Source organism: Lytechinus pictus, chromosome 13, assembly GCF_037042905.1.
Source record: "Lytechinus pictus isolate F3 Inbred chromosome 13, Lp3.0, whole genome shotgun sequence".
Lineage (NCBI taxonomy): Eukaryota > Metazoa > Echinodermata > Echinoidea > Temnopleuroida > Toxopneustidae > Lytechinus > Lytechinus pictus.
In genome coordinates this window covers 12,080,350-12,141,297 of record NC_087257.1, presented here as the reverse complement: position 1 = coordinate 12,141,297, position 60,948 = coordinate 12,080,350, and the positions used below count along the sequence as shown (strand labels likewise).

The 60,948-nt window shown below is 35.1% G+C and overlaps 1 protein-coding gene across 1 annotated transcript; it reads right to left on the bottom strand.

Moving 5' to 3' along the window:
• Positions 1–357: 357 nt before the first annotated feature.
• On the bottom strand, positions 358–35,790 carry LOC129274007 (integrin alpha-8-like). Its single transcript, XM_064108532.1, has 27 exons — positions 35,666–35,790; positions 35,064–35,158; positions 34,347–34,482; positions 28,660–28,755; positions 27,486–27,575; positions 26,982–27,070; positions 24,298–24,404; positions 23,605–23,701; positions 22,641–22,743; positions 21,951–22,051; positions 20,888–20,978; positions 20,667–20,712; positions 18,685–18,792; positions 17,965–18,020; positions 17,060–17,214; positions 15,286–15,429; positions 14,786–14,850; positions 13,608–13,755; positions 13,044–13,133; positions 11,376–11,455; positions 10,789–10,878; positions 9,294–9,399; positions 7,903–8,064; positions 7,121–7,342; positions 5,998–6,099; positions 5,070–5,198; positions 358–3,835 (listed from the first exon to the last, which is right to left on the bottom strand). Exons 2-27 carry the CDS (start codon positions 35,148–35,150, stop codon positions 3,710–3,712), a joined length of 2,826 nt encoding a protein of 941 aa, XP_063964602.1. The 5' UTR covers positions 35,151–35,158; positions 35,666–35,790; the 3' UTR covers positions 358–3,709.
• Between the last annotated feature and the right edge of the window lie 25,158 nt (positions 35,791–60,948).

Below are 60,948 nucleotides of genomic sequence, written 5' to 3'. Positions count from 1 at the left end.
TGTCCGTCAAATGACAAAGAACGGCTGGGCGGTCTTTGTCGAAAATTGTGCACCGGAACTGTAGCAGTTTCGTCCCAATTAAGTTTCAGAGGCGACGAAAAAAAATGCAAATATGTCGTTTGTCCTTGCAGAATCAAAGAGCGATCTGTTGTTTTGGTTAACCTATTTTCGACAAAGACTTCCTTGCTGCTCTTTGCATTTGACGTGCATTTTCAATACATCTCCTCTGTTTTTTTAATCCTCCGTAAGTTGCTGAGCAAAACCCTACTACTAACACTGATGACAACATCATTGGTGGTAAGCTTCTTGGAATGAGGCCCTGAGTCAATGAAAACAACCAACGACTTAGTCTTCCGCTCATGTTATGAGGATGTTTTATTGGTGTTTTGATAACAAATGACGATTATTGCACTCAATAATTATAAACAGTTATATTTACATCAGAAGTACGGTAGAAAATATATACACTTCTATGTACAAAAGTCATAATACTTTAAAGTTGATTAACTACAGGATACTGTGGCCAATTGCAATCGGTAAGCCTCGTTGGAGTGTGTGCGATGACTCCCGCGTTTAAGGCCAACACCCCAATTTTAAACATTAAACAAATATTTTTTGGATTAATATTTTAGTATAGATGGATAATACACATTATGAGTATATAGTAATATAAAAAATGATGGGTAAGTATTGTACACGATGAAACAGTTATAGTGGGTTATGTTTCACCACATAAAAAGTTAAAATGAAAGATGCAAATCACTTCAGGGCAATAGTTTTTACTATTGCCCTCATGGACAGTCATTATTTGTTTGATAAACTATTTTTTTTCCCAGCAGGGCAATGGTGACAACAAATCATGCCAATCGATATGTTACATACATGCCCTTTCATTGGTCCTGTCGTATGGTCACCTGACAATTGTAAAAATTACAAACAATATGACCCGTATTCCGCAATCCGGCTTAACTTAGACCACGGATCATGTGCTAAAATTATGAAAATCCAAAGATGTCAAAATTTTGTTGTATATACGTTTTTTATGTTGACTGTCGTCTACCCTCATTCAATGCTGGTGAAATGGTGAAGACAATTACCTTGTTAATGATTCCCAGACAGTTTAGCAGTTATGAATAATTTCAGCTGAAAAAATTGAACCTCTATACTGTTAAATATTCATGTCACGATCGGCTAGCCATATCTAAGCCACAACTTAAAGCCAGAGTTTTAATTAAACATGACTTCAGATTCAGAATACAGGTCTGTATATTCAACAAAATTCATGAAGCAAAAATCTACTCTAAAATAAATCAATTGGCAAACATCGATGATCATTATTCATACGTATACGCAATTTTACCAACTGTAATAATCTACCAAGGTAGTCCTGTAAAAAGGAATTCCTCAATTAAACAAGCAAAAACATGAACTTTGACTGCAAATTCAAAAGATAAGTAATAACGAAATTAGGAGGCCGATTTATGAAACAGAAATTTGAGATATGCTATCCATACCTCAAATGGAATTGGAGGATGTATTTTCAGAATAAAAAGAACATTTTTTCATTCTTCTTAACTATTTCATGTAGTTACACAATTTCGGATAAAACGAGATAATCCATAGATCTGTTAAAATAATGTTAAAATACTAGGATAAAGGAAAGAGAGAGAGATGCATATATATTGTTAAATATTATTTCATTAAAATATAAATTTGTGATTATAATCCTTTAATATTGGAACCAAAAATGAATTTAAAAGTGAGAAAAATAAAATGTGACCAGAAGCGTTACCATTTTATTTAAGTCATTATTTAAGTCATTATTTATTTCTAAAAGAGTTCGGTGGCTTTGCTTACTGAATTCTCACAAAAGTGCATTTATAAGCAATTGTTGACATTCAGAAACATCTTATTAAATACAATCAATGATAAAAAAAAATGTTACGCCCACTACGTGAAAAACAAAACATGTCATATATATATTTGGCAAGATAAGCAATATTTTAGCAAATTTGCTTAAAATCCTGTTTTATTATAAAGATATAAAAAGTTAATCTAGATACAAGTTCTTTGACAAAGGTTAGAAATCGAACATTTCATTTCAGTTTAGTTTCTTAAAATATGTTTCGCTTTCATATCAAACTTTAATTGTATATAAGGGAGGAAGATTTATTTGATATTTATTCTCTTAACAATTCAGTTTACTGATTATGTTGAAAGGATATTATATTTTATTTGGTGAAAGGATATAAATTGTACAACCAAGGATATTTAAATCGCGAAATACCAGATGGAAGTTCTCAATTGCAAAAGTATTGATTTTCTGAACGAAAATGCACCCCTTTGCAAAATCCTGGATCCGCCCCTGAACCTTGATAATATTTTGCATTTATGCAAAACCTCTTCATCTAACATGCACACTTTTTAATTTTGTTTTGTCCGCTATGACCCGGACCTTCCTGTATATGAACCAAGAATGATAGCCTTTTGAGTTCATGATTGAAGAAAACCTAATTAAATCATTAATTTGTTCTACAACACAAATACAATGAAACAAATATTACTTCTACTCTAAATTTTTTAAAGCGACGATTCATGCAGGAAAGCATGCCATGGATCAAAGAGAGAAACAAAAGAAAAAAAAGCGGGGATGCAACACTTCCACAAGATGTTTTAGTCCATATTGGACATGTTGGATACCATTTCTTCTCATGTCCCGTATCCGATTTCCAAACCGAATACGACCCGATCCCAGGAAATGCACAAATCTGTATCAGTCTGATTCTGGGTATTTGTAGGCTGTTGCTTGTTTTCATTAGGAACGCATCTCTTTTATGCATGGAAAGTAGGTAAAAGCTTATCAAATGTACATTTTAAAAAAGTCCTTTGAAGACAATTCTTTCTGTTCCCCGGGTTTCTAATATTCCGATTTTGGATTTGACCAGATCAAAGAAGATGGCGTAAATCCAAATCAGTCAGATTTTGAATATTGTCAGCAGTCAGTAAATGTATCTTTATTGCGCCTTCAAAGTAGGATATAACTTATTCAATATGTATACGGACACCATATTCGAGACGATTACTTATCTTATCTGGTCTTTAGAATACCTGAATTTCAAGCCAAAGTTGACCCAATCCCAGAAAATGTGCCAATCTGAATTAGTCAGATTCTGGATATTTTCGGTCCCTGTTTTTGTATATTCTTAAAAATTCAATAAGGTTTATAAATTATACAATAACATAAAAACTTCAGCTATGATTATTATTAACCTCACCGCCACCACCATACCATTAAAGTTATTAAGGAACAATAATGCGAATTGTATCATACACTCGGCCAAAAATATTCACCCGATATTCTACCAGAATTTTCATTCAAATACATTACATTTAACACAATTATTTCACTTCCAGTATATCAGTCATTCCATTTCATTATCATGAGCATTAATTTGGCAAGTAGAAACAAATTGGAAGCCATTTCGGAAAGACTCGAAAAAGTTATTGCAGATTCCAATATATTTCAAATGCAATATATTACTATATCAACGTCACACAAAAAAAATTGAAGGATTTCAAGCTATTGTATCATTATGAATATTAACATCTCGAGAAATGGCACTCAAAGATGTAACGTTTTTGGTATAAGCCTTTTAAAGACAAAAATACAAAGAGTAACTTTGCAACACGGCGGTGCGCAAAATTAATATCAATTTGGGATAGACCGACATGTCGTGTATCTGTAGGGCTCGTACTTTTGTGATCTTGATGATTCGGGGTGTCCTATTTTCTTCCGCTGTTCCGGGGTGATCTTTTTCCTCTTGAAGAACCCGATCTAGAGAGAGGGAGAGGGGTTAGAAAAGGTATAACAACTACCATTACTCTAGGGAACGGATGAAGAAACATGCAATATCGACTAATAGGTCTACCGAATTAGCAAAAAGTTGGTGAGAATTTTAAGGAAGGTTATGAAACGACTCCACAAAGAAATCTTCATACTGTTAAATGTTATATTTGTTATAAATTTTGATCAAACAACTTTTACAGATGCCTTAGGGATTAACTTTTCTTTAAGTCGCAGTTATATAAATTTGAATTGAAATCTTATATAAATTTACGTAGACAATATATCAATGTTTAAATGTTCGCAACATTGATACAAAATCAAAATCAAAAATAAAAATTTTTGATCAGCAAAATTTGGTCAATTGTCACTTATTGGTCTATAATGGTCTTTAACTAGATGCTTCCCTCTCCAAAATATTGGTCTACTATTTTGTAGGATTAGTTTGTTAGTTAGTCACACGCCATCCCGCATAATGTTAAAAAAATGTGCTCTGTGAATCTTGGTAAAGTAATTCTAAGCTCAAAAACTTGCAGGTGAAATCTACATGCAAGGCATTCCAATTAAAAAATACTAATATGCACACGAGTATCTACTAGGCACGCTATGGATGCATGACAAGTATGAAAAATCTATATACATGGTCCAGAGTCTCTAAGTTTATAGCAAAGGCTGAACAATAGCAAACCATGCCTTTATTTTCTAAAGGTACCTCAACCATATCAACTATTTCACTAAAGATGGATTTAAGTGCAACAAAAACTCGAAGATAACTAATCTATAACAAAAGATATTGGATCATATTTGCCAGATTTAAACTTTCATTCAAATGTCAGATGGGTGGGGCAGATGCATACTTGTGTGCATGTTGTTATTATGAATGTGTATGTGCTAAATTGAGTAAGAGTCAAAGAATCCAAGTGTTATTTGTGCTTGTCAATCCATGAGATACATACACCATATACTTATCTTCCTTTATTAAACTTTACATATTTGTCTATGTTTTATAGTTTATGCAATTTTACCACCCCCTTCAAATTACAACAAATCATTTGATCCGATCGTTAAGACATGCTTATTTCAAAACGAACAAAAGTTGTGCATTACATTCCATACAAGTGTTTCAATTGATGTCACGGCATTTCAACTTATAACCGGGCTTATAACCATTACATTCTCTGAATTTCTTCCTCTCTTTTTTCTTTTTATTCATCTCCTGTCTCACCTTCCATAAAATAAGAACTAAAAGAACTACGATAAGGAGTCCCACTGATGCGGCTACTATGTAGATCCAAATGGGAATGTGAATCGTCTGATCCTCCTCTTCAACATATTCCGATATTTCGGTTGTTATCTGATGAAGACAGGGGAAATGAAGAGAAAAAGGGGGAGAAAAATAGTATTGGTAATAATGGTGGTGTTTTACAGCACACGCCACCCAAAAAAGATGCTCACGGCGCTAGCCCAGCAACAATAATCTTGTACAGGCATATACATACAGGAGAGGGAGGGAAAGAGAGAGAAAGTGTATGCCACACTGATTTGCACAACTATTATATTGCTACTAGACCTAGGAACCATCATAAATTTGTTCGTAAGATTTTGACAGGAAAAAAAAAAGTTTTTTTTTTGTAATTGCATCAGGTAAAATTTACGAATAGGCCTACTGTTATTTTAGTGATAAGAATTATAATTTTAACAATACACATTAAATTGTCAAAAATGCGGTAACATTTCGTTAAACTGTCATAAAACGGGTTCATAATTTGACCAAATGTTTTCCTCTGTATTACTTGTAAAGTCAGGTGGCACTTGTTCAATACATTTACAATATAAGCCCTTGGGGAAGTCATTAACTGCCTCGGCAGTATTCCATAAAACTGTTCATGATTTAGAAGGACAAGGTAATAAAAAAGAATCTGATCTATATCACGAAATGAGTTTTCAAACTCAGTTTTTGGCAACTTTGTAAACATCGATGTCTCAAAGTTTTATCTCACTCTTTTATCTTGTCTCCGTCTCTCTCCACATCTCTTTTTTCATCCCATACCCTTTATCACTCTCCCTGTCATTCCCAATTTCTCTCCAAGTCTATCACCATCTCTCTCTCTCTCTCTCAATAATTACCGCAACTATAGTAACATGAGACTTACCGTGTAATTAGAAACAGGATTATTATCAAATTGAATGGTGTAGTAGCTTCCCTTGGCTACAGCCGAGGCTCGAGATGATATCCTCAAATCTTTGATGTTTTCCTGATAAAATAATTACAAAAAGCAGAAAGAACATTGAAGTTTCTTCCAGGTAAGCATTATATATAATTGCTCCCCAGGGAGTGTAGGAAGTGCATTCGTTGTATGCAGGCAAGCCAGAATCATGAAAACTACTTATCAACTGCTTTCATATTAATATTGTGGGTGCGTCGTGGTCTAGTGGTTCTGACTCTCGCCTTTGAAACAGAGGGTCGTGCGTTCGAATCGTAGCCATGGCGTATTTTCCTCCAGCAAGAAATTTATCCACACTGTGCTGCACTCGACCCAGGTGAGGTGAATGGGTACCCGGCAGGAGTAATTCCTTGCATGCTCTGAGCGCCGGTGATGGTAGCTCGAGCTAAAGCCGGGGTAATAATAGCAGCGCTTTGTATCCTCTGGCAAAAAGCGCTTTATAAATCCAACTATTATTATTATTATTATTATTAATGAACCTCGTTTCATTTTTGGACTAACAGCCCTTTGGAATAGTGTATCATATTTTATTGACGGATTGACACACTTTTGGAGTAATGCTACAAAATAATGTTCGGATCAACATATCATTTTTCATTTTCACACTACTGGACATATTGGTAAATGTATGTGCAGTTTGTATGACTCAGAATATCGAACCTTTGGGGGTAATGAACCATTGGAATAACTGAAATTCATAATAACAAGTAGATATATATTTGAAATGAAATGAAATATCCTGGGAGGTTAAGGTTAAAAATAGCATTGCTGACACTGTATGTGTTGGTCAATACAATGGATTATTTCATGAATAAGTGATGTTTTATCTGCCAGATGGTTTATCTGAAAGTCTCTTTCATCCGACAGTTGCCTTAGCAACAGTGCTTCTCAGCCAATCAAAATCATGGAAAGTTGCCGGGTCCTGGCTTGTTAGACTAAAAATGTTGATGAAATTGTCCTCAGATCATTACAGAAACTAATGATCTTTTAATGATAATTCTTGATGGGCTATAATCTTCCATCGAATTAAGCAAACTTAGCAGTTAATTACCTGGATCAGCGTATTCATCCATAACCTTGATTTGACGGTAATAACGACATCTCCTTTCGCTGAGCTCGTGGCGAGAAGGCTGTCCAGTCTGCACGTTATGGTTGCGCAGTTACCGAGGGAGCAGCATTGCAAATGGCGTGACATAAGCGATCGGGTGACATCCCTGCAATATGATTGGTCTGGATGAAAACCTGTGTCTTCGTACATCACATCCGTTCGCATCTGCACAAATATTTTTAGATAAAAACAATAAAAAACATTTCAAATTCCGCAAAGGCGAATAAAAACTGATCAAGTAAATACAAAAATAATTTAAACTGTGATGAAGATAATTATGTAAAAACAACCCACACAATATCATGACTCTTGATTTCATTACAGATCTTTAAAAAAGATGGATATGTAGCAAAAATAATTAGTAAACACAAAATTGAAAAAGAAATAATATATTATATTTTTTTAAAGGTATGATTTTTTTGGCAATGATCAGGATTAGTAGATCTTCTTCATAGAAGAACAGATTGTGAAAAATGTTAACAACACGATTATAAGAAAAGGGTACTCGTTCATTATTTTTTCTTAATTGGTGCAAATGTGGACCAGGACTAGGCAATTATAAAACAACCATGCACCTGTGAGAATTTAATAACAATCAATACTTAAATAAAATCTTAGATTTAGAATAGAAAATAAAATCATCGCCATATACACCTCACTTTAACACGATGTGAAGTCTCACAGTGCACCATTCATACATAACCAACCACACATATTAATCTTACCGGTAATTTTGCTGGGCTCACGTATGTGTTGACAGTGCACATTTGACCGTTGTTCATGGAAGCCTTTGTGAGGAGCAGCAAAATGCTGCCATTATTCGTGAATAGTGGCCATTCGATATGGACAGTGGCTGGACCGATATGCGATGGGCCTTTATTAATGAGCTGAATATGAGAATAGAGATAAGATATACCATTTAGCATGCAGAGTATATAGAAAAGTATGGTATCCAATTTAAATTATATTTTTGTTATAATAGAAAAAGATTATCTAAGTCGGTAAGAAGAAACTATCAATAGATCTTTAATGATTAAAAACCCCCTAAGATAATAATAATATGAATATTTGTCATGCAAAAGTATGGTGAAGAAAAGAAAGGAAGAAAATAATAGAAATGGAAACCTATTGTACTGAATAATTGATCTTGAAATAATTGCAGTTCCTTTGTAATCTTTCTGCTGATGCCCAATGCAGAGGTCATGGAATGGGGCTAATCATTAAAAAATACTCCGTTTTATGCGCTTGTACTTTTTCTTTTTTTGGGGGGGGGGGGGGGCTGAAGGCCTGCCCCTCTGTTCCGCGGCCTCGGCAACGTATAACGCCTGACTTCTAAATCCCAACAAATCTTTCCTATACAATTTCTTATGGGCAAGAAACGATATGCAATAATATTGTGACACAATTCATGAATAACAGATTTATGGCAGGTATTTTAGATTTGCTTGCGTTATGTATTGTGTGATCAAACAGTTCTGCCTAAATATCCTTTAAATATCTTGGTGCAATGACAAATAAGAACTCAAAAGGACATTTCAGAAAGGATGCACAATGTCTTTCAAAAACATAAAGTTTGTCACAATGATAAACTGCAGCACTTGAGCGTTATAGTCACACCAACGAACCAGACTCCAAACTGACAAATGGCATGTCATTGGTAATCGATTTGGTCTTACAAAGAGTTGCGATCGATCCGATCAATCACAACTATGAACGGCCAGCAACGTCAACATTTAAAATGCATGTTTGTTCAAAATGTTTTCTAGATATGACGTAAATTACATAAATTCATTGTTTTCTTGACAATTTGGTGTGTTCGCCTTTGTTTGCAAAGGACATTTATGAAAATTTTATGTAGAAAAAATTATGGTATGGATGGATTTCCATAGAGTTACGATTGATTAGATCAATCGTAACTCTTTGTAAGACGGCGCCCTGGGGCCCGTTGAAGAAAGAGTTGCAATCAATCGCAACTCTAAAAATCATGCACAACTTGATTTTCAACCAATCAACAGCGCGCATTTGGGACTTGAGATTGATATTTTGACGTGTGTTCCACCATTGTGACTGTGGCATTACTGAAACAGTATGCAAATTCATAAGATTGAGATATTACCGAGAAATAATGGCTGATTTCAGGCCCAATGTCATCGTAAGAGTTGATGCTACGATCAAGGGGATATTTCTCTGGATGGAAAATGACCTCTTGAGGATTAGATAACCTAGAAATAAAATACAAGATATCATTTGCTTGAATAGAGAGAAAATAGCTAGGGAGAGAGGGAGAGAGAGGGAATAAAAGTGGAAGGGAAAGGAAGGAGGCAAGGAGGAACTTGAGGAAGGCTATTCTACATGTTCTTTACAGTGTGTATAAAAAAAAGTTTACACTTTGAAAAAGCCCTGGGAATTAAAAAATATACAACATGTGGGTAATTTTTTCACATATAATCTTAGGTTTGGGTCTCATCTATCCAATGAAAGTAAAGGTTTTGACAGAATGTTACACTTGAGTGAGCACTGTCTATTTTTGTAAAGCTCGCAGAAATCTGTTTGCGCAGAAATGCTCGTTTTCACGCTGTGTCAAGGGGAAAGGGTGAAATCAAATTTACCCTGCGAAACATTTCTCATACATTTCCCTTGCACTTTTAGTTAATTGAAATACAACAGATACATTCAAGCATTTTGTAACAATTTTGCAACCCAAATTGAAATTTCAACACTTAGTAAGCACAACCTTTACCCTTTTTGTGCCAGCTGGATCTGAGGACATAACTAAATCTGAACAAAAGTTTATATCAGATATCTCCAGCATTTTTTCACTAAGTTTTTATCATTTAAATTGGGTTTACATTTCATTTTTCATTTAATACTTGTTTCTCCACACCTTTTCCAAGCTTGACAATGATTAACAAAATGAAAATCAAGCCTAAGCCATTTCATGTAAATCACAGCCCAGTGTAAAGCAGCTATCGCCACGATGGCCTCGGTGTGTGGGGGAGTGGGGTGGGGCGCAATGCACTCTTTGAAGTGTTTTGGGCAAGGAAACAAGTTAAAAAGGTAAAAGATATCTTCAAACCATTTTTACTAGCTAAATTCAATGTGTTCTTTATGATTAAGGTCTACTTTTATTCTCATAACTATTTCAAAGTTCTGCGCAAATCATTTTTCACTAACTTTTCAAAAGTAAGTGGTGCTCACTCAAGCGGAAATATTTTTCGACAGTTATATCGTCATTTGCTTAAATGGATCTGTACCAATGTTAAAATGTGAAAAAATTTTCAGAATATTACAAATGTATAATTTTACAGGATTTTTTCTAAGTGTAAACTTTTTTTTGATACGCACTGTATATAAACAAAGTCGGGTACATGATTTAAGCTTGATTTTTAATGAATCTTAATGGGTTGAATTTGAATTTGAATATCACTCCCTTCACAAAAATGCCCTCTTCTACCCTTACATGACAGTGCCCTCTTATTGGCAAACACCACTTCAAAACATTTTTTTACTGTTTTTTTTTAACTTAAACAAAAATATCTACGAGTTTGGATCATACAATGAGACTTGTTTTACATGTGTAGAAGGGTTTAAGATGAGTATTTTCTTCTTACCCAATCAGTTTCATAGAGGCATCTATTTCGACTGGTATAAGAATATCCATTTGGTTGTCTCTCCTTGTGTTTTGACGTTCAGCTTCAACACTATACAAAACAGGAAACAGAAGTCAAATTATTTTATATTTCCCTTCCTTTCTACCCATTGATTGATTGATTAATTGATAGATTGATTCATTGATTCATTGATTGATTGATTCACTCACTCACTCACTCACTCACTCATTCATTCATTCATTCATTTATCCATTCACTAATTCATTCATTCATTCATATCTTTGTTCATTCATTCATTCATCCATCCATATATCCACCCATCCATCCATTCATTCATTCGTTCGTTCGTTCGTTCGTTCTTTCGTTCGTTCGTTCGTTCATTCATTCATTCATTCATTCATTCATACCTTTGTTCATTCCTTTGTTCATTCATTCATTCGTTCATCTACCATTCACTTTGTTCTAGATCTGAAATCACAACAACATAACAAGTCCTACAGAACCAGTTCAGACCAAAATTCAGCAACCTGAGCCAGTACATTGATTTATTCACCAATAATGAATGCATTGAATAAAAAATACATTACCTTTGAACCTGCATGGAAAAGGTCAAGAGGTCAACTTGTCCAGACAGATTCACGTTCTCGAATTCAACGCGAAGTTTGAGCTACGAAAAAACAAATTATAAATAATATTTGTTAGAAGGAAATAGCTAAAATAACCATGCACTAGTGATATATCTTCATTATCACCAACCAATAACAAGTGGAACGCCTCTGGCAGTCTCGCCTGCATTACACAATATAGCAGCAGTGCTAACTTTGAAAACTACTATAAAATAATCATTCACAAAAACATAATTCATATAATGACATAATACCACGTTCATTGACCATAAATGACATTTGAACGGAGACTTAAGACTGTCAGCTACACCCATGTCCACATTTCATTCACTCTATCTATAAACTTTCAAAGTTATGATGGCACTTCAACAATTACCCCAACATGGCCTAAGTTTATTGACCTTAACTGACCTTTGACTTGGTTTTGTGACCTGAAACTCACAGGGGATGTTCAGTGATGCTTGATTACTCTTATATCCGAAGTTTTATGAACTAGATCCATAAACTTCAGAGTTAGGATGGTAATTCAACAAATACCCCCAACACGACCAAAGTTCATTGACCTTTAATGACCTTTGACCATGGTCATGTGACCTGAAACTCGTACAGGATGTTCAGTGATACTTGATTACTCTTATGTCCAAGTTTTATGAACTAGATCCATAAACTTTCAGAGTTAGGATGGTAATTTAACATATACCCCCAACACGGCCAAAGTTCATTGACCTTAAATGACCATTGACCATGGTCATGTGACCTGAAACTCGCACAGGATATTCAGTGGTACTTGATTAACCTAATGTCCAAGTTTCATGGACTAGATCCATAAATTTTCAAAGTTATGATAGTAATTCAACAAATACCCCCAACTTGACCAAAGTTCATTGACCCTAAATGACCTTTGACCTTGGTCACGTGACCTGAAACTCGAGCAGGATGTTCACTTATACTTGATTAACCTTATGCACAAGATTCATGAACTAGGTCCATATACTTTCTAAGTTATGATGTCATTTCAAAAACTTAACCTTCGGTTAAGATTTTGAAAATAATTTTCCCAACATGGTCTAAGTTCATTGACCCTAAATGACCTTTGACCTTGGTCATGTGACCTGAAACTCAGGCAGGATGTTCAGTAATACTTGATTAACCTTATGTCCAAGTTTCATGAACTAGGTCCATATACTTTCTAAGTTATGATGTCATTTCAAAAACTTAACCTTAGGTTAAGATTTGATGTTGACGCCGCCGCCGCCGTCGCCGTCGGAAAAGCGGCGCCTATAGTCTCGCTCTGCTATGCAGGCGAGACAAAAACTGAGGTCCGAGGAGCATTTCAAGAAGGTTTGTCGGTGATTTCCAGTGACAAATGTCATTAGCTCCTACAAATCCTTCACACCTAATTGGCTGATAGCAAACTGGTAATTAAAATAAGTGAAAATACTTTTCATGAAAGCACCCCTGCTTGGCTCAGCCCCCCAAAAATGTCATAAAGAGTAATGATTATAATTATTTGTTCACTTTAAATAGCAAAACGAAGCCCGGTAATAGTTGCATGCTTTATTTTCTCTCTGTGATATTCGGATCGAAAAAGAACCCTTAACTTTTTTTCCGAGGGATCCAGTAACTTACCTCTGAATCAGCTGGTAGGGGATTCCCCACAGAGCACGTGACTAAAGAAAGTTGTAGGTCATTGGAACAGGAAGAAATGAAATCGTGAGTCTGAAATAGAAATGGAGAGATAAACATAAACATGATCAAGTTTTGGAGGAGTTTGCGTCCGTGAATTACTTAGAGAGAAATGTAGTATCAAACACATGCTGCAACAACTTTCTCAACCTCATTTGCTTCATCACCAACACCATCATCATCAACATCACCACCAACTTCATCACCATCATCACCACACATCAACATCATCATCATCACCACACATCATCCCCACCACCACAATCATCATCATAACCATTAATTAAATTTTATTTATTCATTTCCCATTTCAAACCAAATCCAAACAAAATCAAAATAAATTGTAAACCAAATGTTGCTTTTAGTGAGCTACATCCATTTATCATAAAATTAAATCTAAATCAAACTAATTAAAAAATGCAAAATAAAATATTGTTTACTTTATATATAAAAAAAACCTTTATAAACAAACTTATACATAAACTAAACATAGTATATAAAGCTCACCAATCGTAGTTGTTCAGCCTTCTTAAAGACAAGCTCTGTAGGGGTATGAATCCTGAGTTTAGATTGGTACGCATCCTCGCCGTGGTTTGTGATGGTGATGATCATAATTATGTTCTTTCGGTCTCCAACAAATAACTTTTCAAGATTCCTACGAAGATATCAAAATGTAAATCATCTTTTGTAACTGGAAGCTGTGATGAATCCGAAATGAGGGAGGGGCGAGCCACAGAATGGGTGGGGGGGGGGGGGCAGCAATCCTCTTGAATATAGAAAATAAGCCCCCTCCCCTGGATCCATGATTGTAGTGAATAGAGAAGATTTTGTGTGTGTGTGTGATTTTATTTCAATGCATGGGAAAATACTAAATGACGTTGCACTCAACCCAGGTGAGGTGAATAGGTACCCGGTAGGAAGAAATTCCTTGAATGCTTAAGTGCCTCGGCAGCCCAGCTAAAGCCGGGGTAATAATGATAGCGGAGCCCGCTTGGAGAACAATTTTTGGAACTGAAGTGGCTACCCTGGATATACATGTATATGCTTTTATTATTATTTTATCTCCATTAAAGGACAATAAGAAAGTTATGTCATTTTAAAATTTTGCTTAATTTCACAAAACAGTCATATGCACATCCTGGTGGGTATGCAAATGAGGAGACTGATGACGTCAATCCACTCACTATTTCTTTTGTACTTTATTATGTGAAATAGGGATTATTCTATTTTCTCATCATTGTCAAGTGAAACAAGGATCAATTCCTCCCTGAACATATGGAATGAGTACTGTTTAATACAATATGATTCAGTCAAGTTGGTCCTTATTATCAAATTTATAAAAACTGAAATATTGTATAATTCAAACAATAGCAAACAAAATGAATAGAGAGTGAGGGACAACATTGACTGTCTCATTTGAGTTGTGCATATCACTGTTTTGTGAAAAATAAGCAAAACTTAAAAATGTCATAACTTTCTTAGTTTTCATCCGATCTTGATGAGATTTTCAGCATCTTGCTAGTTTGATTTTTCTCTATTTTTTCAAATCAACATTTTTCTTGGGTGAACTTGACCTTTAAGTTACTATCAACATCACAGATAGGCTTTAGTTTCTTAAAATTCACTCACAATGCATCCTATTTCTATTTCTCTTATTTAGGAAAACACTACACCAGTCTACTTACTTTGTGACACTAAGTCGGAGGTCTGGCACACATGTCGCATTTTGGCAATTTCTTAGGATTGGAACCTACGAAAATGGACGGTAAATATAAAATAAGTGTATTTGAAATCTCAACCCGTCATCCTAAAAAGAGATATGGCATCTACATAATTATAAATATCTACCCTCCCATACGTGAGAACTCCCTGAAACGATTTCTAGCTGTTGTAAGTGAAGTAAGAATGAAGGAAATTGGGGTGGAACATATAATAGTTTACAATTATTTTACAGAATTAATTTTAAATCAGATATAGGTCTAAATATCAATTAAAGAACGGTAGTCAAAGAGTGTTCAATGGCACCTGCCAGTCCCCGGTAACAGTCTTCAGAAGGTCAAGTATACCTTTAACTGGAATGATAATCAATGCTATGATCGTGGGCATTAAGTGACGGCCAATATTTGGTTCATACGTCAATACCTTGCTTTCTTTTTTCAATATTGACAAGAAAAAAAGGTCTTACTGTCAGATATGCCGAGGCAGGGATGTTGTTATTGAGTATAGGTTGTATATCAGCTGGTTCTAAGAGAGTACCGTTGAGCTGTTCTGTGATGAGGGTGTAGTTGGCCCGCATGGTGATGGGCGTGAGTTTGTCCTGAATGGAATTCTGATGAAAGAAAGAAAAAAATAGATATTTTTTCAAATTCTTATGCAAACAATAACCCTTATAACAAAAAATTAACCTCTTGAGATTGAGTGACAAAATTATAGCGAATTACTTGGGATTATAATTTATTCCTTTATTTGTTTATTTATTTATTCATTTATTCATTTATTCATTTATTCATTTATTAGAATATATATATTTACTCAGGTACAAAAAAATCAGCAAAAAGTTCTTTTTTCATCAATGACTTGATGAAAACAGAATTACAATTACAACAAATAACAATGACATATATTTATATAAAATCAGAATTTGAGTCATTATCTAGGCAATGCTTAATAACTTACATAAACAAATATTTATACATAAATGATAACATGACAAGGAATGTTTAAAGTCATCATAATGGACAAATATAGATATAAACTACAAATTGTATTATTTATTCACTGATAAAAACCATTGAAGTGAAAGTAATTAAATGAATAGGGGCACTATAGGAACTAGAAATTTGAGTGAAACAAAAAATAAAGTAAAGTAAATAAATAATTAATAAAAGTAAACAAATAAATAAAGTAATAATGTGTGTAAATAACATCAACCATGTCAGATTATACAGACAAGTAATTTTGATGAATATCATATGCTCATATTCGGCAAATTAACTTAATTCAAGCAAAAATAATCGTCAAACTGTTTTCACATCTACTTGAGATTACGCATTTGTATGCGCCTTGTATCTATATTGTATCAGTGGTTTTTGTAATGATGTTTTGATGCCTGTCATCATAAGTTAACAGCGCCAGCTAGTGGTGAGTTTTGAAGATGAAAGTCGAAAAATGTACGATCCCGACACGGAGATTGATTTAAATAAACGTGATCCGGATTGCATTTACCTGGTATTTGATTATTACCGTTCCGAAGTTATTAAAATGTTTAATGGACATTTTCTGTTGTCTACTCTGGCTAGAGCTTTTATAATGCAAATAATTTAACGTTATATCATGTTAATATCATGGCGATAGATCACATGTCTGAATGCTTTCTTATCTCAGGTAGTGATTGATCACCACTCGTGATATATCGCCATGACTTATAGGGAGTTGCAAGAAACGTGCAGTCGATGGCAAATCAATTTTCGACCCTAAAATCAATCATAAGTCTTGCAAATAATGCAAACTTACTATTGATCACAGGTCTGCTTCTTACATCAACAAGAGTGAATTGATTTGTTTTGATCACTCACTTTCAAATTTGCAATAAGATTCTGCAATTGATTGCAAATATTTTTGTGCAACACCCCTTTGCTCAGCTGGGTGCAACTGAAGTGTCTAGTCATATTTTTTAATATTCTCTAGTCAGAAAAGACTGAATTCTTGTAAAATTCTATTGGAAAGTACTCAAATTTGATTAAAATAACAATTGCACTCAGCTGAACCTTTTTTAATTCTAGTCAAATTCTATTGGAAAGTATTCAAATTTGACTGAAATAACAATTGCACTCAGCTGACCCGTTTTGAATTCTAGTAAAATTCTATTGGGAAGTATTCAAATTTGACTGAAATAACAATTGTACTCAGCTGCCCCTTTTACCAAGTCATTTTTAAAATACTAATTAGTGTTTATTTACCGGAATGTAGGCAACGTGAGAAAGACATATCTCTGTCCCAGTTGACAGTGTGACGCGATCCTGGATAGAAGCTGCGTCGGGTTGACCAAGCAGTTCAAAGTAGCATCGCTGACTGACTGGGAGCTTAGCATCTGCTATCAATTCATAGTCCAAAGCTAGAAGAAGAAACACAATAATAATAATGATATTGGTAATGATGATAATGATAATAATAATAATGATAATGGTAATGATAATAATAACAATAATGATGATAATAATAATAATAATAATGATTATAATAATAATACTAATGCTAATACTAATCATAATAATAATGTATTAGAACGCTATTGTGAAATTGAAAGGGTTCTCAGTCAAAAACATCATAAATATTGTTTTATCATTATATAACAGTATGCTTGTATACAGCTGTAAACATGTTTGCTTCTTGATTTTTCTGTAAATTGAATTGTGTTCGTGTTTGTCTTTGAAAAAAAAAAAAACAATATTTGGCATTCCTGTTACGCTTAATACATTGAAAATTCTCTCAAGTGCTTTGTGTGTATTTTAACCCTGGTCATCGCACAGACTGTATGGACTTTCTCCACTCCCTGGGAGTAAAGGTGATAAAGGATTGAGATATACATGATTCAGGTGGGAGTTAAATCAATTTGATTTGAATTTATTTCAAAACAAAATTCATTTTCTTCCACTCAAAATGCGGTCGTTAGGCCCCCAATATTACTATTATTGGGGGCAAAGAAAAGAAATATTTACAAAATTTTTAATACAAGTTTGTTCTACCATGTAAACAGGCCCCTTAAATTTTTTTGTATTGGGGGCAAAGAAAGCTAATATTTAAAACACTTTTAATCCAACTTGTCTAACAAAATTTGTATATCCTAAAGACAAATAATACTCACTAATTTCATCTGGTACATTTATCCCATCAAATGATAAACAGAGAGTAACATTGAACCTGTAAAAAGGAATATAATACAACAAATTGAAAAAATAAAGCAGGTTATTGAAAAGTAAGATTAGGTTTTACTCTAACTCTTGTGTCATATCCTATAAATACATAATTACAACAAGGTGTTACATGTATGTTTGACTAATCAGAACAAAAACAACAATAACAACAACTACTACTACTATTACTACTACTACTACTACTACTACTACTACTACTACTACTACTACTACTACTACTACTACTACTACTACTACCACTACTACCACTACTACTACTACTAGTACTACTAGTACTACTAGTACTACTACTACTATTACTACTACTACTACTACTACTACTACTACTACTACTACTACCACTACTAATACTACTACTACTACTTAACTACTACTACTACTACTACTACTACTACTACTATGGTTGGTACCTATTACTACTTCTAATAATATTTCTACTGTTACGTCCACTACTAACAGTATTTCTTATAGATTTAGGCCACAGCTCTATCACTTCTACTACTACTTGGATACTACTACATGTACTTGCTCAATGACAATTTTTTAATTCATGTAGCATAAGCCTATTTATCTCACCCTTATTTACTTTTTTTTGATACAATCTCCATATACCCATATGTACAAGACCCCAAATATCAACATGAACCTACCCCAGTACCAGGGCACCATTAAGAAGCCGGTAATTACGTTCCTTCAATCGGATCCCGGTTCCAAGGTCGACGATGATATTTGAAGAGACATTCACAACCGGTCGCGACCTAGGCATATATAGATAAGTGTATTGAGCATTTATTCATATATCTTTCCCACTCCTATGACTTTGCATAATTATATAAAAAATACATACAGATATATCAATACATGCAAATATAGTTAGTATTAATAAAAAAAGATTATAAGTAACTTTGCTCAATATGAATCGACAAAATTTAATTATTGATTAATAAAAGTTTTGCAGCACTTGGACTGTGCATTGTCATGATAATTCAAGAGCAAACTAAACATAAATAAATGTAGATTAAGCTAAAGCCGGGGTAATAATAAAAATGTCCTTTGGAATAGATTAAATCTAACTACATGGCGCTAAATAAATGGATATCATTATCATTAATATTACGATTATCGTCATCCACAAGAGATTTGCTCTGTCATGAAACTAAACTGATATTCCATATTATCAAGAAATATAAAAATGACAATTACATTAATGTAATCGTGTGATTATACCATAAAAACTGATACATTGACATCAAATCATATGCTTTCACACAGTGGCGTAACTAGGATTTTCCACAGGGGGGCAAAACCGTCCGCCAAAAAATTTGACAAGCAAAAAAAAAAAAAAAAAAAAAAAAAAAAAAAAGGTCTTCGATCACACAAATAAAGGATTTCGTACCAGAAAAAAATTGACAGCAAAAAAAAAAAAAAAAAGGGTCTTCGATCACAAATAAAGGATTTCGTACCAGAAAAAAATTGACAAGCAAAAAAAAAAAAAAAAAAAAAAAAAAGGTCTTCAAGCTCGCCAGGGGGGCATTAAAGGTCTTAAAGCTCGTCAGGGGGGGGGGGGCAAAAAAGGTTTTTCAAGCCCGTCAGGGGGGGCAAAGATACGTTTTTGCATTGGTTGTGACTCGTCAGGGGGGGCAGAGTGCCCCCCCTGCCCCCCCCGTAGGTACGCTAGTGCTTTCACATGTAAATAGAATGTATATACTTCAAATCCCATAAAAAAGCTTTTGTGTACGCCGTTGCTGTAAATGGTAGACACTATAACGATATTTACACGATTTGCAGGTAGTACTTATATGTATTACAAGTGACACAGTGTTTTTTAAAGTGTGCGAAAATTGGCTAAAAAATGCATTCGTTTTCAAAGGGTAAACCCACCTTCTAAATCCATGATATTAATCACAACATTAAGAAAAGTGTGTCACCAAGCGAGGGTTATTCACAGCGTGCACTGTAAAACCATGCAAAACCCAGTATTGGATAAAATATATTAACTTTGGATATGTTTTGTATGATAAAAATCAACTGTTTTATTTGATTTAAGTTCGGTTCAACATAATAATAAGTTACATCAATGGAATGTTTTTCAGTTTTATGATAACACAGCCTTTATAATATTGTTGCGGATGCAATGTCCGAGAGATCCATAGTTTTTTCAACATACATAAAACCTTTAATATTCATAAGAATTTCATGAGTATTTCATGAGAAATTGTGAAAAAAAAAAAATTCATTTCTTTTTATCCTATTTCGAAGAATAAAATTCCTTTTTATCAAAGTTTTGAAAAACATTCCAAAAATCATCATTTTTACAAGTTTCAAACATCCTATTTCTAGGGGGGGGGGGGAGAAATCCTAATTAGCGTAAATTTCCCCTTAAAAATCCAATAGATAGGATAGTCTAGAATCCTACTAATTGGCAGCTCTGCAATTATTGATAGAATTTCGACAATTTAGCATTTTGACAAAATACTAAAAGATCATTCAATAGCATTTAATCAATAATTTAATACATACTTAATTATTCGAATCCTGACAGCACTCCTAGAAATATGATATATATATTTCGCTCTCTATATATATAAATATATATATATATATATATATATATGTACATATATTTACATACCTAAACAGAGCAACTGTTGACGCCTTGTACATCCCAACAGCGAGATCTGTATGGTGTAGAAAAAATGTTTAATGAAAATTATACTCGAGTGTAATCTATTCCAATCGTAGATATGTATATTGGCCATTGAATCTCTTTCAACCATTAAAATGCAAATTCGAAAATTTGTTATTCTGTTGACAAGAATTAATACGTTTGAGAAGTTGAAACTTGAGACATACCCGGATATTGATTATTATCCATGTCCATTCCAGAAGATAGAGAGAAGCCAAAGGTCGTCAGGGTCAAACCTAAGGTCAAAGGGTCAAGCACCTGAAATTAAAGACACATTATTTTGGTATTAATGTCAATGTTTCAAGTTGAACGAAACCTAGAAAATGATGAAAACATCATGTAGCAGCTTCATAAAAATATCACGAGAAAATTTGAAAATATACATAAAAGACGGGCTTACTAAAGCTTGTCGACATGCACTCATCAGAGTAGAATAACATTTTGCAACGTCAAACACATATTCATTTACAAGAATACTGGGGTCACATGACCCCAAAACCCCACTTTTATGCCCCGATAAGGGAAAGTTTCGTCATGCAGCGGTCCTGACATTTGGTTTGTAATCTGAGGCTTGTGTTTTCGAATCCCACCGAAGCAATTGGCATAAATCCACACTCTGCTACTCACCACCTAGTTTTGTAAGGTGGAACCGAGTAAGTATTTAAATGATGATGCCTATGGCCTTGCAATTAGAACATCCCGAGTGGTCATTGCTAGCATACTCCCCAGGAAGTGAAGATGGTTCGTACAATGCGGATGGAGTATAAGCGGAATGTTATCATTATTTTTATAATGATAATTATTATTATTACTATCGTGTGGAAGCGCCGTGGTTTAGCGGTTCTGACTCTTTCCTTGTAATCAGAGGGTCGTGTGTTCGAATCCCACCACGGCCTAGCGCCCTTTGGCAAGGCGTCAATCCACACATTGCCATTCTCACCCAGGTGCCAATTGGGTACCGGTAGGAAACAATCGTCATTGTGGTTGGTTTAGCAAGTGTGCGCCTAACAGGCTGCTTGAAATGCTATGAATGCAGTGACCGAGTAATAATAATTTTGAAGCACTTTGAACAGTCGTTGATTGATAAAGCGCTATATAAATGCCAATTATTATAATAATAATAATAATAATGATAATAATAATAATGATAATAATGATAATAATAATAATAATAATAATAATACATATATATTGTTATTAGTATCATTATTATATCATTAATATATATACCTGTGTTGCTGATTGGTATAGTCCTTCCCTTCCAGAGCTATGAAAGATATACACCCGTCCCAGTCCAGTCTCACCTTCATGAGGGGCTCCTACGGCTAAATCTGAAGAAATATATCCAAAAACAAACATGATTCTCATGGTGATCATTAAAACAATGACAAATAAAGCGCACATTCATAAAGATGGTGAAGGTTATGATGATCAAGTTTATTTAAGAACAATGCTAAGCACAAATTCAAGTGTATATTCAACAAGGAACATAGGGAGTCAAGTACCAACCCTCGAGGTACAAAAGCTTCAACCAAGAGTTGCCGATATGCTCCTTCCATGGTGCAGTTAACTACACCATGCAACCCAAAGGGTACAGAGTTGTACCCTTTAAGGAAGGTGCATATCTGAGCTCTGTTAACACACTATAGTTTTAAACCCCAACAGGTGGAACGTTTTTAAGTTGCAATCTTGCACCCCGAAATCCCACTGCTAGTGTTGCTCGTAATATATTTAATGTACTCACTTTTAAGAGAATCTATATCAAGTATCCCTGTGATAACTTATCGCTTCAAATTAGAACATTCTTTTTGGAGTGAGCATACTTTCCAAATATCCAATCTCTTTGAATTGGTTTGGGAGTGACACATAAATGAAGAAAGAAGAGAAAAATTAACAAAAGATTTGAAGACTACGTTCTACCTTTGAAACCATCTCTGTTAGCGTCTCCGAGTGAGGCGATAGAGAAGCCAAATCTACCTCCAGCTTGCTTTCCTTCAAGTAGCTGTGGTGACTCAAAGGTGCCCTGTGGGACGCCAAGAAAATCAACTGGTTAAATACACTGCAGAAATAGTGGTGTTAAAAACTACCCACCACTAGTGTTGACAGGGGAACACATTGCGCATTTTACACCAGTGTTGAATTCATGGTGTTACTTCAAAACTTATTGGTGTTATTAGGACACAATCTGTTTGTTAATTTAATACCAGTTGGTGTATATTCAAACACCTGAGGAAATGGTCCTCTCAGAACACTGAGTGGTGTTGTTCTTAATGTTTATTTTTTTTACAATGTAAGCTTTACCCCTAAAATGACATAAATTTTTACAGTTTTCTTTCTTTTCTCGGAAGAAAAAAATTGGTCCCATGGTCAAAAGGTAAAACAATTACGTCACGAAAACTTGCATTACATGAACATCATTACCATATATTTAAAAAGAAGGGTTCAAGTACATACTTTTTCAATTCTGGCTAATCACCTATGAGTAAAAGACTATTGACCAGTTCGGAGTTAGCCCGTGTCATAATAACCTCTTATACCTACATATATTTTTAAACATAGTTTTTTGTGCAATTAGATTTGGCTCTCAATAGAAGCAACTCATGAATGACTCTTAATCCACTTTTGAAAAAAATGAATACTTCCTCCTCTAAATTTCGGAATGCAACATGAGTGAAACATAGACTGCTTCTGTAGGGCATTCCTATTTTTGCATTCACCTTTCAGCTACAAAAGACAATCTATTATATTCACCCAGTTTTTATATGCAGTGAGGTTTGGTTTGGAAATTAAGTTTTACAAGTGTTGGAGCAATGCATGAGTGTTTTAATTGTTATGTACCTCTAGATTACACCCCTAATTTTATAAATTTGAAATAAACACTCACGTCTCTGTTATTTGTGTAGATGTAAACCCGACCAACTTCATGTCGTTTATCTCGCATATTACTGTACATAGGCGCAGAGACGATCATGTCATCATAGCTGTGAAGAAAAAAAAACAAGAGCATTTTTATTGAGTATACATACAAAACGTAACCTCGTGAATTAAAGCCACTCTGCCACTGTTACCTTGAACAGCGCCATCTCAAAACCTAGAACACCCTCACATGGACCCTGCATTCTTATCCAGGATGTAATATTTGACATCTAGTTTAATAATATGATTTTAGCTACAATGATGATTGATTTTCTTCTAATCTTTACAGCATTCGTACCACGATAGCTTTCAGTATTTTATATGAAAATAAAATAGTTTGATGACAAGGTATGTGTATCAGGACTCCTTAACATAGGCTTCTGACATAACATTTAATGTCTTGTGTGGTCAGTACCTTTTCAAAGGCAATTATAATTTTAATGAAACCCCCAAACTAGTGACTTTAACTTCTTACTTTTAGCTAGTGATTAGTGTGAAAATGTCGAACGAAAATGCCAATAGGTTTCTACTAATATTATAAAATGTCGCTGATAACAGTTCCATCTGGATAAAGCAAATGATAAAAAATAAAGAAATAAACACAAAACAAATATCCCCAATAAGATACGATAAGAAGGGGAAAAATATTGAAGTATTTTACCCGTCGCCATTTAGGTCTGATCCAACGATTGAGTGTCCAAAATACTCCCCCATCTCGAAACCTTCCATCACTTTAATTGCGTCCAATGCCAGACCTAAAATAGAAACCTTTTAAAAGAATAGAGGCATTCAATTGTTTTAATCACTCATTTTAACGAAAATCAATGAATGCTTATTGTCGTTTGGCTAACATAGCAGTGCGAATAAGGAGTGGGCTAGGGGAAGCTGTCCTACAGAAATTTTCAGAACCAGATTTTTAGTAAATATGAATATAGTCAAAACGTATCCACCTGGGTACCTGTTTTCACAAAGCTTATTAATCGGTAGTACCGTTTGTTTCTATGACTGATCACAGGTAAACACCACCTTCTATCAATATTGCTATCGCTTTGTGCTATCGCTTTACAGACCTTGCTACTTATCTTCGCCCCTATGAAAAATTCTTAGTGTAACAAATTTTTTTACATATCAGAAATGAAAACCCCGCTTCCATGCCCTCAGAAATAAGGAAGAGATTAGCACACTTTGAAACAAACTGTGTTCTTACCGCCCTTTCACACGGTAAAAAAAGTCGTAACTTGATTGATGATTCCAGCGAAAAATAAGGCTAATGACGAATATTTAGCCCGTGTGAAACCAAACTAGAACATGATTAGAATCAAGAACGCTAACCACAGTCACGATTACAATAGCAAATTAGCAATCATCATTACAATGATGATTCAAGATTCACGTGTAAAAAGGCCCTTAGTCAAGCAAGGAATGTAGTTACTTAAGTTCCTATAACAAACAAAAATAAAATGAATAGTCCATAGATAGATCTCGTAAAGCCAGATCACTCTTCTACATGTATTGAACATCAGCTGCTGAATAATGCATAATGCATTATGTAATCGAGCCTTCAGGCGCTCACGGCAGCCTCATTCTATCTGAAATAGAAATGTTTGAAAAATCTTATGTAGTCCCGTGCACCTGCTTTGATGTCAGTAACCCCAGATAGCTCAAGAAGGAATATTTGAGATAACTTGCAGATTCTTAAAATTGATTTCACTTTCAACATTTATTGAATTCGTCTCAAACTGGCAATTGTATACACCAATTTCACATTCAATCTGAAATCGTTTTGCAAAAATAAAGTAAATATCTGTTCAAAAGTATTCATACTTGATTTGTCTCTTACTGTGAATTTTAAATATTCCTTTCTTAAACGAAATCAATATACAGTGGTGATGAGGCATCGAATGGAGTTGTGGAAGGCAATGGACAAGGGAGGAGAGGGGGGGGGGGGAGAATGTTCCTTTCTTATACAACAAGCATGTCCCCACTCGATGTGCTAATTGCATTGGCTTTCTTTGGGCCATACATTGTGACCATTTTCATGTATAAATTAAAACAATTGTATAATATAAAATTATCATAATTGGTAGAGAATGGCTGTACAAAGCCTCATACAGATGGCTAGTAATGCCAAAATATTGGTTCGAATCAACACCAACCCTTTGAAGACCAAATCTCATCATAAGGTATGTCTCTTCTTGAAAGATCACAGTCAATAATGTACACAACTCTAATGTGGATGTTCACAGTGTGTTCAAATAGTATGCTAATCTAAGCCTATATGATATTTTAGCAGTTAAACAAGACAGTGTGAAGCTGTACTTTCCAAATTCGCATTTTGCTCCACACTGCAAACAAACATTGGGACACACTATGCGCGACATTGTGGGGCACACTGTGAATTAACACACTGAAAACACACTATAACACACTATGAACACACTATGAGCACTGTGTGGTTACACTGTTAATTAAGCACACCGAAAACACACTATGATACACTGTGAACACTGTGAGCACAGTGTGATTACACTTCTGAATTAACATAGTGTGGTAACACTGTGAATCAAACACTGAAAATACAATATGAACACACTATGAGCACAGTGTGAGCACAGTGTGATTACACTGTGAATTAACACCCTGGAAACACACTATGAAAAAACTGTGAACACACTGTGAGATACAATGTGAGCACAGTGTGGAGCACTTTCTTCATTTCCAGCAAGACAGTGGAAGGAAGAGACCATTAAATGAGTCCGTAGCTTGAATAATTCTCACTATCCGCAGGGACTGCTACTCATAATGACAAGTATGGATAAGGAGCACTGTGCATAAAGCAAAATATGGTACTCCACGAATCGTGGCCTTTTCATTTTTAGAAGTGATCAAACCAGGGACAGTTTTACCTCGATAAAGTTGCTATTCATACAGACTGTGGTTCATAATTATGGACCAATAAATACATAAAAATAAAAAAAATTATTTTGATTTTCTCAACATACCTAATATCAAATAGTAGATCTAATTAAGTTTATGCGTTGCAATACTGTCTCACATTTTTTCCGAACAATCATGAAATATTGATCATAAAGTTTCTGAAATTTCTGTCTCGTCCAGACATACAACAACTCGATATACATGACAAGGTAAGCCCCCCCCCCTATCTTGGGCATTATTTATAGCCTCAGACCAACGTGACAGTCCAGTTCAAATTTCCATTAGCAACAATCGCTCATTATCAATTGAATAAGCTATCTGAAGGGACCTCCTCGCTAAGTGTGGCCAGTTCAATCATATTTCAAGTTTGATGATAAAACTCCATTATTTACAGGCCATTTTACTCACCGTGCCTCGGTTCTGGGCTGCGCGGGGCGTCCCGACTACGTACTCGTAATAAGTATCACCATCAAAGTCGGCGAATGCCACGGAGTACCCTGGTTTGAGGTTCAAACAAGATAGAGGAATTTAGAAAGATGAACGAATGATGAAGATGAACAAATACAGGTATGATGTTTAAGTTTGATCTATCTGGAAAGTTGTTATATGAAAAAGACAAACACAATTCATTAAAACCAAAGTGACAGATCTAAAACTTTGGCAGTAAATGGAAGCAGGGAACGTGTGTAAGAGAAAGGGGGAGAAAGGGAGGGAGAGAGGGATAGAGAAAGAAAGAGAGAGAAAAATGGAGGGGGGGGGGTCGGATCTAGGCAATGTGTGTACTAATCAACCTAGATAATTCAACTTTGATTCAGAATAAGGGACGACTATTTTTCCGTTTACCTGAATTTAATTTAGGGATATAGTTAACATAGGTTATGATTATTGATGGTATGAAGTTTGTTTATATACCTTTGTAATCACTTTCCTTTAGTAACTTTGGCTCCCCGGATGAATATAAACCTAGCTGTCCATCATACAAGGAGACAAGGTGAACTTGTCCTACATTGGAGAGATAAAAAACCACACATTACATAAACATATGTACACCACACTGTATAATTGCAGGGTGTTAAAACCAATATCAGTTGGTGTCTATAGGAGCAATTACCGATGTGTTAAAATTACACCATCGAGTGTAATTTAACACACCACAGTGTGTTAAAGTAAAAAATCAAGGGGGTGTAATTACACTCATTGGTGTTGAGCTAACACTGTTAAGCTAACTCCAGAGTGAAATGACTCGTGTGTATATACATGTACATCGGTTAGCACCGCAGTTTGTGCAGTGTAGATTCCATATTCAGTAGTCTGGTCTTTGGCCATGGTCTAACTCTGTATTGAAAGTCGAAATGTTAAATATTTAGTTTACACTGTATGTTTCTTATAGTTACCATGTTTAAGATTTGTTTTACTCAAGTTTTTTGTTATGTTACAGGAAAGTATTCTGATTGTCATTTCCAAGGAGATATAATAAATAATAATAACTTAGTCTTATATATGAAGAATTCGAGTATCAAATGAGCTGATAAATTGGCAACCCATAGATAAACTACAACCACAAGACTTAATTAATCCCGAGTTAGGTGTTCGGGCTTCAGTTATTCAAATTTCGGTATTGGTGCTTGTGTCGGTACCGGAACAAATAAATAAACCCCACTCCTTGGCTCCAGTGCTAAATCTGACTTTACAAATTATTTTTAGATCACATTATGGATAGATGTCTAGATCTACCTAGTGAGATTTATAGCATGCAAGATTAACTTGATTTTTTAAATGTGAAACTTTTCTGTACGGTTCCGCAGGCTTGTGCGATCACGTCGGGTTATCGCGTCGGGTCGGGCAAACGCGAAGCCCGACCATTCGAAAAATGGGCCCTCTACAGTCCCGAAACGTCGGGTCCAATGTACCCCATGTTTTGTGAAAATTCAATAGCAAAATAATGGACGGGTAAACTGGACCAGACATTTCGGGAATTTATGGGTCCCTTTTCTCGAATGGTCAGGTATACGTGATAAACGGCTGTGAGGGCACAAGCCGTTCCGCAGGCGTCAGCGTGGTGTTAGGTGGGACATTGAACCTTTACCCTTTGCTTTGAAGTTTCCTGCAGCTCCTACTAGTATCTCTCCATCTGCTACTGCTGCACTGAGGCCCGCCTGACACTCCAGTGATGCCTCGGAGTCTTAAATGAGACAGAATGAAAATAAATATAATGATTTCTTCTTCATAACATTCTATGAAACAAGACGTGTGTTCGGGAACTTATAAACGCATTTCAGTAAGAATTCTTATTTACGGCTGGGTCTTGTACAAACATCAACGCCCCATCAACTCAAACTTAAAAGTAGTGATTTTGCTTGAATCTACGTCGGAATAAACTGGACAAACTAAATAAAGATAATCAAGGATATTTCTCTTTCATTTTTTTAATGATAACAAAGTGTTGACGACTATGGCTGGCCATACAAATACCTTAATATAATACAATGTTTCTCAGAGAGATCCACACTGAACAATTAGGTTAACTTTATAATAATTTACTTTGATAGGATCGACTTGAAATCAAACAAACATGAAACTTGAGAAAGTGGTACATAGATTCATATTTTCTAGTTTGCGTATATTGCTCACATTAATTCCATCAAGAGGTTCATGATTTGATTTCTATTCAAGATTACACGAATCTTTGTCGCCGCTTTAAGACGTGTATATAACAAATGAACTTGGATCCCGACCAAATCACCAAACGATGACATTTGGAGAAGAGGAAGCGGCAAAGCATGATCCCCGACAGTAATCATTTCCCCCTCGCACTGACATTTCTCCTTCTTATTCATAATGTATTTTTCACAAAAGTTTTTGAAGCACTTAAAAACAATATCCAAGCGCATTTTTTAAAGACTTCATTTACACAGCTCATGTTTTTAAAAGTCTAGTCAATATTTTAACCAGTACCTTAAAGAGATAATGGGAAATTCTCATTCCGCGACGTACGGAGGATTCAAGAACAGAGAAAATCTATTGCCTAATGCCCTTCATGATAAAGAACAAACAAGGGGTCTTTGTCGAAAATTGAGGAATGAAAACTGCTGTTTCGTCCTGGACAAACGACATTATTTGCCTTTTTGTCAGCTCCGAAACTTAGGAGAAAGCTGCTGTTCCGGTTCAGCAACTTTCGACAAAGACCTCCCAGACGAAATTTTTTTAATACAATTACTGCGTCAACGAACCCTCCGAACATCGGGGAGCGATAATTTTCTAATCTAGCATCTTCCACATCATCAAGTCATTTTAAAGTTCATTCTGAGGTGAATAGCCTTATAACATATCAGGATGACTAGCAAGTTTACCTCGATAATTGGGTCGACACATGGCCCCGACAGGCGTCTAATGATTGTTACGTAATGAGAGACACGGTCCATTCAACATTTGGACACACAGTTGTAAACGTCTCCAGGATATAGTTGATAAAAATACCTTCCTTAATCCCAATGTATTGTATATTTATAGTCATATCTGGTTCAATCAGTAACTCCCTTTAGAAGCTTCGATTCGGATGTCCGAAACTCTTTCGGATATCCAGAAGATGCCTATTACAGCTCGGGAAGGCCAGGGAGCCGACTCTGAGGTTCCTACGCGCCCTTCGCTCATTTCTTGTGATCAGCAAAAGGGTGCATTAGATATGTTATTGGTTGGTAAGCAAAGGAATTTGTGTATAGTGTTTTATGGCTTTTTGAATTTACTTATTAAACACTGATATTTTTGCATCGGGGAGGTTTTTCAACAATCTTCTTGGCGCATGATTTTTCAGATCAGGTTCAGTTTTGATCCCTTCTGATAAGTTTGAAATTCGCTCAATAGCAATTGGGTCAGTTATTAGTACAATAACTGGTTGTAATAATAATATGGTCCATTTATATAGCGCAGCTAATATACTTACATATACTCTACTGCGCTTGATACTTGGTATCATATTATTACCCTGGCTGTAGCTGAGCCGCCAAAAAAGCAAAAGCATTCAAGGAGTAAATCCTACCGGGTATTCATTCACCCCACCTGGGTCGAGTGCAGCCCAATGTGGGTAAATTTCTTGCTGAAGGAAAACACGCAATGGCTGGGATTCGAACCCACGTCACTCTGATTGAAAAACGAGTGTCAGAACCACTAGACCACGACGCATCGCGACGCCCCCACGTTGTAGATGAATTAGGATTGTAACATATTGAAAAAAAAAAAAAATTATATTCTACCTACACAGGCGAAAAATCGTGATATGATTAGACCGTTAGACCATGTGGGGTGAAACCAAATGGCAAGTAGACCAAGTGGCTGTAGACCAACTGGTAATATACCCTTAAACTTCTTGCTTTCAATATACATGCGTGATGAAAGGCAATCGCAAAATCTCACTTCCAGATGGGACTTTACTGTATGTTCGTGCTTCCATGGAGTTTGTAGAGTTCATTAGTCAACGACCGTCGTCATTGGCAATGTTCTTGATGCATGAAGGACAGTGACCCCTGTGTAATTATTGTCCAGACTGTGAACAGTCATCCATATCACCTATTTTTAAGGGAAGGTATATAGCAAGGGCAGGACAGAATATTATGCCAAAGGGAATCTAGACTTGACGTAGTTATTTAAGAGTATTGAGGAGATTTTATTTGGAATTAAAAGCAAACATCATCTGTTATGGAATCATTGCATTATTGTAGCAATTTTTTAAATATCTTTGTAGATATATTTATTATACTGCCATGTTTGACTTGTGTATCAGTAAATTAAAACAAGTACACCAAACAGAATAATGTATTGCTCATAGGGACATCACTATGCATATAGATTTGTTAAAAAGTGGAATCTTTTAGAATTTGGGTATTGCTTTGTAGTAGTGCTTTGTAATGTTTCTTTTCTGGTTTTCCTTTCTTTTTTTGTTGTTTTCTATTGTATTTTTTATCACAAAAGTAACTTATCCATACACTCTTAAAAATGTTAGGCAACACACTGTCCACACAACAATTGATTAAAACTTTATCCAATTCTGGGTAGTTTTAAACCAATGATGTGTGCTTTGGGTGAAAACTACACAGTATTGGTTGAAAGCTACCCGGAGTTTGATAAATTTTTAAACCAATTGTTGTGTGGACAGTATGTTGACCAACGTTTTAAGAGAGTACTGTACACTGTTATTCTATATTGATGCTATAGACTTGATTATGAAATGTGTTACTCTGATAACTCTGTATATGTATGAGATGGTTATATCAAATAAAAATGATTTTTAAAAAAGTAACACAGCCCAGACCTCTCCTGTTCATACTCTTCCTCTTTCTCCCTCCCCTTCCTCCCTCATTTACCTTTTACTTTCCTCTTTCCCGCCTTTTTTAACATCTGTAAAATCATAGGGGATGGTCACTCTCTGTTCTCATGTGGCGCTATGCCTGAGGTAGAGATAGGATACCCTTCATTTCGAGTAATCAACTCAAGCCCCTTTACCATTTCGTATAAAACATTTAATAACATTGATTCGGCATTGGTTTTGTATATGATTATTAGATTCTTTGGCAATCGGTAGGCAAAAAAAAAGCAGTTATCCACAATAAACTTTAAAGGCGACATGAGGTTCTGGGATAGAAAAAATTACAGTTCTTGGCAATCTGAGCTGCTTTCCCACTTATTTCATGTAGGCCAATGATTCGGACCATCCGTAATATTGGATTGGCAATTTGGCATTGGTTTTATTATATATTACACCATTCGGGAACTGATCTCAAGAAAACGGGGAACGTCATTACCATGATTCGTGTTTCTGACCAAGGTTTGACCAGGATCTTGCTATGGTTTGATCACTGGCCAACTAATGTTATTCTTGTGATTGGCCGTCCAGCAGAAAAAAATCTTTACTGGCTCAGCAATCATCCTCAAGGAACAGCTTAACATATATGACGCAGCTACCTTATATGAAATAGTAAGAGTTTATCACAATGAGATTAGCGTTACTGACAATCTCACGCACTTTCCCAGCTAATGGAATACAGTACAACAGATCACCAACCCGGTCTAGAGTTGGTTTTGCCAGTGTAGTTGTGACACTACTCTTTGTAGGTTACTCCGGAGGTTACTCTTGATAAAGACAAAGTCGATTCGCACTTCAAAATGAAAATGAATGAATATTCACATTTTGTTGTTCGAAACAGACATCACAAATAGATATCATCCGAAAATAAATTTTGCCCTATTAATCGTGGGCCAGGCAGCAGCTGAGCAACGCCAGATCGAAGTTGCTCTGTCCCTTCAATCATGGATCACCAAATAGAGTAGCAGCAACTCCCATCTTTTAACGTCTTTTGGTCTGACCATGAATAGGACCATGGTCTGAGGCGGACGGGGCTTGAACTCCCGACCTCCCGGTTTTGAGACGGACGCTCTACCAACTGAGCCAACGCATAGGTGTACGTTAACATCAGATTGCCTAAGGTGGAGATATTCTCTTATGTTTTCTTTTCATTAAACACTACCATGACATGGTCATGGCAATAATCAAGTAGCCATCCGTTCTCAATTAGTCCTACTTTTCATCTCAAGTTATCACAAGGACCACATTTTCAAATGAATTCAAATCAATATATTAAATAGAAATGGATATCAAAAAGGAGAAATACCGATAGATATTCCCACAATCTACTTTCCACTTTTATCAGTAATGGACGATCTCTTCGATATTTTATAGGAAATTTACTTCATCTTTTTAAGGATGTAGTCTTGGCTACCGTAGCCAGCATGCCTGTGCGTGACGGAAAATAATAAACTAAGGATGCCCCCTTTAATAGGTTAACGAGGCAATTATTAATTAAAACTACATCATCATAAAGCTCATCTTAGTTGGGTAAGCTCGGGTAATGGCAAGGTATTTAAAGATCTTATGACGCAATAATTGCAGCACAGGCAGGTTTACCTTCCACTTATTCCTTAAAGTGATTGGTTAACATTGGTTTGACTTTAAAAAAATCTGAGCTAGAAGGTCACACTTGTCGCATGTGTCTGTGATATGTTACAAAAATGAAGCCCAGAAAAAATTGCGTTCGAAAATAATTATTTAGTGCTTCAAAAATTGAAATATAAAGTGACCGAAAACACCATCTTAATTTCATCCCATACACTTATGTGTACTATTTAGGCGTCTATAAGACGCCTATTTACAAAATCGGGGTTTGCCTTGCAGTTTTAGCTTTTCATTCTCAATAATGGTTGTTTTCAGGGTTTATTAGTTCTAATACATGCACTTGTACACATTTTTCATCTTGGTTTGAGAATTCTTTAAATCAGCTGCTCACAAAGTTAAACAATACCTTTAATGGACTATTTCAAAGGACATTGCTGTTGACTATTTCGCCCAACAAGATGAGAAAATGTCAAAACAATCATAACATTAAGATGAAGTTTTCGAAAAGCATGGTTTTAAAGTGATCCCGAAATTATGATGAGACGAAAATTATGGAAAACTCCAAAACAATAATTTTGGTTTAATTTCAGTATAATCATTTGCCTTGTGTTTTTCTCCCACCTAGTACGTATATGAGTAAGTGCGTTCAAGCGCGTGTAGGAGGGCGTGTGTGGGTGAACGTTTGTGTGAGCGGGATTAACTAGAACATTATATTAATTTTTGACTCGTGAGTCGTTGTGGCACAGACGCAAACAGAGACTGTGGCATGTTTTGGCTACTTAAAGACAAAGTTTGGCTTGTAGTATAGATATTTGGCGTATTTTACTCACCAGTATTATTGCAGGGCATGAATTCGTGAATCTCTGTGAAGTTTCGTTTGGTGATTAAACAAGCGCCGATTGGGTCCCTCGTCGTACTCTCCGAAGAGGTTGGATGGATGAACCGGGTGAAGAGTGGACTGCACACCTAACAAAGAGAGGAGAGAGAGAGATAATTTATTTCAACTCGAAAAATGGAACTGAGCGCCAACATTATGGCTGACACAAATGGAACTACAGCCAAGTTACCTTGCAGTCAGCATTAGTACAGATGGTTGAAAGTTAGCAAGGAATATGGCCCAAATTTTATCCCTTATACTTAGAGCCGTCTAGCGACTCACATTTCGTCTCTTTTAGAATCAGTAATCGGACTCTCTACATTTTACGAGTTGACAGCCTTTAATGAAGGGCGGGGTGGAGTTAACAAAAACTGAATGATATCTAATTATCATCCCCATGAAGAGGGATATTAATGTTCATCATGACCAATGTCACCGATCGTATTTTTTTTTACTGCAGTGTGATGCAGCGACACGAGTGACGCGCACATGAGACCAATCAAACCTATTACGTTAAGTCGAATGCCAACCGTCAGTCGGTTATGTAATTTTTTCCTTGGTGTGACTGCGACATTGATGAAAGTCATGAAGGTCATACCAACGAACGTAGAGGGCGTCAACGCAGAAGGCAAAGTGCTGACGCCCTCTGTGTTCGTTGGGTCATACTTACTACTACTGGTTCATCAGCCCCTCCACTGTGGACCGTCGCTCCGAACATTTGACCGGATTTGTTCGTTATTTCTTCTCCATTCTGCATCAAGTTACCTACATGAAAATGAGATCTACATTGAGCATATTGCGTGAATAATTATGTAACAGTCGCTCCCATTAAACCGACAAATAACATATTATCAGTGACATCAGTCTGCGGTGGCTTTGGATTTGGTATCGTCGATCTGACAACAACATGACTATATAACTGGAAGCGTGAGGTCTCTTATCTAAACGAACTATTCGTGTATTTGTTACATTGGACCTTAATTAATTGATCAACAAAAATGTCAATTCAATTGCAATGATATAATCATTAAACCGTATGTACATATGGATACGTACGTCATCTTGGTTTAAAGGTTTTGTTTCATATAGAACGAATCCACCAACATCGAGTCGTTGACAGTGTAGAAGGGTTAGAAAGAGAGAGAGAGAGAGGGGGGGGGGGGGAGTCTTATTCCTTAATGAGCAGATAGAAGAGGTTATTTATTATTCAGGAACAACCCCCTATACCAGGTCTGATCATTCACTGTAAAACAGCTTTGCGATAAGTCTTACCTTCAGGGTCCAAAGATACTTGATGGCAATCTTCATAGGTTGATAAGGACCTCAATGGACACTTGTAGAGGGCGCCCCCAGCGACTACACCAGGTTGATTTGTCTGAGCTCTTGGTGCACCAACTAGTAACCTGAACGACAAAGAGGGAACAAATGAAAAACACATAATAATTGGGAAGGAAAGACTCTTTTTCGAACGAAGTTCATCTACTCACTCTACACACTGGCAGAATCCACATAGCGAGCGTCCAATTTTCGAGAGGCTCATTTGCTCTATAATTTGTTACATGCACATGTTGTGGGTAGTCTGTTGTGCAAACCCTTCGCTCGAGTGCAGCCTACCCATGCCTTGTGTACTGAAGGCCCTCTCGCCCTGAATTGAAACAGGAAGTTTTGTATGTGCTAGTCTTTGCGTGGAGACACACTTGTTGATTAAAGTTTCAATCAGGGTCTGTGCCTGCAGACTATGTTGGAGCAGCAAACATAGGACCCGTCTTGTAGAAAGTTGAGAAAGATGATAAACTTTGGAATACAGAAAGTTGAGATAGATTGAAATGAATACCAACTCTGGATTGCCAACGGAGCAGTACGCATCCTATATTTAACATGTTTAAACAATCAACAGCTGATTGGTCGTGTCGATAGCGCGCGCGCTATAAAATATGATAATAAATATGACGTCTGCGGCTTTCCATATTTGATTCTCATCAACCACACGTAGGCCTACTATTCGTAAGACCATGACTCTACGAACATGCTTGAATCTGTGTCGTATTCTCATATTCTACTCGATCTAGTCCAATAGGCCTATTATTAGTAAGTAATGATAATTTCCAATTTTATGTAAAAAATTGTTAATGTAGCAAATATAAGAGGGTTAATGTTTTTGACCCAAAGTTTAAGCTAACATAAGATTATAATTTGTATTAAGAAAGGGCCCTGGATGTAAAGACATGGCATCTGAGGTTCTAGCAGTATATCCAGAACGGTTAGAATATTACGTATCTGTATTTACATGCCTATAGTATGTCAAACGATAATCTTTATTTTTATGTTGAAATATAACAAAGAGAAGGATTGTATTGTATCTATGGCTTTAGTCTTTAGATTTCAGAAGAAAGAAAAAGAAATCAAGCAATTGTCAACTTTCCATAGAATGTTTGGATGAAGCAAAGACCATCAAAATTATTTGTTTATATATTTTTTTCTTTCTCTGTACTCGTTTTTATATTTATCGATGTAAGTTTGTAAAAAACGCCTAATTTTCATTCTCTTCTTTCCTTCATTAAGATGAAGTATAGATCTGAATATCTTATTGCTGAAAAACGCGATAAGATTACGCAGTATATTCAAAAGTTTGTTTTTGATATCTAACTTGTATAAATCTGTTATTGTGTCTTGTGAATCAGTTATGAGTACCCAATAAAATATTGATAAAAGAAAAGAAGTCATTCTAAAACATGTGCTGTTATATCCTGTTTCGTAGAAGAATAGCCATGTCTTATTCCCCTCGAACAGGCAATGCCAGGAGCATGACTCTCACAAAGTTTGAACTTCCTTTCGTTTCAGAAATGTTGCAGCTGTTTATATTTCGACTGAAACATAAAAGTGATCTCATTTCAAGTGCATTTCCTTGTGTCAATTTCTCTGAATGAATGATTAACCCTGGCACTTGCACATTTTGTTTCGTCAATGCGATGAAATAGGACGTCACAAGACGTAGCTAAAATGCTCTGCAAGCCATGTTTCGGACAACTTTTCAAGTCCGACAAGATGTCAGATCTGAAAACTTTTCTTGATTTTGATTGGGTAAGAAGCACTGTTACTATGGTAACTGTCGAATAATAATAATAATAATAAACAGTTCTTGTATAGCGCATATCACGATTACGAATAATGTCTCTATGCGCTTCCAAAGGACTTGGATATTATTACCCCAGCTGTAGCTTGGCAGCCGTAATTACTAAGATTACAGCGCACACGCACAGCGCACACGCACACGCATAAAACAAAATTTGTCGGATAAAAACGTCCGACAAGTCCTTTCATGAAACGAGTGGCACAGGCTCCTGTTTTATAAATGGAACTCCATAAATCAAAGTTAACTTGTATGTTTTCAGTCAACGACACATTATTCTTGACCTCCATTTGACTGCACCATTAATTTAGATGATATTAGTGATAGCGTACTTTTATATAAAAAAATACATTTCGGCACAAGTCTACTATAGGCCTAACACAACGTGGAAAGGGCCATCAAATACCCTAGTTGATGACACTACCGCGGTTAGAGGTTGCCCGATATACGGAGAAATAAAGTTAAACTGCGCTGATAAATAATTAATCACTGGATATTATTGGAGAGATGGGTCATGTGCCAAGTATTTTATGAACACCGAACATTTGCATCGCAGTACATCTTCTCTTAATCTGTAGACACAATCATCGCTACAAAACTGTTCCTCGGTCAGGATTGTATTCGGGCATGCTACAGTCGCAACGGTAAACCGAGTTTTAACCGAAACGAGCTAATACATTAATGTTAATGGCATTCTGTCGGTCGGTTTGGAGTCGGTTTCGTTGGTGTGACTGTCGCATCTGAAGGCATGGCATCCCCGCGATGACACTTGTTGGTTCCAAATAAAGCAAATCCTTTGTTAATCACAGGTTTCCCTTCACGGCTTTGATATCATTACTCGAGGAAGTGACTATTTGTAGTTCGATGAACTGAGCTATTGTCAGCAATATTAATTTGTGTTGCACGGTTCCTTTGTGGATGCTCAAGCATTGTGTAATTATATTGTGACATAAGTAATTATTCCATTCAATCAGAGCTGAACGTTAACGTTTCACCGGCTGTTATAATTATGGAAGGATTGTTATTTGTCCTCTCTGTCATTTAACCACTGATATTCACAAAAACATAGTAAATTATAATTTTTAATCCGATTATGCATTGGAGCATTTCTTTGTTCATAACATAAACGAATATTTCGTAAAACTGTTCATTTTATCAATAGGCCTCTGCAACCCTTAAATCAATATCAAAGAAAATCTTAGTTCACGATTGGAAACTGAGTTGATGCTTTGCAATGTTTTCTTTCAGCTGTATACAATTCGGAAGGATATTAATAGGAAATCATTGTACATCCTTAACCAGCAAAACTAAGGTAATGATTTGAATAGAGTTGATGTAGCATGTAATTTATTATGCTTGAAGATATCTCGCAGGTATTAAGAAAAAGTCCGGAAAATAGTCAAGATAAGATAAGTATACAATGTCTAACATCGAAGGGGGGGGGGGTTAGAAAACTCTGATTGTTGGAATAATTTGAACAACAAAGTTATGGAAACTAAGTACATCGGAGTTAAAATGATGTACGCATATATCCACAATTTGCAGCATAGTTTTGAGTTCACCTGCTTTGCGATCAAAAGAAGAAACAACTCACAGTTTTTATTTGAAGACAAAACATATGCAAAAACAATAATAAACGCATATTCTACGTCCTTGCAAATCCAAATGTGTTATTAATGATAATTAATGCCATAAATTGAAAGCATGTCATATCCAATAAGTTAAGAAAGACATTTTCATTACCATTCTTTTTCTCTCTCTGAATTCCCCTCTCTCTGATTATCTTTTTCCTCCTCTCTCTTACTCTGTCTCTCGCCCACTATCTCCCCTCTGTCTTTAATTACTCTCTCTCTCTCTCTTCTTCCTTCTCTCCCTTCGTTGCCATAAAGCACTTTGGCAACGAACCAGTTAAATACGAGGGAAACGTACTCGACCTAATTATCAAGTCGGTAATGATTTCGTCACCGGCACGGTGGTGTGCTAATGTCATTTTGATAGGAGATATTAATTTATAAAATGGGCTATAATGATTGATGTTGAATGAAGTACAATATTCTTTCGATGATTCAACCCGTTTCTATTTTTTTTTCTAACAGAAACTTGAGTTCAGGAAAAGTTGAAAAACTTTGCACTAGTTCTTGTGATGAACATATTCGGATGGAATAATCACAAGAAAGTTCAACCAACTCGTGTAGTTCTAGGCTTAACTCTTCAGCTCAATTCTTCTGGGGGAAAAGCAAATACTTAACGAGTTTGGGGTTCAAATAAACTATTAATTCATGAATGCACACCTACAAAAGCAAAATGATAACTGAAAAAAAAATCAAAATCGTTGGTGTACTCATTTGAAGTATATATCGTTATATGCATTGTATATACAATTTTCATTAACAATCATGACCAAAAATATAGGAGTTATATGCATGTATATCACTACATTAATATAATATAGGAATTATAATGCTTTCTTAAATTTGTTCTGATTATCTGACATTGGTAAAACAGTCTAGTTTCTTGTAATTGTCGAATAGTTAAGGCTTTCAGCCTATACGGTCTGATACACAATCGTGTACTTCAGTCGGCAGTCCCTGAACTCCAATAAACAATTAACAATCTTATGGAGAAACAGGCCGATGTCCAGTTTACAACTATTCAAGGAATCTTTAAGATTTCCATCACGTCTAGCGTGATAATCAGGGCAGTGACATCATAAAATGCTATCAGCATACCATCTTGTCTAACAAATATTTTCACTTTAATGATCCGATGCTGATTTCACATTTCAAACCGTCCCTTTTTTGTAAACTCGCACATAAACACGATGAACGTCACGTACTACAATTCCTTTAAAACTTCAAAAATTGACCTACCATCTTTTTCTCATTTGATAAACGATTAATTGCTTGTTTGATCCAAGTTGTATTTTTGGGCGGTTCTAATTCGATAACCTCCATTCTATTCATCTGTTCATATTACAATAAATTTTGATTTATTTAGAAGCGTGATTATATTTACATGTTAATATTTACTTTTATTTTACGTTATTCTATGTTAGGCCCCAGCAAATGAGGACAACCTTTCGAGTCTCGACATAATTTTTCAATTATTTCAAGTGATCCCCAGGCATTGACCGGTGCTCAGTTTAATATTTCTCTTATAAGGTTTCTATTATATCTGTCATGTTTTTTATCATCTTGCCTTGAAATAAAATGAATAAACAAATTTCTTGATAAGCATGATCATTGTAGTAACAAAATAAAGGGAACGCCATCTGACTAATATGAGGACGTCTTAAAAAACCTGCTGGTGCCACTACTACTACTACTACTACTACTACTACTACTACTACTACTACTACTACTACTACTACTACTACCACTACTATTTATTATGCATCTGCTTCTCCTCTTCCTCCTCTTACTACTACTACTGCTACTACCATACTACTACCATGGCGCTACTAACGTTAGTAGCTCCATGCTACTACCATATTACTATACCATAGTGCTACTCTTACTACTGACTCTACTACTACTACTACTACTACTACTACTACTACTACTACTACTACTACTACTACTACTTCTACTACTACTACTACTATTACTACTACGACTACTACTTCTACCACTGCATACACATACAGTATTAAAGACACCCACACAAACACCCATATTCTTTATAAAATTACTTCCACGTTTGTTTACTTTAACAGTATTAGATTATCAGTTTTGTATATATCCCCTGACAAGATATGAAATCCTCCCGACCTTCTGTCCCCTTAAATGTACGGGTAATGCTGGTAGGGTGCTTAAAAGTCGGTTCGGACATATTGGCCACAGTACAAACTCAAAACAAGTAAAAGGTTACAATACGGAATTCGCTTTAGATATACGTAAAAGTAGTTCAGTATATTTTTATAGATATAGACCATAATTTATAGCTACCACGCAAAAAGTGTATAATGAACCTGGAAAAGTGCAGACATATAATTATCATAAAGGTTTGTTCAATATTTCATAACCCAATTATTTCATGGGTTCAACCTGTTCTCATTGTACGACTAAAATAACTATTAAATTATTATTCATTGTGAAAGGAATGTCCAATACAATCTCACCTTTATTTGAATAGGTACGTAGATTCATTCTTACTGTAACTCACTTCGAGGCTAGTGATATCGTCGCTTGAAATTAGATATCTCCAGAAGATATATATATATATATATATATATTTATATATGACGATATTACGTTCCGCGTGTTGGACATAGAAGATATTAATGAGGCAAAGTGGTAATGCATTGTACTTTGTTCCAACAGTTTATTTTGAATTCAAAATACACTGTTGGAACAAAGTACAATGCATTACCACTTTGCCTCATTAATATATATTTATATATATATATAAATGAAAATGAATAAAAATGAAGGTCCTGCGTCGGTTGTGGTAGTATAAAGCAAAGTACAAGGTGAATAAAACAACCGTAGAGAGAAAAGTTAGATCAAATTTTAGCCCATAGGGCTTCATCAGAAAATGATAAATTTATTTAAAAAAAAAAAATCATTTCCTGATGAAGCCCTATGGGCGAAAATTTGATCTAACTTTTCTCTCTACGGTTGTTTTATTCACTTAGTATTTTGCTTATATATATATATATTTTTTCATCCAATTCAAGACCAACCTGTATCTTGGGCTCGTAAACAGTAACAAGATATGTTATTATCTTGAGATGCACGACTTTTAAATCGGACTAACCCAAGTCGTTACTTTAATATATAAATGATGTATATTGTAGTTTTTATTTTTTCACAAGCAAATTTGGGGTGTTTATGCTGCGAAGTACAGCCACTGTTTCAAAAAGAAGACTACCAAAACTTAAGAATAATACGTTATTTCAATAGATCCTTTTAAATAAAGGTCATAATTGTAAACATTTTGATCATTTTAGATAATAATCAGTGAATTAAGGCTTTATATAATCATGGCATCGTTGTCATCGTTGTGTAATCAAAACTTAAATTTAGATACATGATGGGTAAGTTAACAAAACAGATTTGAGATAGACCAACTAAATCACGTAAAGTTCTTTGTCGAGATTGCGTGTAACATGAGAAATGGGGGTCAATTTGAAGTTGAAGGCAAAGTGAAAACAAAAACTCTCTTCAAAGCCAATTCTTTTGCACTTCCAAATCCAAGATGGCGGCGCTCGAATTATCTGCATAAGATGCGAACGCATTCAATGGATTTAGCATACGTCTTACATGACGTCACAATTACTCATCCGCTTATCGAATCCCCAGTTTTCCACTTGTTTTTTTCGAGCACGGTTATTATCCACTGCGCCTATGATACGCATTTTGTATTGATTTGATATCAAGTTCATTCTAAATCGTAACTCGTTATCTGATAATGCGATGTAGAATAACCTAAAACTTGGCGCCCTAATTTGAGATAAGATTCATTGGCCCCCTCCAACTTCCAAGGTTTTTTCTCAAAGATTATTTTACAGTTTTAGTGCAATAAAATGAACTTTTATTATATGAATGCTATAAAAATACTAATATTGTTTGTAAATAATTCACAACAAAATTAATTTTTGGATGATTGATTGATGACACTTTTATCAAAGTTATCATCTCTAAAATACGTTGCGATATAGGCATACCCATTTCATGAATAATCATCTTACAATATGTTTAATGATTTTATGAACCTTGTGAAATAATGTAGCTATTTAATTTCAAGTCACCTTTCGATGATGAGCGTCATATATATATATAAATATATATATATATATATATATACATCCATACATAAAAATATATATATATATTTGTATGATGTATTGCGCTGACATCATGTCAATTTAATTATCGCATTGTTTTAGAATTATATTTAAAGGGACTTATAGTCCAATATCGTCACTGTTCTAAGCATAATATAGAATTGGGATTTCCGTGTAGATATTCCATACGAAATGACGTCATTAAAATACCAAATAAAATCGATTTATTTAAAAAAAAAAAATGCAAACTTGGAAACATTTTTGTTTAGGTGTTCATTGCTGGGTTTGTTTACGGGATTAAAAAACAACAATTTAGATTCTTGATTAAAAAGTTATGTTACAAATGTACTTGTGCTCATAACTCTGACCTGTAATGATGAGATTGAAACGACATTTGAACAAATTTAACGACAGCATTTTTCTGCAATTTTTATCATTAAAAAAAAAATCCTTTTTATGTATCAAATTTCAAAAGATTTTTTTCCTTCAGATTTTGACAGTGCGATGAGTAATGACATGATCTACTGGCCAAAGGGCCAAGGAACTTTTTGAAGTGCCCTTCAGGTCGAAGGAGTGAACATTTGGCGTCGAATTATCGGAAATTCTTGGATAAAATCCATTTTCTCATCATTCAGCTGACTTGACATCTGCGATTGGCATCAGTTTCAAATAATTCCCCTTATTATTCCATGTATCCCCTTGCCGTTTCCTCATTGGAATATGATCTATTCGAACTGTCTTCCATTAATGGAATTCCCTTGCAAATGAGACAGGTGTTTAAATGGGAATATGACTCATTTGTGGGATACTTCAGATTTTAATCGAATAAAAATATTCTTTCACTCCCCGCTGTCCACCCTCAGCGAATGCATGAATCACTGGAGAGTCGAATGCATGCAGGGCCAGCCCTTTGCATCCAAGATGCAGTATTTACCTTTGGTGCATGTCATATTTGGTTTATAAAGAACTGAAATACCAGCATAATAGGTAACTAAGCAAATAAAATAAAAACAGATTGCAATTCATCAAGTGGCCACCTTAAATATAATATTAGGTATTTTAAATATTTAATATTCATAATTTCTTCATCGATAGTTAGAAAGGGAAAATGGTAAAATGAAAAAAAAGATGTAAACTTTATAAGCATTAAACGCCATTGTGAATAATCTTGGCTGTAACACAGGGATCTTTTTAGGTTCTGTATTATTCATCACATCATACTTTTTGATTACAAAATCCTTTGAAGTTGTTATTACATGACTGTCCATCGTTTTTCTACCATGTAATTCAAGCATTTCCCATCATTAATTACAAGTTAAATCGCTATATACAATCTGTTTTGATATGTGAACTGATCAAGTATTGTTCAACTTTTAAACAAAAGTACTAATATTTAACCAGCAACATTAAATTGCTCATAAATGTTGCTTAAAATTGGAAATTGCAACTGAAACTTCCTTTAAACTTTTCAAAACAACCGACGAATCATATAATTAACCTGATCGTACAAATATTATATCGGTTCTTTTAAGTTTGTGTTTATTGTGTATGAAGATATAAATATTCTTAATGAATAAAAGTAAAATTACGTTAATTAATTACATTACTACAAGTGATGATTATCATAAAATCAGGAAAGGACGGTATATCTATCCCATCAGTTCTGTATGGCAAAGTGTCTCAAGTGTTGAATAATTTCGACTTAAAACGGGTTATTCTATTCGGATCGAAGTGAATTTCGGTTTGCCGATGTGGCTTCAGCAACACAAACCCACCAAAACCACTATAGACTTTTAAACACACACAGGTGAAAAGCATGACTCAATGTTTGTTGTGCAGTTTTCGGGAGAGTTGAAAGCGACAAGTAGCTTCCTGAGGAGCCCTGGGGGTGTGAATTTGGGGATTCTTCGAAGATGAACAAGAAAGATAACAAAGACAAAGGGTAAAATAGTCCTTTCACAGAACCCTTTATTAGCCCCGTTTGGCTTCGACAATGCCCGTAAACGTTCATTCCATGGAAATCTCTGAAATCATTTTATCTGAAAAGCTAACGATTTTCCTCTTTGACAATGTTGATATGATACACAAAGCTGATATCCATAATTCTAACTGGATTAAAGACGGGAAAGTCCCAAAAGAGTTTCAAAATTGTATACATAATGTAAAGCTGGGTGAATAATTAATAATGCATTTGAAAAACTACCCAGCTACACCGCCATTGAATGAAACTTAATCTCCTAATAAAAGATTTCAATAAAACAGATTGAATATTGTGTGTCAAAAGAAAAGAGCACAGGTCTCCAACAACGTTCATTCCCATTGCTCTAATAACAGTAAATCCCAACAATGGATGTATTCATGTAAAATTTAAAAAATCGATTTTTCACATTAATGGGAGAATAATGTGTTGAAAGGAGAATGTATGCCAATCAGACTTTGGTTCGAGTAGCTCTTACCAGATAACGTAGCTTGTAATGCTATTCTCTAAAATAATGCAAAAGAGAGTTAATCTAGTCCCTAAATACACTCCTCTAGGAGTGATACCAGGGACCAATCCCTTTGGAGTGAATTGTACCTCCTTTTAGAGTGCATTTTGACTCCTTTTGGAGTGAACTGTATGTGCCTCTTCTTGCAGTCCACTCCAAAAGGAGTCACAGTGCACTCTAAAAGGAGTAAACTGCATGTGCCTCTTCTTGCAGTCCACTCCAAAAGGAGTCATAATGCACTGTAAAAGGATGTACAGTTCACTCTAAATGGATTAGTCTCTAGTATCACTCCAAGGGGAGTGTGATTACGGACTAGATTTGCTCTTTTTGCATTTAGAGAGACTGTCACACCAACGAAGCCGACTCCAGACCGATAAAAAACTTATCAAATTATATTCAAAGGACATACCTTAGTCGGTATTGGTGGAAACATGGGCATGGTGGTAAATGGTATCAAACAAGTAGAGAGTTTTCGCTCTACGACGCACGACAGATTGAAGGACATAGAATATGTACAGGCAAATGCCCTTCATGACAAAGAACAACCAGGAAGTCTTTGTCGAAAAGTGGCGAATGAAAACGACAGCCCCGTCCTGGACTCTGGATAAACAACATCTTTGCAAGTTATTGTCAGCTCAGAAACTTTGGACGAAACTGCTGCTTCGGTTCATCAATATTTTACTAAGACTTCTTGGTTGTCATTGTCAAGAAGGGAGTTTAATGATTCATTTTCTATGTTCTTGAATCCGTAGCGGGTCGTCAAACAAAACTCTTTCTTACAGACGCGACCTCAAACACGTCCATGAAACACGTTCCTCGAATGGAGCCTTGTCGACCCGCGAAACTCGATGTTCCAGGCACCTCCTCGTCTTTCAGGATGGGATTCTAATCCCCGACTATCATCTCTCGCTTTGTTTTCCCGGTCTAAAATTAATTCACGCCAACCTCGACACTTTGCTCGAGGAACTGATATATCATCATCCATCTTTTCAAGCCTACAGGCCGACTAGCAGCAATAGTTTTACCCCGATGACAATGTCTTACGGGGGTGGGATGGCACATGCCCTGGTCACTTCAGCACGAGTTTGCACCCGTTTTTGCCTGACATAGACGGGGGTAAAATTGTACATACCCTGACCATCTAAGTCTACATTAAGTATACAGGTTTACGCCTTAGTAGCCAATTTAAGAGTTAAAACCCGTTACCTTAAATTATTATTTGTTTTCTTAATTCTAAGATGAAAAGAAATGCAAGACGTACCAAAATGTTGCTGTATATAAACAAGTAGGCCTACAGATGAATGTATCTAATTGTACCTGGATGAAGACTGTATACTGCTCATCCTTAAAACTGGAATCCTCACAACTAAAAAGAATCTTTGCGAGCCTCTATCTCTTTGAAGATTGAGTTTGTCTAAGCAACAGTTAAAAACCACTGTCAGTCAGGAAATGACTCCTGGGTTGAGCGTGATTTATTATTCTAAGAGTAAAATATTTTGAGCATGGAGAATCATCTTGTGAGTTATTGCGTGTCAGAAAATTTCGAAACCCCCGTCTCCCTGATAGAATAGAATACTGACACTGCCATTGATCAGGTCATGAGCCCAGCCGGAAGAATGAAAATTGGGATAATTCGGCCATCGACCTATTAAGCTCATTCTCGATTCCCCCGTTTATGAAGCTCTCTACTAATCACTGTTGTCTCTAAAACTGACCACATCAGAAAGCAGTCACCATGGTTACTGAAATTTAGTCCGGTATGAATTTTCTTAATTATTTACTCCTTCCTGCGTTGAGTGTTGTCCCTCATTGTCCCCAACAGCCTGGTCTTAGTTGGAATTCGAAAATAATTTTATGTTGCAGACCTTCGGTATATTTGTGTTTTTTTCCTTAAACGATTGTAGATGGTCTGATTGATGCAAATTACCAATTTTGTCAATGTTTTGTCAGTGTTATACCTATATTTTAAGTAATGAAAATATGTTAAGTTATCCATAAGCATCTTATCAAGAATTGTATTACTATTTCGAGTATTAATTACCCGATGGTGTTGCCGTATATTGGTTTGTATAATTATCTTGTACACTAAATTCTGCAATTAATCTTCAGACTAAAAATTGATCTTTGATTAATTTGATTTAAAAAACAAAAACATCACAATTACCATCACCATGTCTATAATGGTGGAACTTGATTTAAACACATATTAATTTCTTTCAGTATGTAAATAGGTTTTCACCGCAAATTTTTTTCTTTTCATTAATGATCCATCAATATTCCATTTCATTTGTGGACATGTACATGTATGTAGGTAACAAGCGCCATATATCTGAATGTACATGTATGTTAGACAAGAAAAGGCCAAACGGGAAATATACAGTGCGTCCCAGAAAAAACGAAACCGAGATTTAGCGATGATTTATCATAACTTAATCACAAATACAATAGACAAATGACCTACCATTGTAAAGCTTAGTTTTTTGTATCCTTTCTTCAAATTGTTTTTGCTCACTCATGCGTGAATGAGGAATAATCTAAGTAATATCAGATGAAAGAGGGGATTCTAAGCTTTACATTGGTAGGTCATTTGTCTATTGTATTTGTGATTAAGTTATGATAAATCATCGCTAAATCTCGGTTTCGTTTTTTCTGGGACGCACTGTACAATAGACATTTAGCCTAGATCCAATAAAAACATCTGCCATCATGATGTTGTTTACTTAATGAAACAATATCTAGGGTAAAGAAATAAATCTATTCTCATTATAAACAGATTTTGAGCTCAAGCAAACACTTCCTTGTTTCCCTGCGAAAGTTCCTTTGTGGATCTGGTTTTCTTATGTTTATGTAAGTTTTAAGTACGTTGTTGGATAGAACGTTACACTATATATAACCACCGAAGACCCTTCTGAAAATGAACAGCAGAAGCTCATAAGATTAAAAGGTACTCTACGATCCTTTAATCGTTTCGCATAATATCCCCCAACTTTACGAAGAAACGGGTGTTGTGCTAATTTAAACCTTTCATGTAAATGAAAGCTTTCAGGGATACGTCGTTAAGGGCATTTGAATAAAACTGTATCTGATCATTACTTTGCTTATGATATTAAGTCAATGAAACGGTATTCATCATCCCTTTAAAATACCCCTAATTTGCTTTGTCAATTTTTAAACAAGTATACTTAGAATTAATCTATGTTTTGTACATCTTTGAGCTCTCTCTGACATTGCATGTTGGGGCCGATTGGATTAACTAATCCCGCATATGGATTAAACATTGATGCAGGTGATAATCCTTTGTGGGCTTTTATAATGTAATGCTAACTGTAGCAAAGGTCAATTCCAATATGATCATCAATGACAGATCATTTGACAAATCAGGCGTGGTATTAGAGTAAAATGCGTTTAAAGGCTACGTTATTAAGTTCCGAGAGAGGTTGGAAAAAAAAAATAGACCAGGAGCTGCAGAATCCCATAATGATCTTCAAATGACGATACTACCTACGCTTAATATGTAACAGGTCAATTCCAATGAGACTATAACAAGATTTACCTGAACTGGTGTGTACGGAGAAATTGTGGTTGAAGTCTGTAGATTAAATGTAAGATTTGGTATAATTCTAGACCAGACGCAAGGCTTGTGATGATATCAAGTTTCTATGGCAGTCTCTACACCGATACCCAACAAAAAATTGATTTGAATAAAAAGAGAAAAATCAAACGTGCATAACACTGAAAATTTTATCAAAATCGGATGTAAAATAAGAAGGTTATGACATTTTGAATTTTCGCTTAATTTCACATAATAGTTAAATGGATATTCCGATCGATATGCAAATGAGGGAACTGATGACATCATTCACTCACTTTTTCTTTTGTATTTTATTATAAAATATTCTATATTTTTTTCTCATATTCCTGTGAAACAAAGTTTTATTTCTCCCTAAGCATGTGGAATTACCATTGTTAAACATTATGAGGTTCAATCAAGTTTGTCCTTTATGTCAAATCTGTAAAAATTGAAATATGGTATAATTCAAACAATAAAAAAAGGAATAGTGAGTGGGGGACATCATCGATTCTCTCATTTGCATGTGACTAAATTGTGCGTATAACTATTTTGTGACTAAATTGTGCGTGTAATTATTTTGTGAAAAATAAGCGAAATTTTGAAATGTCATAACTTTCTTATTTTACATCCGATTTTGATGATTTTTTTTTAGCAATATGCTTGTCTGATTTTCCTCTGTTGATTCAAATCAACGTTTTCTAAGGTGGACTTGACCTTTAAATATGACCCCACATACTATTTTCAACTTTTCATTTGTTTTCAATTTGTTAAATTCCAAAGAAGGAAATACATCTTTCCTGGAAAGGTAAAATTTACAATTTTTACAATTTCTATATTAAAAAATGAAAACACGAAGTCTGTATTAGTCCAATATCCAAGAACATAATTAGGTATTTTTCAGATATTTATATGGATCCGAAACTTGTATCTGTACCTTTGTTATTAACAAGGAAAAGCCAATGCTCATATTACAGCAATATCTTTTCATTCACATATGTTAACAGCATAACAAGTGCAAGTTCAATAACTTAAAAAATGAATTTCCTTGCAGTTTTTTCCTCATATTTTTTGTAATTTCTGTGATTTAGTCTTCTGCTAATTTCAGTATCGCGTTTGCTTTTGGAAAAGCAAGTCGACAGGTTTTAAGCATGTATTTACTCAGAGCCATTTTAAAAGTGTGCATTAGAAACCTAAAGAAAAAACGCAAAAGGAGAAAGCAGACATCCCCTGCTGTATACACAGATGCAGTGGATCAATGCCAATGCATGTCTACGGAGGCATGGTATCTCGGTCGGTAGAGTAGGGGTTTCGGATTCTGTTGACCTGGGATCGATTCCCACTTCGTAATAATGCATTTATCCTCATTACCAGGTCCCCCGGAGAGGACCTCAAACCTTCGGTCCTCCGATTGCTTGCTTCCAAGCATTCGTGCTTTCTTAGCCATGAGTTGAAAAAATCGTGCCGTTAAATAAAAGTAACTGATGCTTTCTTAGCAAACGAGTGAAGAATCGGTCCGTTGAACATTAACTTTCGTGGTATAACTTTGCTATCCAATGATGACGACCGTGCTGACGATGATAAACAGCCAATCAAAATCAAGGATTATGGAGGCTACGTTTGAGATGGCAAAGATAATTATTCTAATAGTAACGTTTATGCAATGGACCTTGATCTGATTGGGTGATACAATTTCAAAACGTAAAATAGACCGCCAAAATCCAGAAAGTAGTCAATAAAATTTCTGAACAGGAAGTGGAAGGTAAAATGAAAGAATATCGTTGGGTCAATGCAATGGATATTCTTGTTTTTCGTCTTTAAGTAGAAGTATACAGGCTATAAATCACAAATTTAATGCTATATTCATTGCATGTTTATACGATATAAAATATTATTACCCGTATCAGATATCTGAGCAGGTAATTTACAAAACCTTATTGCCTAAGATTTCATGAATATCGGGAAGGGATCCCGGGAAGGGAAAGGTATATTGTTTGTATTTTTCTCGGTCTCTATAATTATGCGTGTACTGACTTTGCATGCAGAGGCGACGCTAAATATACCTAGCACGTGATATAAACATGACACAATAGAACCCTATCCTTAAGAGAAATATCTACATTTTCATGATTTTTGCTCTAGATATCTGATTTGGATGGTAACAAACATATTGACTGGCACTCCTTTCGCGGAACATCAAATATTGCCCTTAAAATAACTATAATATTGCCCTCGTCTAAAGACTAGGGCCAATATGATTGTGTTGCGGACAATATATTTAATGTTCTCCTCAAGGCCAGTATATATTATATAAATATCTAATAGGACGTGTTAAATCATCTTGAAAGGCCTATGAGATATTTTTGCAACGATTTATGTCATAATTCTTTATTTGATAATCATAATCATGTAGATTTCATGTTTTTTTTTGTTTTACTCTTTGCAACGCTTTTAATCCACTCAATCATTATATCGGGACCAGTATATTTAGTACACTGTATAAAACAATTAAACTAATACTTACTAATATGCTTAAAAATGCTTGAAAGATGAAAGCATTCATTAATTACATTTTGAGTGGTTCAAGGTCATGAAACACCTTGAAAGTAATTTTCAATTAAAAGTTTGCTCTGAGCCAATCAGATCCAACAATATCAGTATCATATAACAAATAGTCAGTGAAAATCACTGTTTTTTGTAGAATGAAAGGCCTGGCTCCCGTTTCACAAAGACTTGCTTTAATAACAAATGAAAAATGTATATAACAAATCTACTATCAGCCAATCAAATTGAAGGATTTCAGTAGCTTTAATCTGTCATTATTATAAGATTATGAAGCGGGGCCCAGATATATTTGTTCCAAATGACTAATCATCAGTTATGCCTTTCTTGGAGGATGACTCTCGTCTTTAGATGTTATTATTTTTCCAATGTCGATTGCTCTCTGATCATAATTAATGAAACATAAACAGGAAAACGGCATTTCCACTCTACTGCAAAATATCATCCGTTAATCGTCCATAACTAATAGCATATGTTAGAGCAATTTCTACATACATCGTTCATTTATAAAAGCATCAATTTTGATGTACAAGTGGGGGTAATCAAGACAAGAACTGTAGATACAAAAAGGAGAAGGAAAATACTTTAATTATTAATTTTGAAGTTTAAAGCAACGTGAAACGATTTAAGTTTAGTTTAAAAATGGGACGTCTGCTTTTAGACATTCGGTATTCTATAATGGAAAATGGTAATACAAATTATCCTAGGGCGCACAATAAGGAGAATTGTACAGTTAATAAGAACTGAAGTGGCTACCCTGGGTAGATAAGGCATTTTTACCATTAGTATCATTATCATTATTGTTATTATCATTATCATTTTATTATCATAATTGTCATTCTTACTATCATCATCATTATCATTATTAGTGGAATATTATAGTCTAAAGTAATGGAAATGGTGACTTGCATTTTTGTCTACACAATGTCCGGTTATATTTACCTCCCCAATACTTCAATAAAGTCAACGTCTTCACCTAATTGAATTATAAATTAAACTTCGAGCGGCCACTCTGTGTGCTCCGCGTTGCTTTTGCAACAAGGACAAAATTTAGATGTATTTCATCCAAGCTGTTGGTTAAATCATTTCAGAAAACAACCTGTTGTGAACTCTTTAGATAAATTCGATAAAGTTAACCTGTCTTGAATGTGAATTATGAATATCACAGTCAGCTTTTTTCGAGTGACCTCAAAGAGAATTGCACTAATATCCGGATGATGTGATTAGCTCATCCTAAATCCTTGAAATTTCTTCTGCAAAACTATAGGAGTAAACATTGGTAAAATGTTTAATAGAAATACAACTGTTTGACCCTTTCAGTCTCTCCCCTCTTCCCCCCATTACCAAACAATTATAAATATATATATATTGATATATATGTACATATATGTATATATATGTTTGTGTGTGTGTGTGTATATGTGTCCTCTTTAATACCCAAGCAATATCGAGAGCATTGACGTCAATGATGAGGCATCATACTACTCTACATAAATGATATAGGAAATTGAATAACAATTATAAGAGCTATTTCGGCAACGACAAATTTCACAAGTTTATAAACAATTATAAAGTAATTCGATTACCAGATATTGATGAAGTTATTGCTTTACCATTTATAGGAGATTATTACCTGTGATTAAATTTGTGCACATAATTGTGTGCTCTATAAATTGGGTTAAAATATTCATTCGACGTAGACAGATAATGTAAACTAGAAAGATACAATGCTTTGCAAAACTTTACTAGGAATTATTATCAAATGTAAATCAAATACATACTTCAACCTTTCATTGATATTAAAATTTGTTGTGGTTTATTGTATTTGATTTCTGTTTTTTATACAAAAAACGTAATAAAGACACATAAGACAAAAACCGTAGTAATACAATCAATGTAAAAGTCAGTACTACTAATCCTACTATTTGCCTGCTGTTTGCAGTGTTTGTTTCATGACTTGTATCAGGTTTGTTTAATAGGAAAGTACCCAACATACATCCTTGCGGTACTCCACGATTGATATTTTTTACACATATTTATACTACCTATATGATTTATTATTTTTCTTAATTCAAACCTTATCTTAATGTAAAACATCACTATACTAGAATAAATTTTCTGCTAATATTTTTAAACACTGTATTGCAAAATAATTCAATTTGCTAATAACCTTGTTGATATTTGTTGGGTTTCAAAATTTCATTAAACAATATTACCTTTACCTGGAAATCCTATCGGAAGTATAATTCTCATGTTCAATATTTATTTGATATTTGGCTCATGTGCATTATGCATTTGTCACACTAGTCTTGACAAATGAATGAATTGAATGGATTTGATCACTTCTTAACCCTTAACAGCCACTATCACGATTGCCTTTCACATGGATTTTTTGCAAACTGCAAGCCTCGCAAAGCCTAATGCATATATCGTTGACAGGTATCATGACCGCATGCACCTCGGCGTAATTACGACCATCATCATCATATCCTCGCTTGTCTTCACATTATGAGTGAAGTTCAGTAGGTATCGCTCAGATAATGTCGGAGACAGATGGTTCGCTCATCCTCAGTATTGCAAGTGGTTTTCTGATTGCGACTACACAACATTAATAGCAAATGTGCTCTTTCTACAGATGTTAGTGAGCAACAGAGAAGCGAAGATGTAGGACGGAGATTCGACTTGAACTTCCAGATTTGTTTTTGCCCTTTTTGTTCTCTTGTGTTACTCTACCAAAGGCGGTGCTATGGGTAGTTGGGACGGCCGCCCCATAACATTTTTTCAGCAGTTGAAAAGTAAGAATAAAGGGACGAAAGAGAAAGAGAACTACCCATATCAATCAATTGGGATAAAAATGATATCGACAACAAATCTCCCGTGATACTATTTGAAAACGAAGCGTATGATAAATAACATTCCCTATTTTTAGTGGAGGGGGGGGGGGAAGAATTGGGGCACGAACGAACACATTGATATTTTTAGGACCGTCCAGTAAGGGGGAGGGGGGTTAAGAATACGTTGATATTCAATAATACATTTTATACCCGAAGAGGGGGCGAAGTGACCGAGCTCGTTAACGAGAGTGTCTCTTTCGGGGCATTTTTTGCGACATTTAAAGCATCTGGTGTACAATTTGGGAAGGATTTCGTAGTGAAAAAGTAGGTTTCCAGAACTCCTGGAGCATTGAGGGTAGACTGTCTGTATTACATTATCCAGTTTGATGGCGTAGCGTACCCTAGTAAGCTCTATTGGAACAGAATGTCACTATCTGTTAGGAAGATTATGTGCGATGTTCATTATCTCAGAAGGGGACATTGCCGAGATTAAGAACATTCTCTTCAGGGGCTGTTTAGAAAATCAGGTGACATTTTCAGCTCATTATATGATGACATCCATAACAAAGATCCGCTCTACTAAGTTCCCATATGTGTGTTAGGGTGTGGGTGAGAGACGGGAGAGGATTGGAAAAGGAGATCATGACAAGTAATATTGAAGAAAGAACGACATACATTGAGGCAAATTAGAACGTAAATTACAAATTAAAGTGATGTAGCTTTGTCCATAGCGTAAACTATAAAACCAGTGTTGTATCCTATAGATTTGCTGATTATTATTTCATATGAGACAGTGCTCGAAACCTGACCGGCCGAGACCGAGTTATCACTCCCTGTGACACAAAGACAAATGCAAGACCGAGACAAGATATACGGGGAAAATATTGCCATCTTCAGATTTTAAGGAGAGTGAAACTGACTGATTTGGTTTTGTTTTATTTACGACTTACACGTAGGAGATCATTTAAACAATACATGTATAAACAAAGAAATACATTACTGAATATACGTTATATACATGTATGTTATACAGAAATAAATATTTCAGCAACTCCCATCCGCTTTCGGTCCATTAACTGAAAGTTCATATCATGATAACTGTGCAGTCCAGTGGTTACTTCAACCAAGGAGATATCAGAGTGATATCTCCTTGCTTCAACGAAACCCTTGGATTTGATTGGTTGTTGAGCACCGTTACTATGGTAGTTACCATTTGATGGTAGAATTACCATACAAGTAACATTTACATTTTATAAAAAAAAAAATCTCTAATCATTATATATATATATCAAGTTCAAGTTCAAGTTCAAGTTCACTGTATATATATATATATACAGTGCATATAAAAAAAGTTTACACTTTGGAAAAGCCCTGGGAATAAAACATATACAACATGTGGGTTATTTTTTCACATACAATCTTGGGTTTGGGTCTCATCTATCCAATTAAAGTAAAAGTTTTGACATAGTGTTACACTTAAGTGAGCACTGTCCGTTTTTGTAAAGCTCGCATATATCTATTTGCGCAGAAATGCTCGTTTTCACGCTGTGTCAAGGGGGAAGGGCGAAATCAAACTTACCCTGCACATCATTTCTCATACATTTCCCTTGCACTTTTAGTCAACTGAAATAAAACGGATACATTCAAGCATTTTGTAACAATTTTGCCAACCAAATTGAAATTTCAACAATTAGTAAGCACAACCTTCACCCTTTTTGTGCCAGCTGGATCTGAGGACAAAACTGAATCTGAACAAAAGTTTATATCAGACATCTCCAGCATTTTTTCACTATGTTTTTATAATTTAAAGTGGGTTTACATTTCATTTTTCATTTAATACTTGTTTCTCCACACGAAGTGTTTTGGGCAAGGAAACAAGTTAAAAAAGGTAAAAGATATCTTCAAATCAATTTTACTAGCAAAATTCCATGTGTTCTTCATGATTATGGTCTACTTTTATTCGCATAACTATTTCAAAGTTCGGCGCAAATCTTTTTTCACTAACTTTTCAAAAGTAAGTGGTGCTCACTCAAGCGGAAATATTTTTCGACAGTTATATCGTCATTTGCTTAAATTGATCTTTACCAATGTCAAAATGTAGAAAAATCTTCAGAATATGACAAATGTATGATTTTACAGGATTTTTTCTAAGTGTAAACTTTTTTTTGATACGCACTGTATATTGTTCTTATTTATGGTAATACTAAACATGAATGATATCCTGGTTTAAATAACGAGTTTTGTAGAATGATGTTTGAAGTATTAAAATTTGAATATTTAATACGCATTTTAAAAGAAAACATCTACACTAACAGGGATGCAAAACTATGCTTCGGACCTTGTACAGAATGTTTCTCACTATTTACCAACGAACAGGCAATATTACCTTTTTTAATTGACAGTGAGAACACAAGGATGAAATCGATAGTGCTAAAGCAATATCCTCAGACTACAAAAAGATGTATGAAATAATGTTAGCGTGTGCACCACTAATGATGATTTTCTGTTTCAGTTCTTTCATCTCTTCGAGACAATTTTTCTTTCCCTTTAAGGATGTTTGATACCCTCTGGAATTTTGAAGAGGTTGCCGGTTCCTCGTTGTTTAAACTGAGAACTTAAAGTCTGCTTTTATACTTCGGGATGCTGTTTATTCAAAATGCTTCAGTCAAATAGAATAAACAGACAAACCATATTGCTTGCAAGAGCTAGAAAAGAAATACGAATATGAAGAACATATGATTAGATTGACTGATTTGATAATAGGTATTTGTTTTTATACCATGAAATTAGTATTGCAAAGGTGAACAAGATGAATAGAACTTCATCAAGTAGAATGATTTTTTTTGCACATTAAGGCATGTGCATGTATACATACTTGCATAGATCTGTAGGACTATTACGGATTAAAGTTTGTTTTTGTAAAGTGTAACACAGCATTCCCTTGAATGGTATTGCAATGTGACTGTTTATAACATTGACCTTATAGCCCTTTTGTCTATTTGATGACCTCTGAAATTTAATTTAGTGATACAATTGACAAAATTTCTCAACTTCGTTTACCGATCGGTTTCGATATACTTTCTAATCCTTTGTTGGTAAAGTTCCATCATTATCTCCAGTTTCCGTCTGGACATAACCGTTTTCATTGTTATCTCTTGAAGTATTACGTTGTACCTGTCCATGTAAGAAGACCTACACCTCTCTCTCGTCTATTTTCTTCCTCTTTTCCTTTCATTCTAGATCATTTGTGGCACCGCCACTAATTTTACATAGTATCCTACAATATATGAACGGTCGCATACTTGGAAAATATTATTGTTGTATGTATGGCGTGTTCTAACATAATGCCCTTAATAACTATAAACGTAAACCAAACACTTGTAGACATATCCGGGCATCTCCAGACATCATAAGATATTGTTTCAGTCCCGCTTGATACCTTATACGTAAATGTTATATTAATAAGGTAAGAGTAGTAGCTGATAACTTTTCACATTTAATTCCTTTTTTAAGGCAAAAAGGATGACTTCTTCAATGTTTTATCGGGAAAAATTGAAACTGGATTTGAGAGTAGAATTTCAGCGCATGATATTAGCCTTCGAAAGTAAAATAAGACGTTCCCTAAACTTGAAACTTTTAAGTTCTTAATATTTGATTATTTCATAATGATAATGATAGTAATAATAATAATAATGATAAAATGATGATTGTTATATTTATCCAATTATAATTAATATTTGGTATCTATTTTGACTTATTTCATCTATCTATTTATTTGTTTATTTTTTTAAATAATTATCTTGTATGTGGGGGTGGGGCTTTATCCATTACCCCACCACTATCAGCATCAGTCAATGTTAGCGTACATTGTACTCCAACGTACTTTTACAAAGTTGAGACGTTGCCAAATGACTGTGACGTCACGATAACATCTGTGGCTATAAAATTTGAACTAAAACTTTCGACCCTCGCCTATCTCGACCAGCAAGACAAAAACATGAAGTACTCTTTTCTACAAAGTATTACTCGTATTAGTTTACCACTAGGCATAAAATAATCCATTTCAAAGAAAGAAATTAAATATCAACTACTTTATTCATGTTTTATTCATGCTTATCGTGAAAACATCTTTTGAATATAACAACATGATGCGGAAGCACAAAAGGCTAGACTGATATCTTTGTACCAGGAAAAATATGTTTTAAATAATATTTCTTTACAACTCTGTAAAGACACTAAATTTCCCTAACATGAAAATATTTAGCAGATACAGGAAAGATACAATACTAATAGACGAATGAAAATGAATTGGTCATGGTGAAAAGGGCAGTGTGGCTCATTGGCAAAGGGCCCGCCTCATGAACGGGAGGTGTGTGTGGGGCGGGGGTCGATCCCCAAAGACCTTCTTTTTTGCATTTGGAGAAGCGTAATATAACTTGTCATGCTATGGTAGGCCCGTTTGGAAATCAGCTGGGAGTTGAAGTACCTACCTTGTGTAAATAAGAGTTATTGTCATATACCATAACTATCATGAATAGTTACCCCAAAATAGATAAATAAACTACGACAAGAATGCTGGCATATGCTTAACAAATTGAAAACCACCCCATAAAACTGTTGAAATGCGATAAAATGTATAGAAAAAAACTAAAGAAATAGAAAACCACACAGACACCAAACAAGCAATCGTGGAAACTAGGTTGGAAATTACCGATCACACATACAGCATTCTTACAAGAATTGCAACAATATCTTATTTGCCTACTTGAAGATATTGGCTACTCATTTTCATTTGAAACAAACTATACTGAATGTTTTCATCTTCGCCTCAAACAATCAAAAGAAAATATATAAAATGCATGTACATGTATCTAGACGAGAAGCTTGCAAATCGGTTATATTTGTAAATCCTGTGTACCTCTAAAATTTCCTTTATCATTATTTTGTTTATGTTCTAGGTTTGCTCGCATGAACAACCTGAAATGCATTTAAATTTTTCAACTTCAAGGATAGATTAAATAACGCCACTTGAGCAATTATATATTGTTTTCGCTTACAGATCTGTAAGGTTTATCTATCTGCAAAAGATTTGAGCTAACAAAACAGAGGACAACTCCGCGAATCAAGGCGTATTTATGGTTAACTTAATTACCTCCAATTAACCTCGTGTGGCTTAAGGGGATCACACCCTTAACCTGCCAAGTGAATGAAAAATATTAAGACTTAACCGTCTAAATCCCTATAACTTATTCAATATTTAGCATATCTTGACCTTTTTCTAATATTCATAACTGTACGTTGTATTCGCACTAATTAAGACTCGCCAATAAAAAAATCATACATCCATGATTTCCTTGTTTTTTAAGGGGCTGTCAAGCCTAAATGTTTTTTTTCTGCCAGCGTACGCCGATTTATATATGGCAAGCAGTCTCAACATAAACATATTTCTTGACGTCAATAGTAGATTCTTGATATCAAGTGATGGGATTTGTTAGACTGAATTTTTTTTTCGTTATGTTGTGAACAATCCTAAAAGGAACAGTGTCAGACAGTGTGGTCACACTGTGTTCACATAGCGGACTATGTGGAAATTACACTGTTAAAATGCTCAAATTTATCAGTGTGAAGATATTTTCACTGTGGGCACCTCGACTGTGTGACTATTCACAGCGTGTTTACATGGTCGACTCTCTGAATACGTGATTCACACTTGAAAGAATGCTCATATTTAACAGTGTGAAGGTGATTTCGCATTCTGTTCCACACACTGTTGGATACTGTGTTCTCCACTAGGGAAGGATGGAATGATTAATATCAAGAAAGATAATTAAATATTAAAACGTCTTACATGATGTACGTTGGTTTAAGCATGTAGGTTTGTAATCAACTTTACCGATATTCAAACGGACAACGTAACAGAAGGTGACAAAAATAATGCACAAGAATTTCAGAATTTTTCTTTTGCCGTTTTTTCTTTCTTCCCTGGATGTAACTCACCAATATACATGCGATAGCCACTCAGCTCTCTAACTATAAAAATAATAAAAGTGTAGAGGAATATTCTAAGAACAGATTCCTTCTTTGTGTCAGGCCAAAAATTGTATCACTTTTAATGTTTTGTCTTGATAGACCACACACTCATCGACAATAACGAGTTATTAGACACACACACACATAGTAATTAGGC

Excerpts from the sequence above, each read along its gene's own strand:
- LOC129274007 (XM_064108532.1), bottom strand. The coding sequence starts at position 35,150 with ATGCAGAATGGAGAAGAAATAACGAACAAATCCGGTCAAATGTTCGGA. Across the intron at positions 27,576-28,659 it reads AGGAAACTTCAAAGCAAAGG|GACAAGTTCACCTTGTCTCC; the intron begins GTAAAGGTTCAA and ends TCTCCAATGTAG. Across the intron at positions 20,713-20,887 it reads GGATAATAATCAATATCCGG|ATCTCGCTGTTGGGATGTAC; the intron begins GTATGTCTCAAG and ends TACACCATACAG.